The sequence below is a fragment of the Cupressus sempervirens genome, chromosome 6 (genome assembly GCF_028749045.1).
Source record: "Cupressus sempervirens isolate cs-2001-9-10 chromosome 6, ASM2874904v1, whole genome shotgun sequence".
In the NCBI taxonomy this organism is placed as follows: Eukaryota; Viridiplantae; Streptophyta; class Pinopsida; order Cupressales; family Cupressaceae; genus Cupressus; species Cupressus sempervirens.
This window is the reverse complement of record NC_143123.1, coordinates 137,563,824-137,624,771: the sequence shown is the minus strand read 5'-3', so window position 1 is coordinate 137,624,771 and position 60,948 is coordinate 137,563,824. Positions and strand designations below refer to the sequence as shown.

Here is a 60,948-nt window from a genome sequence, read left to right as displayed (position 1 = left end):
TTAGAATTTTACCTTGATTAAAGGATTTACAAATGGCTATTCAACCAACTTTGATTAAAGGATGTTAATTGTATCCCTTTTCCCATCGATACCTTTGCCATTCAATTTTAATTACTAAGAAAATAAAAAGGATAAAGAAAAGTGCTTTAAAAAGTGAAAAAGGAAAAGTTTAAAAGTTTAATATTTGACTTGATGCCTGGGCTTTCTCTCGGTTGTCCAATTTCAAGTTGTACTGCATTGATTCTCCACTGGACCAAGGTCCTTCCATAAACTCTACTGGATAATTGATATTCCATCTGCTCCTGCTTTAGAATTTTCTCTGGTTTCTCTCTAAACTATCATTGTTAACACAATTTCTACTCACATAACTCCTACAATTCCTGCTTCATTTCAATTTATCTTTCTCCGATTATATTAAAAGAGTTTTTCCTTTTAACTTGTGTCGTCTGTATTATACGAGCGGCCAAATCTCGCAAATTTCAACTTGAATAGCTAAAACATCTCAATTGCAGAACATTCTTGCATTTAGACATCCAAATGGCTTCGAGTATTGGTCAGTGGTTACTACAAGAAATGTGTGAGATCCGTGGAACACCTGATTCAATCACTTTCGAGTGCCCCAATAATCGTTTTGCTCTTGCTGGGATTATCTGATAAATATTTTCATGCCTAGAGACAATCAGTCAATCAGTTTAGATTTCCCCTTTGTTATCAATTTCTCAAACACCCACATGTATGTCTAGGCTGTTTCAAATTTCAAGGTGTTCTTGAGTTCTAAGCTCTACATGACAACTTAAATGTTCATATCATTCCTGGGTACATTCATTCAATCCTCCAATGGTATTCGGAAGTAAGCATATGCAAAACCAAATTGCAAGTTTACTTGCATATCCAGTACTCAGGGGATAGGATCATGCTTTCTCCTGCTCCTTCATGGTGCCTGATTTACTGCTTCTCCTCTTTGTTCTCATCCATGCTTCCCTGATTCTATCTCTAATTCTTGTGGGTGTGGTCGTAATTTTGATTGGCGCGCTGATCCTTTCTTTCCTTGTTATACTCTGGCTGCTTCTGTATGATCTCTATAAGCAGCTGTTCCTGGCGATGCAGTCCGTGAAGGGTGCAGTGTCCTGGTTGTTTTGGTTCCTACTGTTTAGTGGGTCCTCCTTGGTGAGTGCCGTGGTGGAATTTGTGGATACTGTCGTAGGCTTTGTTCATTCAGTGATCTCAGAGCACGGAGTATGGACAGACTATAACACTTCCAGCGATTGGTTCGGGGACTAAACCTGATCATGAGTGTCCTACACTCACTGAAATTAAGGTAAGGTGACTTCCGACTTTGAGTGATGGTTCAGTCCATTTTCCATGGAGGAAACTGTTTAGGAAGCTTCTGATATTATGTACATGCACTTTGAGCACGTTTTCTTACTCCAGTTCTTCATTAGAGATATGTGTGCTTTACTATTCTTTATCCTGCTTTCTAGTTTAAATTTCTGGCTGAAATTCACAGTTTCTCTAAACTTCCAATAAAATTTCAGTTTTCGTTTTTACCTTTCTTACTTTTAGAAAACTGAACTGACCTTGCAGCTAAGTTTTCATTTTCGTCTCTTCCATTATGTTTATGTTTTCGTGATTAACTAGACTTGCTTCATAATATGTTTTCTAGAACACATCTCTCTAGCTCTCTATCCTCTATTAAAGTGTTTTGTGTTGGATGCTAGAGGTTCGGTCAGCTGCAACAATGTGAAACCTAACATTTCAGGAATACATTTTGAGAACTATACGAATCTATAAATAAGAACAGAACTTGATCTTGATAAGTAGGAGATAATTGGTAATTGATTTTGATCTTGAACAGAACTTGATCTGTTATCCTCTTATATCATTGGTAATTGCTTATTACTAAACCAATGGCAAAATGCTATGGTTTTTTACATTCATGATCGTCATGTTCATGGTACAAGTAATCTCTCTTAGACATTTCAAATTTACAAGCAAAGTCAAGATTGAGATTATATTCAAATTTGTGTAATTGAAGTTTCAAGCACATTTATATGGTGAAGTGCCATGGTTTTTGTTTTCCAAATTTATCTTTTTTAGGTGAGAGTTCGCGTTTATGTCCTCTATCTATGAAAACCTTTTATGTGACATGCAAAACATCAAGTGTACATCATCTCAACCCAACTGTTTAAAGTTTGGGCTCTTTCAGTTGTAGGTTGCAATGTTATTCCAAGTTAGGCCCTCAGATCGAGGCATAGGCTTTGGTTCTTGAATAACTATGCTCTTATAAACTATAAATATACATTTCCTAGGATCATCTTCCAATCTATCACTAAATGGGCAAGTTTGGGATCCCTTCACCTAAAACCATAGGTGTATCTTAGAATAGTGGTGGCCAGGTGGAGTACAAGAGTCGGAATTTTGGTGAAGGTAGAGGAATATAGGTTTCATCATGATCTTAATATTGGGATATTGTTGTAGAAAGCTAGGAATATAATCTTGCTCTAGTAAAATGATCAACACAATAGAATAATCTTTCATAGAGTGTAAAATGTTAGGCAAGGATGAGGAAGTGACACAGTACGAGTGAAACTCTGATGATCCCTTCAAAGATGGAACACCTGTAAGCTCACTTGACAAGTGTGAACAAGTATCAAACATAAATGCAATAGTTGTCTCAAGGATAAGGACACATGTCCCAATCATATGAAATGAGACAAAAGGAAGAAAAAGCCTAAGGGAAGTTAAGATAGATGTGAATAGGTCAATCCTAGAAAGATGATTACCTAACCAGGCGGATAATGATTTCATTTATACTAGCAATAATTATATCCTGAGTTCCTGACTACTTTTGCTGGCTTTTCCTTTAACAGTTTGTATGTTAGCTTCAAATGGTCTTGTTCTCTTCTTGTTAGTTCTTGCAAATGAAATAAGTAGTCCAACAAAGTGGTGTAGATGAATTTCAATCTTTGAGGGTATGGTGTTTTTTAAACCACTTCTACACCTTTCTTTTGAAGGTCAATTCTGAGGCTTGGGACCTGGCAAGCTCTGAAAGTATGACCAAACTCACTAGCAACTGGGTTCAAATCTCTAGGGCACATTTCACGCTGCTTGCCTTAGATTTCCATGGTCTATCGCATTACAGATTCTAATAGTTGCATTTGACATCCAAACCATCAATATTTCCTTTGATGCTTTCAACCTGGAATTATGAATACACAACATTCAGCATATGATTTTCTAGTGAGCTTGAATCTCTTGATGCAAGGATTGCATCTTGCCAATAATATATACCCTTTGGATATATCTCTGCTATAATTTCTTGAGGTTGACTTAGATTAGCTTGCACAATATCAGATTTTTTAGAGAAAACTTAACGTGAACATACATTTTTCTCCACCTGTGGAAATTTTTTGCACCATGTCTACAGGTTATATGAGTTTTGCATGTAACCTGTAATGTTTGTTGCAGAATTTCCTCATGTTACATGTGCCACTCCAAGCTAGAAGACTTCTTGTTTTTAGTTTTGAGGTGTACTCTCTGTTGATCTGTTATCATGAGCAATGGACATTACATCATGGTGAATTGATAAATTCTTAATTGACAATAGATTCGTCTTGATGAACTCTTGAGAAACAGTTTTTTGATGTGTACTCCAACTGCTCGGCCTTATGTAATGAAAGATGAGAAGATTCAAGAAAATGATCTATTTTTTAATGTCCAACAATAGTAGTTGTGTGATTTTAATTTTTTGTCATCTGTGTCAACTCCCATACTCTGAACTTAGGGCTGGAGACTCTCTTGCATATCCTTTTTTATGGCTCTTTTATCTCTTCGTTGCTTTGAATCCACTCTGGGACAGCTGTTATCATTTTACAAGATGGTAGAATAACATTCTGATATCCACTGTAAGCCTAACTAAATTCTGTAATAACAATTTTGGGATGAAAACTACCCTAAAAATTTTAAACATTAGTTTTTAAAGTTTTAGAGCTAGGGAAAGAATTTGTCTCATGAAAGAGTAAAGACACTGAACTCCATGTGATAACTATCAATAACACAGACAGTTAAAGCTAATAGGTAAGCCAACTCCAAATCTGAAGATAACCAATCTGCTATGTAGCAGTATTCTTTCAAATAAATTGCACAATTCCAATTCACATGAATCATGTATAACTAATCTCCTATTTCAATCATTCTCCTCTGTAATAAAAAAAAGAAAACTTCTCCAAAAATAACTAATTTTTGATTCTTCACGAAACATTCCAAAGGTTCCTCTAAACTATCCATCTACGGTGTTTGCATGGCTTTATTTTTTCTAATTTCACAAATGACCAATAGATGAAACCTTATTTTTAATGCAAATAACTAAACCAGAATAAACTATATTATTATATCAAGCAAATGTGTCCTTACCTTATATTAATACTGGACAAAATTGTAAAAATATAGCTCCTATTAGCAGCTGATTACAAATAGTACATAAATTAGCTCTAGAAGAGCAAAACTCTGATCAAGGATGGTGAAACTACTCATGATTAGCTCACAAAGAACTAACAAAATGGGACAGTACTTACATCAAACGAGTAATATCACAGAGAAATAACCAGCATGGCACTTAGGACCCAGACAAAAAACTGAATATTGCAGTATCTGAGCAAGCCTGTTTTCCTTAGCTTCGTCATTCTTATCAATTGCTTTAGTAACTTCTGAACTTCTTTTTCGACATATTTGGTTCTGAAATCAACACATTTGCTAATCCACCACTTAGGATAGGTGTTAGTGGGGTAAAGTATAGATGCATCGTCCATATTCCCACTGTCCAAGGAACTGGCCACTAGAAGCTGAAGAATCCCAATGTCAGGAATACCATCACCACCAGGATCATGCTTATTAGCAGCCTAAAAATAATCTTTGTCCATTTTACTTGGAATAAAGCTGTTAAGAAATCTTGTATCTTTAGAGCCTATGTCATATGCAGCTCCAACACTTATCGATGATGATAGATCATGGAGTGTGACCTGAAACATTGGGTTAAAAAACTCTTATTCAGCACATGCAAAAAGACTATCAATTATTGTTCCTTAAGTGTGAGTGTCTGGAACAGTGGTTCCCCATCATCAAATTTTGTCACCTATTCATGACATTTGTTAACCTATTGGTATAGTGGAAAAGTGATCCTAAGCTAGCATGTGCATTTAAAATCAACCTGCTCTTTTCACATACATAGCATTGGAAGAGGTGTGGATAGGTTTAAATTCTGTCCTCAAGGGAGAGCCAAACTATTTTGGATCCACAACTTCTCTGTTTATATGTTGCTTGTGTCCGATTGGGAATTGATTATGCAATGAACTAAGTTAAAAGAAGCCAAATTGAACGAGATTGCAAGAATCCAAAAAATATAGAACAAAAGCATAGAATATAGTTACAGATCTGGAAATGAGACACAAAAAAGAACCTAGTGCTGAAATTCAGTGTTGATTACGCTGAAGTAAAATGTTGAGTGCTTCTATGACCTGTCTAGAAGATTATTTTGACAAAAGCCAGCATAAAAAATGGAGCAGGAGGCTACTGCGTTACAGGCCTGAAAATTTAGGAAATAGTGTCTAGATACTGGTGGCCACAGTAGTGTCCAAGGTTTTTTCGTTTGTCAAAATTTGGGAAATGTTTTCTCTATCCGTCTGTAACTTCTGGTCATCGTCAATGTTTAGATCTAAACCTGTAAACAGAAAAGGAGGGGAAAATGTTTTGGTGTATAGGAGCTTGCTTATGTCAAACCCTGTAGTGGGGTTTCCACCTCCACAATGGCAAAGATGAGTGGTAAACCATTGCACGTTCCCTTAGGAATAGAAGAAAATAAATAATGATGATGTTGAAACAACATTGATTACCTTAGATGTGAATCCCTAGCTTGAGTTCCACACCAAGTGTTTGATGAAGTCCTGCAAGTGTTAGTACATAACATGATAACAAATAAGAAACAAAATAACTTAAATTTGCAGATGACAACTTGATTGATAGTACCCTTATACTTCTTAGCTCAATTGCCTTTTGATTGCTTGATCCTTAGAATGTTTGGAGAGAATAGTTCTATTAGACTCCATTGCTAGGCATTTCCAAATCAGAGAGTGATGCAGGAGCATCCAGAGGTATAAGGGCAATCCTGTGTCACCCAAAAAAATGTACTTAGACTTAGTTTCTATTTCACGTGTTTTCATTTCTGGATACCCATTTGGGTCAAATAAAGGTTCCAACTCTCATAGTTCCACTATCAGTGTTCTAGGTTAGAGTATTTGAACACCTTGGGATACATGTAAATGCTAAAAAAATAGGAGTATGTAATTGAGCCATAATTTTGGTAAATTAGAGGGTGTAAATTGGCTAGATGAATGTAATTGTAACTTAGAGCATTCCAGAAAAAGAATCAGGTCAAAAGGCCCCACGGTTTGAAAGTTATCGCAGTTTTTCGATTTTTGGAGACCTCCCAAGAATGCTTCAAAGTCAGGTTAGGGGCATTAAATGACTTCGAACAAGGCCGAAAAATGGGGGACGAGCGAAGCTGGTCCATAGGGCTATAGAGCGCTTCGAGAGCTTTCCAGAAATGTAAACAGTTCGTCAATTGGAGCTACGGTTCAAAAGTTATGCCTCCCAGAAGTTCGGTTACCGTTTCTGGATTCTTCTAATTTTGTGCCGACTTCTAATGCAACTTCTAGAGCCTTCTATTTGGTCGGTGGATGCCAACTAGCACTTTCTAGAATGTATTCCTAATCCTTAACCCTTTGGGGTCTATTTAAGAACATTTCTGGCATTGTAAAAGGCAGTTCGGAGTGGAGTTTGAGAGAAGGTACTGGGAGAAGAATCTCCAGATTTATGCTATTGTAAGCCCATAGGGCATGTTTTGGAGTTTGTTTCTCTGCACTAAGTGTACTAGCATATTTTCACAATTAATAAAATTTTCCCTTTCTTGTTGTGTCCATTCTGTGCTTGGGTTGTGTCCCCATCAAGTGGTATCAGAGCTGGTTTTCATGAGTGTGTAGACAGAGCGCCGACTGTGAGGTAGTTTGCACCAGGACTGTGTGGTTGTGGGTTTGAGTTAAGAAGATGCCTCCACGAAGAGAGCATGGTGGAAGGGCCGGAGCTATTAATCCTGAGGAGGTTAGAGCCCTCCAAAGGCAGCTACAAGCGTTGTAGGAGGAGCTCTGTAGAGGACCAAATGTTACTGCAGGTGACAAAAGTGAGGACGACAATGAAGAAGACGAAATTGGACCAGAAGGGAAAGTTGACGGGGAAGTTCTGAATCAGGCAGAGGAGAGGCTTTTTAAGACCATTACTACGTTTGGGAAAAGACCTACAATTGATGTAGGTGTATTTTCAGAAAATCTGAAATTAGATGAGTTGATTGACTGGATCAATGAACTAGAAGAGTACTTTGAGTATGAGGATATCAGGGATCCAGATCAGGTTAAGTTTGCAAAGGCCAAACTGAAAGGACATGCCAAAATCTGGTGGCAAGAGGTTTAATTGGAAAGAAATAGAAGAGGAAAGCAGAAGATCACAGGGTGGGATCGCATGGTGGACAAACTAAAGAAACAGTTCATTCCTGTTGACTATGAGCTTGATTTGTTTAAGAAGATGCATGGGTTAAAGCAAGCAAGAAAATCAGTCTAGAAATATACAGAGGAGTTTTATCGACTTCTGATTAGAGCGGGGCATGCAAAAGCAAATAAGGAGAAGGTTGCTCGTTATATTAGTGGGTTGCGACCTAACATCCAGGAGGAATTAAGTCTGGTAAGAATGACCAGTGTTGAGGAGGCATACCAATTTGCCCTACGAGTTGAAGAGAAGCTAAATAAAAGGTTTGAAGAGAGACAAAGAGGGCGTGGTCAAGGAGGAAGGGGTAGTGGTAGGTCATCTGGAGGCCGAAATGAAACCCAAAAGAAAAATGAAGATGTGGGTACTAGCAGGAACCAGAGGAAAGAGGGTTTCAATCGCTCCCGTGATCAAGACTTTGGAAATCAGAGAGGAAGAGGTAGAGGACGTGGACAAGGAAGAGGAGGCTTCCGTGGTACCTGTTTCCATTGCAATGAAGAAGGTCATCGTGCCTTTGAATGCCCTTAACGACAAGGAAGGACAGATAGGAGAGCTAAGGGTCAAGCTAGGGTTGCTCATGTGGATGAGGATTCACAATCATCACATTCAGAGGATGCAGAAAGAGGAGAGACTTTAGTAAATGAAAGGGTCCTACTAAGTGGTGAGATTGAACCAAGACAAAGGAGTTTATTCCGTACCAAGTGCAAGTGTGAGGATAAATGTTGTGATGTGATCATTGATGGTGGTAGCACTGATAACTTGGTATTAGAAGAGATGGTCTCTAAGCTGAAGCTCAAGAGGGAGAAACACCCCCAGCCCTATCAGATTGCTTGGGTGAAAGATGATCATAAGGTCCTGGTAAGTGAACAATGTTTAGTGAAGTTCAAAATTGGGAGTTACCATGATGAAGTTCTTTGCGATGTTATTCCAATGGATGTTTGTCATCTATTGTTGGATAGACTGTGGCAGTTTGATAGGCATGAAGTACATGATGGTCATGCAAACACATACTCTCTAACAAAGGATGGAGTTCGCTACAAACTGAAGCCCATGAAAAAGGAAGGTGAAAAGGTATGTAGCAGTGCTAGGATTTGTCTTGTTGATGGAAGGAAGTTTTTAGATGGCATGAAACATCAGCGTATGTGCTATGCTTATATTCTTAGGAAAGATAAAGAAGGTAGTAGTGAAATACCACTTGAAGTTTCGGATTTACTAGGTGAGTTTGGAGATATCATCTCTGATAACTTCCTAGAAGGATTGCCACCAGTAAGGGAAATTAGTCATCAGATAGATTTAATCCCAAAAGCTAGTTTTCTAACAAGGCTGCTCACAGGATGACTCCTACTGAAATTGAGGAGCTAAATAGACAGGTTCAGAAGCTATTGAGGAAGGGCTTGATTCGGGAGAGCCTGAGTCCATGTGCAGTACTGGCACCAGAGAAGGATGGAGAGTGGAGGATGTGTACAGACTCTCGAGCTATAAATAGGATAACCATCAAGTATCGGTTTCCTTTGCCAAGAATGGATGATCTTATGGACTGCTTGAGTGGAGCTCAGTACTTCACAAAGATAGATCTCAAGAGTGGTTATCATCAGATACGGATATGAGAAGGAGATGAGTGGAAAACAGCCTTCAAGACCAAGGAGGGTCTTTATGAGTGGTTAGTCATGCCCTTTGGATTGACGAATGCCCCAAGCACCTTCATGCGGCTTATGAATGAGGTACTTAAGAAGTTCTTGGGAAAATTTGTTATTGTCTATTTGGATGATATTTTAATTTTCAGCAAGACTTTGGAAGAACATTTATTGCATATTCGTAGTGTCCTTGAAAGGATAAGGGAAGAGAAACTGTTAATTAATCTGAAGAAGTGTATCTTTGCAAAAAAGGAGTTAGTCTACTTGGGGTTTGTTATATCACCTGAAGGTCTCAAAATGGATCTAAAGAAGGTAAAAGCCATCTTGGAATGGCCTACTCCAAGGTCTGCTACTGAGGTAAGATCATTTCATGGTCTGGTTAGTTTTTACAGGAAGTTCATTAAGAATTTCAGTGACATATGTGCACCCCTGACTGACATAATAAGAGGGGATAGAAAAGAGTTCAAATGGACTACGGCAGCTGCGAGAAGTTTTGAAATGCTGAAGAAGAAGGTGACAGAACAACCTGTGTTGGCACTTCCAGATTTTAGAAAGGTGTTCCAGGTGGATTGTGATGCTAGTGGCAGCGCTATTGGGGCTGTATTAAGCCAAGAAGGTAAGCCTATTGCATATTTTAGTGAAAAATTGAATGATGCGAAAAAGAAGTATTTTGTTTATGATCAAGAGTTCTATGCAATAGTTCAGGCCTTAAAGAAATGGAGGCATTATTTATTGCCAAACGAATTTGTTTTATATACTGATCACCAGGCATTACAGTACCTAAATAGCCAAGGTAAATTGAATCAGAGGCATATGAAGTGGGTAGAGTTCTTGCAGAGCTATACATTTGTGTTGAAGCATAGAAGTGGAAAATCTAACAGGGTTGCAGATGCACTAAGTAGGAGACAGTTGTTGCTTACAGTAATGCAGATTGAAGTAGTTGGGTTTGATGAACTCAAGAATCTGTGCCATGAGGATCCTGATTTTGCTGAAGCGTGGAAAGCTTGTAAAGAGCCTGTTGCTATAGATAGAACCAAGTGGCTAGACTATTCGATTCAAGATGGTATGTTGTTCAAGGGCAGTCAATTGTGCATTCCATGGAGTTCCATGAGGGAAAATCTGATTAAGGAGAAACACAGTGGAGGGATGGCAGGACATTTTGGTCGAGATAAGACCATTGCCATTCTCAAAGAACATTATTTTTGGCCTCAAATGTCACAGGATGTAAAGAAGTTTGTACAGAATTGCCAGGTTTGTCAAGTGGCCAAGGGATTTAGTCACAATATTGGACTATATCAGCCATTGCCTGTTCCATCAAAGCCATGGGAGGACATAAGTATGGATTTTGTTCTTGGATTGCCGAGGACACAAAGGGGTAATGACTCAGTATTTGTGGTGGTTGATAGGTTCTCCAAAATGGCACATTTCATTACATGCCACAAAACTCATGATGTTGTCCATATTGCAAACTTGTTTTTCAGAGAGGTGGAAAGACTACATGGTCTCCCAAGGAGTATAGTTTCTGACAGAGATACTAAATTTGTGGGGTATTTCTGGAAAACATTGTAGAAGAAGTTGAGAACAGACTTGAAATTCAGTTCCACGCATCACCCGCAGACTGACGACCAAATAGAAGTCTGGGCAATTTGTTGAGATGTTTAGTTGGGGATAAGCCCAAGGGGTGGGATTTGATTCTACCACAAGCAGAGTTTGCTTACAATAACTCTATAAACAGGAGTACTGGTAGATCACCATTCCAAATTGTATATGGAAGTAGCCCAAGGACTGCATCAGAATTGAGGAAGATAGAGCAAGGGGAGAGGACAAGTGCTGAAGCTGAAGAATTTGCTGAACATATCAAGCATCTACATGAGGAGGTCCAGGCACACATTACCAAGATGAACCAACAGTATAAAGCTAGGGCTGATCAAAGGAGAAGACATAAGGAGTTCCAAGTAGGGGATCTAGTCATGGTACACTTAAGAAAAGAAAGATTTCCAGCCGGTACTTACAACAAGCTAAAGATGAAGAAATTTGGCCCCTGCAAAATTTTGAAGAAACATGACTCAGGAAATGCATATGAAGTAGAGTTGCCAGATGGAATTCACATTTCTCTTATTTTCAACATTGCAGACTTAACAAAGTATCATGATGATGGTGCAGATGAGGAGTTGATGTTAGAGCCATGTCCAATTCCTACTTCTAAGAAGGAGGAGATAGAGGAGATTCTGGATAGTTGTGTGGGTAGGAGTACCAGAAATAGGCAGTATGAAGAGTATCTAGTCAAGTGGAAAGGACGGTCGATAGAGGACTCAACTTGGATATCAGCAGCTGAGGTTTCCCATTTGGGATTTCCTCTACCATTCATAAAGTGACAGGGTCACTTTTCAATCTACTCTGGGTGTCTGATGCAGGAGCATCCAGAGGTATAAGGGCAATCCTGTGTCACCCAAAAAAATGTACTTAGACTTAGTTTCTGTTTCATGTGTTTTCATTTCTAGATACCCATTTGGGTCAAATAAAAGTTCCAACTCTCACAGTTCCACTATCAGTGTTCTAGGTTAGAGTATTTGAACACCTTGGGATACGTGTAAATGCCGAAAAAATAGGAGTATGTAATTGAGCCATAATTTTGATAAATTAGAGGGTGTAAATTGGCCAGATGAATGTAATTGTAATTTAGAGCATTCCAGAAAAATAATCAAGTCAAAAGGCCCCATGGTTTGAAAGTTATCACAGTTTTTCGATTTTTGGAGACCTCCTAAGAATGCTTCAAAGTCAGGTTAGGGGCATTAAATGACCTCGAACAGAGCCGAAAAATGGGGGACGAGCGAAGCTGGTTCATAGGGCTATAGAGCGCTTCGAGAGCTTTCCGAAAATGTAAACGGTTCGTCAATCGAAGCTACGGTTCAAAAGTTATGCCTCCCAGAAGTTCGGTTACCGTTTCTGGATTCTTCTAATTTTGTGCCGACTTCTAATGCGACTTCTGGAGCCTTCTATTTGGTCGGTGGATGCCAACTAGCACTTTTTAGAATGTATTCCTAATCCTTAACCCTTCGGGGTCTATTTAAGAACATTTCTGGCATTGTAAAAGGCAGTTCGGAGTGGAGTTTGAGAGAAGGTACTGGGAGAAGAATTTATCTCTAGATTTATGCTATTGTAAGCCCATAGGGCATGTTTTGGAGTTTGTTTCTCTGCACTAAGTGTACTAGCATATTTTCACAGTTAATAAAATTTTCCCTTTCCTGTTTCTGTTGTGTCCATTCTGTGCTTGGGTTGTGTCCCCATCAGAGAGGGAGTCAACTTTATATGTGATGTAAACCTTTTTGCAAACATTATCTAAGAGAGGCCGACAACAAGGTTACAACTGTTAAGGGCCTGAAGCCTGTTGTGAGGTTTTCACACAATCACCCCAAAACTTTGGGGACCCCCTTTTTCGGGCAAGCCTTTGCATTTTTCGCGTAGTATAAATTTTTCTTTCACCTTAGCAAAATTTTGGAGTTGTCTAGAGGTTTTTGAATTGACAACTTTTACACCTTGGACATCTTGATCTCTAGGCGGGGATTTGGTTTGTTTTCATCTAGTCGAAACTTGATTTTCCAAAACATGTGATTTTGTCCTTAGGCCAAATAGGTTTCAACAACAATTTTTTTTATGGGTAAAATAATATCTGGCAGGATAAAATTGCAAATTTTTGGACTTAGATGGATTTTTGAAATTTTGATATAATTGTATAAGAGTGAGCATTTTCAAAATGAATCTTAGATTTGGTCGTTTTGTAAAATCTTGAATTTTTTCAGTGAAAAGAAATTTTGATAGTGAAATTGGATTTAGAGTTTAAATTTCAAGTACCAGGAAAAGGATTTATTTTGTTAAAAATTGAAATTGTATTGCAAAATTGAAATTGGATTAAATTGCAAAATCTCATTAATTTGGTTGAATTTTGCCTAGAGGATTTTAGAAATGTAAAAGAAAAATTGGTAATTTGAAATTGAAAATTGACTTTGGCTTGCTAGATTCGATTTTAATGATATTTTAATTACCAAAATGTTAAATGAAAATTTTGACATCTCCTAGGCTCACCTTGTTTCTATTTTGTAATTCTGGATCAAACTGACAATTAAATGGGCCAATTTTTGCTATAGGGCTTAGTTATTATAATGTTTCATTTAAATCTGGGCCATCTTTGGAGATCTAACTTAAAATTCGTTTCCCTCTAGGCAGGTCGGTCCACTCTGGAGATCAACTGGAGGATATAAGAAGGGGCTTCCCCCCTCTTATTTCCTCATTCATTCTTTCCACCTCTTGCAAGATTGAGCGATTTTCTTCTAAAGAGGCGAATTTCCAGCTAAGGTGATTTTTGGGGTCTGATTTTACATTTCTTGGCAGTGATTTCTTCCTTCAAATTGGGTGATTTCTTCCCTAAGGCGATTTGGAGGAGCAGATCTGATTTTTCCAAGTTGGGTGATTTCTACCCTAGGTCGAATTTGTGAGGGAAAGCCTGATTTTTGCGAGATTGGCAGCAATTTTGAAGTCTGATTTTTCCTCCTGGGCTGCGATTTTCTTCCTCCAGCTATGGTGATTTTATTTGGTGAAGAGGCAAAGTGATTTAAGGTCTGATTTTTTGCATTTGAAGGCGAATTTGGGAAGTCGAAATCCTGATTTAGGGCAGATTTTCACAAGGTTGGTGAATTTTGATTTTCACTAGGGCATCATATTTTGGAGGAGGGACTGAATTTTCTGAGATCAGATCTGAATTTGAAGAGACCCGATTATTGGTAAAGGCATAATTAAGGTAAAATTCTCATTCATTTTTAGATGTGAATATTGGTTTTAAAGGCAAATTTTATTCCTTGTTCTTGCTTGGTTCGTTTCCCTTATCTTCTTCTTGCACTACTCATCCACGACTTCATTTCCATTGATAGGCTAAAGTTGGGAGATTTAAGTGTAGATTTCATGATAGGACACTTGGAGAGGCAGAAATAAGTTAGGCCACCTTAGGATTGAAGTTGGGAGATACAAGTGTAGTCCATCCTAAGGTAACGAAGAGGTAGAAATAAGTGGTAGTCCCACCCCTAGGATTGAAGTTTGGAGATTGATAAGTGTAGAGATAGGATTTGGAGAGGCAGAAATAAACTAGATTCCAGCAATAGAAAGAAGTTTGGAGATTGATAAGTGTAGTTCATATCATTTAGAACGAAGGGGCAGAAATAAGTGTTTAGGATGGTAGATGTTAGTACAAGCAAGAACCCAAAGGGAATGAATACCAAAAAAGAAAAGGAAAACATGATGTCTAAGACCACCTTCTTCTCGAAAGTGAGGCGAGTAAGTGACACCAACAACCGGCACAGTGAACATGGTACAGTTGAAAGGCATGACAGTGGTAATGATGGATTAGGCTTCCAAGTTCTTTCAGGATAATCAGGATGCTTACTTCATTCATCTAAAGCAGAATTGGTTACACGAAGGCAAGAAGGGAGTTGCCAAGTCGTCAAAGCTCACCAAGTCGGATTTCAAATCAGAGTATGGCGACCTTATTGTGCTTCTCAGCCGGATCATGGGCATGGCTCAAGATATGCAATTCAGATTTGGATGTACTATTTTATTGATGAAATTGAAAATGGAAAGAGAAAATTTGATTGGGCTAGAATCATAAGTGAAAATTTAGAGTTGCAACTTAGGACAATGCAAAATCAAAAACAATTCTACATAGGATCCTATCTTTTCTATTTGATTGCGAGACTTTATGAAAATCCTAGACTTAAAGCCTTAGGAATGATTGGCAATGGGTTGGGGCAATGTTTGGTGCATGAGTGCTATCCACAGCTTCATTTGCACAACACCAAAGACTATAAGATGTTTTATGATGCCTTTTCCATGAAGACGATAAGGATATTAGAAGGGACACCTGCTAGGAGGCTCTCATCGGAAGTGGAAGCAAAAGTTAAGAAGTATGGGAGTTGGTCCATCCAATTTTCGCAATTCATGCATATTATAGTAGTAAGAACTACAGTTTGTCCCAAGAGATTTCCAAGGTACCCACCCGACAAGATAGTTTTGATGGAGTTGACTAGGCAACTTGAGCATTATGACAAGATGATGAAACTTAAAGGTGAGACATGGATTACCTTCTCATTTGGAATAGACAACGATACTTGCCCCAATTTTGTTGCATTTGCAGCTGCAGAGGAGTTAGAATGGTATAGAGAAAGACAAGGATTCGATCCTAATGGTCTTATTAAGGCATCACACGAAAACACATTCAAACATATTCCTACTATAGAAGATTTTTGGGCCAATGCATAGGATGACTTTCACTTGAGAAAGCTCTAGCTTTCTCAAGATTGTTAGTGGGCATGATGAGGGCAATCAGATGGAGAGGCCTTGATATTCTCGATCAACTGGAAGATGATGAAAATGTGCTAAGAGAACATTATGATACAGTGGATGTAATGGAGTTGGGTCCAGTGGATTGGGATGATCATCAGGATCCTTAGAGGCAGTTACAAAGACAACTGATCTACACACTGAGTCATGGTATAATGAGAAGTTAAGGCAATTATAAAGTCAGAAGGTACACCTTACTTATGTGAAGATGAAACCGGAGAAAGAAGGTCCAATGGAGTCAATCAGACAGAAAGGTGGGGGCAATAGACATCAACAAAGAGCAATTAAGAGCAAGAAGAGAAATTTGGAGGTTGAGAAAAGTAAAGAACATCAGGAGCCTCCAACAAAGAGACAGAATGCGGCATCGTCAAGGGAGAGCATAATTGAGGCTAGGAGCTAAGGGGTTAATACAAGTGGACAAAGGGTCTTGGTGGAGGTGAGCTCTGATCTAGAATCCAGTGGTTTCAGCGACAGTACCGAATACTCTCCTCTCTTGGAGAACCAACACGAAGATAGTGTGGCAGTCACTAGTGAAGAAAATGATACACCAATTGATATTGAGGAAGTAAGCCAAGCGCCTGAGGCTGTTGTTGATGCTTTGCTAGTCAAACCGAATCTTGATTTGGGGAGATGCACTGCACCACTATGGTGAGGGCAAATGCTTATGCCAAGAGGCGAGGTGGTGATTGTCCGAATAGTTGAAGATATTCAAGGGTTACTGGAAAAGGAAGATAGTGAGAAATAGAAACAAATTGCAAAAATGATGGCAAAGGTAATCAGGAGCGATGATGAGGGTCACCAAAAAGTTCTGATTGCTATACCAAAGGTTAGCAAGGCAGTGGATGAGATTGTAGCCTAGGAGTATGAGATAGTAGAGCACAACTTGGGAAGAATCACGGATGATATGGAATGTGAGGAGATCCAGGAAGGCATGGTTTCAATTAGAGAAAGGTTGAGGAAGGCGAATAAGAGGATTGTAAAGTTGGAGGCTGAAAACAAGTATTGGAGAGATTGCCAGCCTATCCAACAATTGCATTAGGCAGCCCTTCCACAAGACAACGTGAGCAACATAGAAGAGATATTGGCTCAGCTGCATGAAGTCAAAGAGTGGATCAGTGATATAATTCAAGATGGGCAAAATTTCTTGCCTTCCTTTATCTCGACACTCAAGTCGTTGATGGCTATTAGAGACAAATTTAAAACATTTGAAGGGGAGTGGAAGGATTTCCTTCCAGTCAAGGACTTAGCCATTCCCAGGCTATGGGCATTTATTAGGCTACCGGAGAGATATTTGGAGAGAACCAAGTTGCTGGATGGAGGAATGAGTACGGTGGAGTCTTGGTATGTTGCCTTGACCATTAGATTGAGGATACTTGAGGAGATACAAAATGAGATTGCACAACATAGCCCAGGCGTTGACACTTCCATTTCAACCATGTTGGGCAATGTTGGGGTTGCACTTGATTTTTAAGATATCAAAGAGGAGAGCATCAATGAGACAGAGTTTGGATCGAGATTGGATGAGTTGAGGAAGGTTTCCATCAAGAAGAAACATTTGGGCACCCTTGCCTCCCTCAATGCCTTTATCGGATATGCGAAAGAATATGAGAAGGATCATGAGAAAACACTACAAGCAGCGAGCAACATGATGAATTCAATTGAGCTCAAGATGAAGCACATGACTTGCCCTCTCATGAAGGAAGTTAACGACAGGCTAGCCAAGTTCATTGCCTTGGCTAAAATGATGAAAGAAAAGTGTAGAATTATATTAGAGGATCATTTGATGTAAGCCCAAGTGACAAATTCTCCTTCTTCTTAGGTAAGATAGGTGTCTGATTCTGATTGGCTACCATTTTGGTGCCTTCTCATTGGTTGCCACTTTTTCTTTTTTTCATTGGTCCATTGATGAGGTGGTGTCTTCTCATTGGCTGATGGGGTGGCAAGCCTAAGTAGGGTTTCTGAGATTTGATCTGGATCATTGATTTTGCCTCTTAATCTCTACCGTTGGTTGTAATTTTGGCCCCTATATAAGGCCATTTTCTCTCATTTGTAAAGGGTTGAAGAAAATTGTTGCTTAAAATAATACCAAAATTGCTTCTGTATCATTGTTGTGTCTTGCATGGTGATTAAGAACACTTGGTGTTATTGCATGGTTTCTACTTCCAAGGGTTGAAGAAAATTGTTTGTTAAGATAATACCAAAATTGCTTCTCTTATCATTGTTGTGACTTGCGTGGTGATAAAAACACTTGGTGTTATTGCATGGTTTCTACTTCCAATAGTTAGAGTTCAATTCCATTGAAGTTGTTAAAGTAGATTTTATTTCAAGAAAGTTGTTGAGTAAGAGTAAGAATAGATGGATAGTTGTGTGGTGATATTAGTGGATATTTGATAGGGATCCGTAAACTAGGCCACTAGCATCCTAGTGGCTTGTTGGAAGCCTTGCGTGGTAATCTAGTCTTTTTTCCCTTGAATCATTGCATCTATGGAGGTAGAGCCACTGGTAAGTTTTCATCAGATTTGATCCCCGTCCATTTTCTAATCTTTCCATTCATAGGAGTAGAGGTAAAACAACGAGTAGTGTAGTAGTTGGAATTCATTCTTGGAGAAAGTTAGAAAATCAAAGCATTGCTGGTGGACATTCCCTCCATCATCACCATCAACATCATTTGGCGCTAGTATACATTGCAAAGCTAGATTCAAGACCATCACAGCAAAAGTCCAAGTTATCTTCGAATGAATAACGTAAGCCCGCCTACATGATTAACTAGCAAATTACATTAATATAACTGAGTTAGTATCCACAGGTGTAAGGAACCTTGGAGTTTTCCTCATGTTCTTCATGAGTATTTACTTTTCAAGAGAGGGGTTGAGTGTTTGATATTCCATATCAAATATTCACTTGCTATATGTTATGTAGTGGTACAAAATTGACATCAACAAAATCGAAATTCAAGGATCTGAATTTGGAGCCAAATTGAGAAGATATCAACATTGGGTGCCCAATTTAGTTGCACAAAGGGCTAGACACTAGGTGGCACGACCAAGATTGTCAATCTAACCTAGGACAAGCTTGCTTGTACAAGATGAGGCAAACCACCAAAGTGGGTGTTAAACAGAACATGAAATTATTACTGGGAAGATAGCTTACGATGTTACACGTACAAGCTAACCTACATAGAAAGCATGGGAGTAATGACTTCTCTAGAGAAGCCAGTGAAAATTTTTATTGTCGTTGAAACGCATCTGTTTTCATTTCAACCAAAATGTATCAAAATATTTCAACAAAAAAAATGGATCAAAGCTTAGATGATAAATTTGACAACTCTTACCATAATAAATAAATCCAAACACAATATTCAACTAGTCAAAAATACTTTTGTTGAGCATGCCAACTTGGATGGAAGAAAGCAATCTCAAACCAGTACAATAGGGGATAATAATTGAATAAATAGTGCAAGAACTCGACTTGAGCATAGTCCAAAGTTCCAAACACAATTTAGCCTCAGCAAGAAAATAGTTAACACCACCAAGAAGATTGTGATGAATTAACAAAGAATGGAAAAACAACTTTTGGCTTTGAGGAAATCAAACATCCACTGGGTCATTAAGGCCCCATAGAGAATTTACTTTGCAGAACTAGCATTGAAGACAACTAATAAATGTATCTAGTAGTAGCATCCAATGACTTTTACCTACCAATCTACTAAAAACAATTCCATTCATCCTCTTTAGCACATACAATTTATTGATGAGATGATCGCAAGTCAGCATTCACTCCTCCCTTTGAATACTTTCCAATTCTGTTAGCTCTTTTGAATACCAGGATCTAGCAAACTATCCTCCAAACAAGCTAAAGGTGCATCTTTATGCCAAAAACTCCACCAGACAGATTTGAAAGCAAGAACATGGCCATTTTACAAAAAAAAAGGAACCTCGTGACCGGTGGTTAAGTCTATAACAATGACCTAAGCCTTCCAAAATTGAAAATAGGTAAGCCAAAGGATCTCACCTTAAAATCACTAATAGAATGTTCCAAATATGCAACACAAACCATCTAGGTTTTTTTTCATGTTTTATTTATAAGATTATGTTGATTCAATAGTTTCCAAGGGCCATTTCCACCAGATTCCCTAATCAATAATTTCAAAACAAGAGTTACTCACAAAAAAGAGTTTTAAGGCCCATTCTCCCTAGTTCTCTTGGTTTAGTATATAGTTTCCATACAACTGCATGCCGTATTTTATTATATTTTCCATCTAAACGTAATTATTTTAATGACCCTATTCATTTGACTCGTGTGAGGACCAAACTGGTGTAGCGTTAGCCCAGCACAGTCCAAATCAATGAACTTAAACAACTACGGCAAACAGACATGGGGGAAATTTATGTAGCAAAAAATAATGTGAAACACATTCTTAGTAGCATTGAAACCAGAAATAGCTAGATATGACTTATATTTCAGATAGGAAGCTTACATGGGCTTTTGTCTCCTCCTCGCCAAAAACTCCCCCTGTAACTACATTTCCTATTCTACTTAGAATACTCCTTTCCTTAGGAGACACCCCTCCAAACAGAACCCTTAACTCTCTTTCTTTTAATTTTTAATTTTTTATCAATCACGTACAATTGTTCCTCAAAAGATTGGTTATTGAAGATCTTTCTAAACTTTGCAAACACAATTACAGTTGTCTTCTACTTCTAAGGAGTTGGTGGTCAACCTCCTGATTTTCAAATCTGTTTCAATCATTCTCCCCTTCTTTTAAAAATTTGAAGCTCATAGATCAAAGCATACTTACATGAACAAACTTCAACAAATTAAAACACTAGGGATTTTAACAGCCTTACATTTTTTGGTGATGTAGGTTTTCTTTTTATCCCAGGATGCTACTGCAACAAACATCCACAAAAGAGTATGGAATAAATGATAGAGACATCCTCCTGATTTGAAGAACCAAGCCACAGCATTCCATTTCACCAGATTAGATATCTCTGCAAAGAATCATATTTTTCCTTCTTTTTTTCCAACCTCTGACCTTTTTACCAACACCAGTCTCATATCCTATCAAATCTTTGCATGAGCATACAGACTTAGTGAATGAAAAATAGGCAGAAAAAAGAGAAATGGAGGAAACCAAACACTTTCAATAATCAACAAAAGTAAAGACTTAATCATAACCATAAAAAATCAAAAATCAAAAACACTTAGAGAAGTGAAGAAAAATAATGAAGCAGTAAGAAGGAGAACAATAAAGGAGGTTTTTTTTGTCTTCCAAACCAAAACTGCACCCTTTGTTCCTCCTCTCCCTCAGCTTTTTCCTTATAACATATCCTATCTTCATGAAATGCATATCATTTATGCTAATTATATATTTGCATGGATATTATCTTGAATATCCTTTATTTGTGTGATCATCTCTAAAATCATTCATCTGTTTCTGCATCAACACATTCTGAGAATATTTGTGGTTTTGAAGTATATATTTTGAATACCTTGCTTTTTTCAGTTTGATTTTATAAATTGTAGCCTTATTCATTATCCTGGTGGAGGTAGGCTGTAGGTGTCAATTGCCTGTTATTGATTGTGTTTTTTTTTATCGGTAATATTATTTGTATTATATTTATATTAAAGAGAGATTACAATATATCGGTATGGCCATATACCTTACTGCCATAAATCTAGCCATCCCATGGCCATACATTTGACATTACAAAAAGTCAAAGTATTAACAGTCTGCCAAAAGCCTAAACCATAAAAAAGCAGAGACAAATAGGACCAAAGATTCCCGCATGCAAACACTGTTGTCTCCACCATCATCTATTGCTACTCAAACCAGCGAGCTGCTTCCTCATGTGTAAACGTTGGCATTGAGCGATCATCCATCACTGAAATCCCCTGCCTCACCCGACGACGCTTACAACTGCCATCCCCTTGTTCTTCAACCAATGAGGCATCCACCCAGACTCCCTTTGATGTGGAAGCTCTCCCCTCTTGCTGATTCTTCTCCATGAGTTGGTGACGCAATGGTTGCCTTGGAGCGAGCTTGCTCTTTTTCGGTGTAGCCTTCATGAAGCCTCACTTGCTTTCGGTTGACACTCAAATTTGCCCAAGCAGAAAATCCACAATCTTTCTCCAACCCTGCTCTGCCTTTGGGAGATGCACTCCTTGTGGGTTTGCAGAGGACCACACTACCAATGGCTGGACAAATGATTCACCACCACCAACTAGCCTCCAAGGCTCCTCTCCGATCTCTATACCCACATCCAAGACAACATGTTCAATAATAACATCCAGCCCCAAAAACCACTGCATATCCACACAAGCAGCAACTACACGGCAAACCTCCTCCTTTGTTTCCCCCACCAATAGTGCCAACATCGAAAATAGAGATGCCATGTCTAGGTTCGATTGTTGCTTCCAATATGTATCTAGGTACTCCGGCCCAAACATTTGCTAAACTCCCTCCAAGAAATCCGGATCATCAAACACAAATATGTTCTTAAGGCACCGAATAGTGATTTTGCCCTCGTAAGTCAGCGTCTAATTCTTAGAGCCTAAAGCAATATTAGCCTCCATTTCTATTGCCTTTGAAAAATGCTGAGTTTGGCTTGTCTTCTATCTAAATTAATTGTGCTTGGAACTCTTTGGAAACAAGCTAACATTGGAGTAACGAGAAATGATTTCACCCAAGCTGACACGCACGGAGGATTGGGATCTCTACATGTTGTAAAATGATAAATGCCATTAGGGGAAGGAGTCATGATGCTTTCCCTGAAAAAATCGGCCAAGATGTAAATGTTTTAATTTTTGATGTTAGCCAAGGCAAAAAAAAAAATTCTCTCTTTAATCTAATACAAGGTGTCGCAAGCCCTCAAAAATTTCATTCTGAGAACCCATTACTGCATTTGCGCCCATGTTAGCCAACATGTCCGCCACCCTGTTCGCTTCTCAGAATGTACGGAAAACCTTGAAGTCTTCAAATTCCATTAGTAAACCTTTGATTTGCTGAACATATTTATTAAGGTGCCAAGCCTACATCTTCCCTTTCTTAATGCCATTTATGATAATCTCTAAGTCCCCTTCCAAATGGACTCTTCTAATGCCTAGTTTGGTTCCTAAGACAAGAGTCTCTTTAGCTACAAAACATTCAGCCACATTATTTGTGCCATTATGCAGACGTTTTTCCATGAAGGCGAGATTATTGCCCTTGTAGTCTCTTGGTACGCCCCGAGATCCCTGGGTTTCCCCTAGCCGCCTTGTCGAAGTTAATTTTAACCCATCCTTCCTCTGGTGGTGTCCAGCAAACCTTTCCCCTTTTTTGAATAGGATTAACCCTACCAAGCCCATGAATGGGCCGCCTATTATTGCTTGTTATGGATGGTAGAAAGCGGTAATTTTATTTCTATATTTTAGGTCATTTAATAGAAAGGAATTAAAAATTTCCTTAAAATATGGGATGTAATGCTTGCAACTCTTGGGAGTAATGCATGCTGCAGGGTGCATTTCTTTGGGGACAAGATTCTCTATGCATGATATGAAAATAACAATTCCACTTTGAACAAAATGAGATCTCACAAATTCAGAAGCATTTCCCCACCCGCCACCACATAGAATAGAAGTTTCGTAGGCAAATTTTTAAGAAAATTTACCTCCGAATTGATGTACTTCACTCAGGCAATCACTAAGTTTGATGCAATTTTTATCCATGGCTACTCTTAGTGTTCATTAGCTCCTTAGAGCACACACTTTGCATAGTTGCACCTTGTGTGACATTAATACAAGCAACAGGCAAATAAAAACTCAGGAATATATAGTTGTCTGTACAACATAAAAACTGATTTACAATCGGTTTTCTTTCTTTTTAGTCCTGGATTTCTGCATTGCCAATTTCTTAAAAAATAGGAATAGATGGTAGTAAATTGCGCCTAGAAGAAAAGACATTTCTTTTTGTTCTTAGATGTTTTTTATATTCATCTATTTTGCAACAGTTATCAAGTGGGAAGATTTCCATTTCATCATCTTTGTGAGCCAATTAACATGAATCATACTGTTCTCAACTGGATAAAATGGTTCAATTTGATATCCTTTGTTCCAACTAGGTTTTTCCAAGCTGTTCTTGACTTTGACTGATAATTTTTAGTTTTTCTAAAATATGTCTATGTAGAGATAACTCATCATGCTTATTATCTTAGAAGTTGATTGTCATTAAAAAGAATACTGAGTTGCATTTCCCCAAGGATAAAATTATTAATAAGCACTGACCTCTTTTCGACAGTTTGTTAGAAATGCTCTTTGTCACATTTAGGAGTCATGCGTCCTTGCTTCTTTTAAAGTAATTTGTTTGAAAGTGATCCTCTATTTTTCTTTGTCAGTTTAGAGTATGCATCAAACATGAATACATCAATGATAGATTGATTTGATTGGCATTGAACTCTTAATTGATATTATGTTTACCAATGCTCATTGTCACATTGAGAAGCCATGCATAATTGCTCTTTTTAGACGAATGCATTCAAAAGTGATCCTTTATTTTTCTGCCAGTTCAGAATATCCATCAAACATAAATACGTCATAGTAGTCAGGATGCTGCTACATGTTTTTAAGAATTGATTATTGTTCAAACTTATCTTTGTAGGAGGGAGTGATACCTTAGATTGAATTGTTCTCATACTATATGGGTTCACCAAAGCCAATCGGGTAGCAATATTTATTTTTTGTTATTTTGAAGAGCCTTCGTTCAGGGCTTCCTTCTTTTTGCAAGCCAAATTTTCTTCACTTTCAGTTAGAAGAGAATTTTAATTTTTCTTTTCGTGTTTTCAGACTATTTCCGGCATTTCTGTCCATAATTCTTATTATTCGGCTTTTGTTCTCGATGCTTTCATGCATATTACATGGCACAGCCCTGTTTTTTGAAATTTCAGTAAGAAATAAAATAATCAGCTGTTTTTATCTGCATTTTTTTTAACAGATATTCTTCTTGGCAGCCTAAGGTTGTATGTAGCATCCACAATGTGGCTGCATTTTTCTTCATCCAGAATGTTCGGAGGTAGACTATATACACACTATCCAATTTGGTGGATATGGAGTTTTCTGCTGGATTTTCAGAAAAATAGACTAATTCACAAATTCATTCTTTATGCATTTTTGACAAATGCCAAAAATGTTTCTTTATTCTTTACATCATTACCTATGTAAAAACAAGAGCTGCAGGGCAGGGCAGCCAAGTTCCTTCCAAAAATTGGAAGAACTATTTTGGTTTTATAAGATTTTGATTTTGTTTGATTTGCTTTTGGAAAAAGCCAAAAATTGGAAGAATTATTTTGGTTTTATAAGATTTTGATGTTGTTTTCTTTTGGGAAAAAAGGAATGATAACGAATCAATTCTAGTACAAACTTCAAAGAGAAGTTGGATTGAGAAGGTCTATTTTATTTCAACACAAGCCAATCCAAGTCATCCGGATTTGTTGATAAGTTAAAGATCGGTTTGCATGGTGGTTTTAGGGGATATCTTGGCAAAATGTACTAAACTGAATGGAAAGACCTTCTGTTCTTGCAGAAGTCAAGCCAATTCTCTATGTTCAGAAGAGGATTGATAGGACTCACTAGACTCAGGACTGGCAACCACTAATGAAATTTTGAGTGTATGAAAAATATAAATATGAATAAAGGAATTATAAAATTATTCAGAAATTTTAAAACAGTAACAATTATTACTAAAATGAAAGAATACAAATTTAATATATTTGTTATAAAATTATAATCTATATCAACACAACTACCACTTTTTCTTTTAATATGAATTGATTATTACAGATAGTGTACACAAAACAATTTATTATAAGAAACTATTGCCCTGGTTAATGATCTATCTTGATCACCAAGAATCCAAACAAAGTAGAAACAATATCAAAGAAACAAAATTGAAGTGTCAATTGAAAAATAGTTCATATAGAATAAAATAGAACAATTTTCAACGTCCACCAAGGAAAAAATAAAAGATAATATATGATATTTTCTTTAACTAAATATAACTATTGCAGAGCAAAATAAAATAGAATGACTTTGAAAAACATTTAAAAGATGATATAGATGATCTTTCCTTTAGCGATATATCATGCAAAGTTATAAACTGAAAACTGTAAGAGCCTCATGCTTTTCGCTGAACAAGGTGGTTTCTTTGTGTTCCATCATTTTTGAGGATGAAGAGGCAACCTCATAACCCTGGAGTTTGTAATCAGAAGGAAGATTATTGTAATCTTGCACTTGTAATTGATTATGCAGCGTTTCATACCTGTATGTTTGATGTTTGTAAGCACAACTGGTAGCACCATTCCCATTATTATAATTGTAATAGTAATGAGGGCATGCCCACAACTCAGCTTTTTTACCAGTGTTTCAGTCATCTGATCCACACCTAACTTACTGTTACTTTCTGCTGCTCCATGTTTATGTCTACACTATCCACTCCTGCAGGAAATCAAACCAAGCATTAATCTTGCAACACTACAAAGCCAAATAATCTTATATTTCTTGTGCATTGAATTCCACTATCGTTGGGAATTTACTATCAATTGCATTTATTATGTTTGCGTGTGTTAAAAACAAACTCACTGAACAAAAAATTTGTCCTTCATTTTGCATCAACTGAGTGAAGAGCTTTGACGGATCAGAAATGGCCCTTTCACTCATTGAAATGTGCAACGAGGTTAAACCATCATATTTCTAGTAACATTATTCTGGAGAACTGAACAAAATAAGATTTATATTATTAGAAGTGAAGCATGTTTTTACTTCAAATTGCTCAAGTTAATCACACGACCATAATCTGCGACATGAAACTTTATCTGCAAATAGAGTAGAACAAAGCTTGAATTTGGCATGTAGAAAAAGCGAAATTTAGAGGTTAAAAAATCCTAAATTTGGCAAAATGCAGAGTAGAACCAATGTGGCGCTCTGCCAGTGTTCTGATGAAGTCCTCTCATTCCAGTGTCCACAACATGCAGAAGAGTGACTGTTAAGCATCTGGAGCCATTGTATATGCTGGAATAATCCACCCAGATTTCCTTAGGTGATCTGATATTTCATATTCACGGTGTTCACTATCGTCCTTGATGATACAACCGGTATTTGACTTTGCTATTCCATTTATAATTTGACCATGTGAATTTGGAGAGAAACACAAATTAGATCATGAATATAAATTGGAGAAAAACAAAGAATATCACTCTAAAAAGTCTAAAGAGCAAAAATACCAGTCCGTTGTTGATAATGAGTTACTAAAATAGTAATAGTAATTATGGTTCAGGTACATCAAAAACAAGTTAATCGTTAAGTTCTAAAATGGAAGCCTACTCCATATCCATAGCAAGTCCAGTTGAAGGCTTTCTTCTCTCTTCTTTAAATTAATTTTCATCAGAATATCACAATAACAACCAATTATTATTATTTTATTAAAACCCCAACATCTGGATAAAAGAATGTTAATTAAGAATAAATATTTTTCAAATTTACCAAAATTAGGAGACAATCAAATGAACGCTTTTCAAATTTATCATGATTATTCCCTAACATTCAATTGTTGAATATTGAAGGCCAACAGTCATATGAGTGTTTTCCCTCCTTTTATTTGTGTCTCTTCAGCTGATCATTTGTGATCTATAAATGTTGATGGCATGTATTGTAAACTTATTCTATTTTCTCATCAATATAATTCATTTGCTCTCAGTGTGGACGTAGCCTCGACTTGTGGTGAACCACGATAAACATCTATGTTTATGCGTCTTGCTGTTTTGTATTTTTCTTTTGCATTCTTTATTAATTTACAATTGGTATCAGAGCCTACAATCGATTTCGGTGATCAAATTTCGAAGTCATGGAGGAATGAAGAGTGCAGAAATTCTCGGGGAAGAATTTCAGTTTGTGGAAGGTACAGGGGCATGATCTTGCAATAGCAATCGAAGGTAAAGTGAAGAAGCCTACCACCATGACATATGAGACTTGGAATAAAACTGATGAGAAAGCATGGCCGAGATTTTTCTCTCTCTGTCTGAGAATGTGTTGTTCAATGTGAACAATGAAAAGATAACAAAGGAGGTATGGAACAAGCTTCATTGTATGTACCAAACGATATCTACTACAAACAAAATCTTTATCATGAAGAAGCTTTACAAGTTGAAGATGAAGGACGGAACAACAATGTTGAATCACATAAATGAGTAAAATACTCTTTTATGTCAAGCACACTCCATTGGTATGCTTCAAGATGACGAAAATAAGGTGGTCATCTTATTATGTTCCTTACCGAACAACTGGGATGGTGTGGTAACAGTGGTCAATACTTCTGTTACTGGCAAAAACAAGCTGGTCTACGATGAGGTGGCTTCTACATTGCCTAGTGAAGACATGAGGAGAACTAATAAAGAGTCTTCATCCGATGATGCGCTAACGATGGTTAGTACGAAAAATAGAGGAAGAACTCAACATAGAGACAAAAATAAAAACAACCGAAGGTCACAATCAACTAGAAGATCATAGTCCTGGGGTAGACAAGGCGGTTGTTGGTTTTGTGGAAAGGCTAGTCACATTAAAAAGGACTGCAAAAAATATAAAAGAGCTCAAGAAAAGGTTTTGAACAGTGGAGCACACATCATTCATGATCATGGTGATGGTGTTTTGGTTCTTGTGACAAGTGACACAACTTCAAATTCATGGGTAATTGACTCTGGGGCTTCATTTCATGCATCTTCTTGCAACGAAGCCTTCACAAACTACAAAGAAGGTAAATTTGGGAATGTTTATTTGGGTGATAACAAAGCTTGTGAAATTGTAGGAAAGGGTGATATTTTGTTATCGATAGAAGGAGGCACTCAATTATTGCTTCAAGATGTTAGGCATGTTCCCAAATTGAAAAGAAATTTGATTTTCGTCAGTCAGTTATATGCTCAAGGTTTTCTTACACTCCTCATGAACACATGGAGAATTACTAAGGGTTCCATGATTATCGCTAAAGGGGATAAAGTTGGCAACCTATATGTTGTAGAAACTAATGATCAGGTGGGAGCTGCGATGACTGTTGCAAACAACAATGCTGCACTTTGGCATCAAAGATTAGGCCACATGAGCAAAAAGGGGTTAGAGGTTATGCTTAATCAAGACCAACTTCCTGGTCTCCAATTAGTAGATTTAGAATTTTGTGAGCATTGTCTTCATGAGAAACAAAAACGTGTCCGCTTTTTGAAGCATGGTCATGAAAAGAAGACAACACCATTGGAGTTAGTGCACTCATATGTCTTTGGTCCGATAGAGGTAACCTCTCATGGAGGCGCAAATTTCTTTGTTTCCTTTCTTGATGATTGTACTAGAAAGGTTTGGGTCTATATGATATCTATAAAGTTTGAAGTTTATTCAAAATTATTTTTTTTAAAGCTCTTGTTGAAAATTAGAGCGGGCACAAAATCAAATGTTTAAAATTAGATAATAGACGTGAATTATGTTCGTTGGAGTTTGATAAATTTTGTGTAGATCAAGGTATTCGACGAGTGAACTTTGTGCCATTTACCCCTCAAGAAAACGGGGCAGTGGAAAGACTAAATTGAACTATACTTGAGAAAGTTCGATGCATGCAATCTAATGCCAGTTTAGGCAAAGAATTCTGGGCGGAGGCTTGCAATACAACAATGTACTTGATTAATCGAAGTCCTTCATCTCATTTGGACTTTGGAATTCTAGAAGAGGAATGGTTGGGTAGAAGGATTTCCTACTCACATCTTTGAGTGTTTGGGTGTCAAGCATTTGTTCATGTTCCTAAAGAAAAAAGGAGAAAGCTGGATTCTAAATCATAGCAGTGTATCTTCATGGGCTATGGAGAAGATCAGTATGAATTTTGATTATGGGATCCTGTTACAAAGAAGATTGTGTAGAGTAGAGATGTGGTCTTTAATGAGACAAAATTTCCAGCCCTTCAATTGGCATCTCAGGAAGTATCTACATAAGAATTTATTCCTATATCTTTGTTTAATGAGAACAATTCTTCCGTAAAGCCATAGTCTCAGCCTATGGTGTATACTCTCACCTCTGTTTTGGCACCAAATCCTATTGTGTCTTCATCCTCTGTCTCTGATAGCATGGATATTTATCATGCTAATCAACAGTCTGGAGAATTGTTTGAGGGAAGCTCACTGCCACCAAACAATACTCCTTCACACAGGGAACACTTTTATGATGGTTCCAACAACATCATGTTGGATGTAAACCATGGCGTAATAAACCCATTTGGGTCTGAGACACTAGATGGGAATGTTGGCAATAAAAATGCTAGTCATAGCTTTGTTCATACCCAACATCAGGCAAAGACAGAGCATATTGGACTTCACAACAATTAGGCAGAGCATCGATTGCAAGTTCACTGTTATGATACGCAGGGTGTAGGAGATGGTTTTGCAAACTGGTATGATGCACAAGCTACTGCAGACTGCTCTACACAAACCACTCACCGTATCAACAATCCTCTTGCTCACGCTAAACTTCATGAGCTTGAAGGAGGACACAGGATGCAGAACAGTGACAATGGTCCATCTCATTCCTGTAGTGGCATGTTGGATGGTAACCATGAACTGGGGAGTGGTGGGGATCACGCCAAGCAGCATGGCCAACAAAGAATGTGGGCTTCTCCTTCACGAGTTTCAAGTTCTGGTCTTCACCAAACAATGACAGACTAGATTATTAATGATGTCAGACATAACACTAGCGGTTTGAATGATAGCAAGCAGTGTGAACTAGTTAGGAATTCTCATAACATTGACATGTCTGCACCCAATCAAAGACAAACCCGTGGGCTCCAACATGTATCTGGGTGATTCAACCAATACCTCTAGTCATCAAATTCAACAGATGACAGGCACATCTTCACAGGGCAATGATTATGAATTTGTAAGAAGTCATTCTTAGAATGAAGAACACATTCCAGACTTAAGACAATCCACAAGGTAGAGACATATGCTTGCCAAGTATTCAGATTATGAGTTACTTTACTCCGAGGAGGCAGAGCCTGAGATTTTAATCTCTAATCAAGTGGAGCCAGCTAATTTTAGAGATGCTTGCGAAAGTACTGATAAAAATCAGTGGATGATTGCAATGGAAGAAGAGATGAACTCTCTTAAAACCAATAAAACTTGGGATCTAGTTTCGCTTCCACTCAACTATAAAGCTCTAAAAAACCGTTGGGTATATAAGGTGAAAGAGGAAGATGGCAGCAGAAAGAGGTATCGTGCTTGACTAGTTATCAAAGGATATGCTCAGGAAAAGGGGCTAGATTTTGCAAAGATTTTCTCACCAGTTGTATGGATGACTACAATCCGGGCAGTTTTGGGATTGGTAGCCATTTGGGATCTTGAGCTCGAACAGCTTGATGTCAAGACAACTTTTCTACATGACGACATCAATGAGGAATTGTACATGGAACAACCTGAAGGCTTTGTTCAAAATGGGAAAGAACATCTCTATTGCTGACTGAAGCGGAGTTTGTATGGGCTCAAGTAAGCTCCAAGACAGTGGTACATTAAGTTTGATCAGTTCATGGCTGAACACAACTTCACCTGGTGCGAATTAGATCCATGTGTCTACTATAAAAGACTTCCTAGTGGTGAGTTTGTTATTCTTCTACTTTATGTTAATGACATGTTAGTTGCTGGTACTTCTCCTCAAATAGTCAACAAACTAAAGAAAGAGTTAGCTTCTTGGTTTGTTGTGAAAGATTTAGGGGCGGCCAAAAAGGTTCTTGGGATGACTATCACTAGAGATAGAGAGAAAAAGGTGCTTACTTTGTCACAAAAATCATACATTGACAAAGTTGTAGAGCGGTTTGGCATGGCTGAAGCTAAATACGTTCCTATTCCTCTTGCTCCTCACTTTCGCCTAAGTTTTGATTTGTGCCCCCAGAACACAAGAAGAGAAGGATTTTATGCAAGATGTTCCTTGTAAATCAACGGTTGGTAGCATAATGTATGCTATGGTTTCTACTCGTCTCGACATTGCTCATGTGGTGGGAGTAGTTAGTAGATTCATGAGCAATCCCAGGAAGCCTCATTGGGAAGCAATGAAGTGGATATTGCGGTATCTCAAGGGCGATTCTGATTATGCATTGCGTTTTGGTAGAAATCATGCTGAGCTGCAAGGATTCAATGATTCAAATCTTGTTGGAGATCGAGAAAAATGAAGGTCTACTATTGGTTTTGCTTTCATATTTGTCGGGGCTGCCACTAGTTGGGCCTCAAGATTGCAACATTGTGTTACACTTTCTTCTACTGAAGTCGAATACTTGGCTCTTTCTGAAGGAGCTAAAGAGATTATTTGGTTGCAATGCTTGTTTAACGATCTACATTGGCAACAAGATGATTATGTTTTATTTTTAGATAGTCAGAGTGCAATTTTTGTGGCTCACAATCATTCCTCTCAACGACGCTCCAAACATATTGACAAGCATGCTCACTATGTTTGCTATGTGGTAGAAGAAGGGAAACTAAAGGTAGCCAAAATTGATACCAAGATCAATCTGGTAGACATGTTGACAAAGGTTGTTGCCAAGGAGAAGTTCAAATGTGCCAGGACTTCTCTTGGCCTTGTTAAAAAGAAGTAGGTCAGCATGTAGAGCAGGGGAATGGATGATCAACTAGTGTATCTATTGTCTTCTGGTGGGAGATTGTTGAATATTGAAGGCCAGTAGTCACACGAGTGTTTTCCCAACTCCTTTTATTGTGTCTCTTCAACTGATCACTTGTGATCTCTAAATGTTGATGGCATGTATTGTAAACTTATTCTATTTTCTCATCAATATAATTCCTCTGCTCTCAGTGTGGACATAGCCATGATTTGTGGTGAACCACGATAAACATCTGTGTTTATGCGTCTTGTTGTTCTGTATTTTTCTTTTGCATTCTTTATTAATTTACATCAATACCATCTTATTGAAAAACCATTGTACAGTACGAAATCTAACTAGTTCAGGATTATGTGCTAGAACCACATTGGCTTGTCCAAACAATCTATTAAAATCAAGTATGAAAGAAAATATGGCTTGGTCAAAGTACAAAATTGTATACTGTGCGATTTAAAAAAAGAAAATCTGTAGGCTTGGTAAACAATTTGAGAACCAACCATTATTATTTTGCTGCAGACAAACAGATACATCAAGCCATAAGCTCTTGAAATGGACATCAATGTTTCACGCAAAATTTGAAGCCTATGAAACATGAGGAATAGAAGCCTAGGCTGCCAAAACTTAGCGTGAGATCTCGTTACTTAGCTTAGCATAATAGAAGAAAATATTAAGTACTAACAATTAGAAAAGACAGACAGAATTAATTTGATTACAAACTAACAATATCTATATTCAAACACATTGCTAAATAAGTGGCAGCATAATAATCTTCAACGATGGAGAGATAGACACATCAAAAATATTTCCTTGCCACCACATCTATTATGCTATTGTTAAATGTGCAGGCACCAATTTCAAACATATCTAGAAAATAGTAGTTTTTAAAGGGACACACCTTCTCACGTTTAGGGAACCTGCCTTCCATCTTGCAACCCTAAACTCAACCAATAATAGAGTTTCAAAAACTTCTGAATGATAAATCTATTAAACAATATGCATCTTCACTGATCAAACTAGTGAAATGAAAATTTAATCTGTAGAAAAGATGAATTTGATTGGGTGTTGTAAATAAGATTAATCATAAGTTAATGGGAGAGTCTCGGGAACTAAAGATAAGTCTTGATGAAATTCATTTTTTTTTAAGACAATTAAAGCCCTTACCTTTGACTTTCTCTTCTTTGTCAAGGCATTTCAAAACATAATCATATTTTTGGAACAATAGACTCTCTGTTACTACATAAAGTATTTGGAAAATTAGGTTACTGTGTGCTCAAGTTGTCTTTCGATGCTTTGAATTCCATTACTAGAAGTGGCTGGAAGCTTTATTTGGAAGTTTAAGATTCAGCTATAGGCATGAATTTTACGTGGCTAAATAGGTTTTAACTTTCACTGACAAACATTGTGCATATTAGGGAGAGGACCCACTACTTGAACACCCTAACTTCGTGCCTATCAAAACCCTATGTAAAAATTTCAAATCGATCCCAACTTTTTTACAACAACTTACTTGGCAAGTCGCCTACTTATAACTAAGGTTTCAAGTCCATGTAACCATTTATGATGCCACATCAGCATGCTTTTTGCCAAGTTGTCCAAAACAACCCCAAAAAAAAAAGTAAGACCAATGGTTGTGCATAAAGGGTATCCAAAGTTCAACAACTGATGTGGCATCACATCATTGGTTAATTTTTGTAAATAAGGGTACATTTTATTGAATTTTAGGTAGTTAGCATTGTACTAACAACTTTAAAGTCAAAAGTATTGGTACGCTATTGTCAAAAAAACTAGGCATTAAGTCAATAAGTGTAGGTATCAAGTGAACAACTCCTATCACAACTATTGGAATGCGTTCAAGTACTGGGTCCTCTCCCCTATCTGACACTAAATACATTTGGACTGTCCCTAAAAGATCTTAGATACAACTTGAGAGGAAAGATTCGAAAAATAAAATGGTTTATGAATTAAGACTGTAATGTAAATTCATAAACAAATTGAAAAATAACATTGTATTAATGTCTCCCTTAGCACAATGAAACAAAACTTGTTGAAAATTTACTAACCTTATTAACAAGATGACTATAGGTAGTTAGAATGAATGGAAAGATGTGTGAGGACTTATATCTCTAGAATCTAACTATAAAGGGCTCCAGCTCTTTGGTGTCTCCAATATATTAGGTCGTCTCAATATGAGACCTAATATCAAATTAAATTATATCAGCCAATGATTTCATAAGTGTTAGTTAGGACACATATAATACTTTACATTAATAATTATCATGCTATCATCATTTATATAATCACAATAATTCAAACAATGTGCTTCCTGACTAAGTCAACCAGGAAATAAATTTCTCTTTCATTGTCCAATGAGAAAATTGACTTTCGAACTAATAATCCTCAAGCAAATATATTGAAATGTGAGAATGTATCTCCATGAAGTATCATAAATCTCAGATCAAAATCTAGGTGGATGGGGGGAGAGGGGCGGGGAACAAATATTAAAACAATTCACAACTTATCAGATTGAAACCTTTAAAGCAATACAAAACAAATAACACCAAGATTTTTTTCTTGAGGAAAACCCGATTAAGGGGAAAATTTTGATGGGGATCAAACCCACAAGATAATGTACAAATAGATATAAAACCTTATTAGAGGTACAAGGGAATACGCATGCACTCATGCACTTACCTGGAACTCAATTCTTTAATACAATAAGGGCAACAACCATGCTTAGACAAATGTCCAATTACAATGAGGGCAACAACTCAAGAGAGAACAACAATTCATTGTGGAAAACAATCCACTGAAGAAACTGATTGGAAGTATCAACTATGGCAATGTGGTTCCTTTGAAGCACAACATAAGATTCCACCCATACATCTTCTCAAACAACTTTGATCTTTTCTCTGATCCAAACTAGCATCCATGCATGCACACACACATACACACACTCACTCAAATTCACAAATAAATTCACTTACTTATACAAGTATCAAACACATATTAGGTCAGATCAATATAAGACCTAATACCAACATAAATTATATTAACCAATGTGATTCCATAAGTGTCGACTGGAACACATATAAAATATCTTACATTAATAATTAACATGCTATCATTAGTTAGATAATCACAATAATCCAAGCAACACTTTTTCTGACCGAGTCGGCTAGGAAATAATTTCTCTTTTACTATCCAATGAGAATATTGACTTCTAAACCAATAATCCTTAAGAAAATTTGTAGAAACATGAGAATGTATGTCTCATGAAGTATCTTGAATCATAGATCAAAATCTTTCTCTACCAAAACATTTCGATCAAAATACCAAAACATTGTCTGAAATAGTTCAATAGTAAATATTGGCAATAACCAATCTGCATCAAACCATTTGTAACTTCATTGAATCAACTCACTACCATATCTGATGACAAACATAGTGTGTAGACACTCTAAACATCAATCCATAATATCCACAAGAATACGTGAACTAACTTGTATCACCATCAAACCTATCTTCACAATCAACAATAACAAGGACAATGGTGTAATAAACATATTTCTTGACATCACTGACAAAACATTAATGCCAAATATAACCAACAACAATATCATTCTCTAAGCTAACAAATTTGATCATCAATCCAACAATTTCTGTCTCTAACAATCTCCCTATTTGGCATTGATGGCAACATATGATATGAAAAACCTTCAATGCATATAGTAGCATTTATTCTTACACTTGTCAGATAACATTTTTTTCCACATGAATCTCTCCTCCTTTGATATCAATCGGAAAGGGCCAACATACCCTTAACATAGCTCAACAATACTCAATCTCTCAACTGTACAACTACTCCCATTAGGAGCACCTCTTAAAAACATCAAGTTTGGACGTAAGATAAGTCAATTAAGACCATTAGGTTGATGTCATCCTGCATCATTATCCAAATGATGATGCAACCAAAATTCTTCAAATAATTAACATAAACACAAAAAATCTTCTTTATTATTTCTTCCAAATCCTCCTCTTACAATGAGAGAAATTACAATTTTAAATACAAATCCAAAATTACCATTTTTGGCAATTTTTTCATAAAAGTGTTTTTTTGTCATTTTTGGTATTTTTAAAAACAAATCGAAAAAGTTGATTTTTTTCGTGAAGCTTCCTAAAACTATGATAAGGTGAACTGCCAACTAACATTCAAAATTGGAAGTAATATTTCAAGGTTATTAGTAAAAACCAACTTTCTAAAAACTAAGAAAAATATTAAAAGCTTTAAAAAAACTACAACAATCTCCTACCTAGAAAGCCACTACAAGCTCTTGCATCATTCTCCTCTGGTTGAAAGAATGCAACTCTTGCAAGTTGTTCTTTGAATGTGTATAGTTTCTTTTCTAGAACTTTTCCTTCCATTGTATCAAACATTGATTTTATTGACTCAGAGAAATGCTCGTTTATTCCTTCTTCCTAGTCTTCCAATTTTTTGACATTTTATCATTCATATTTGCATCTATCATTGGATCCCTCTTCCTCTTATTTTTCTTAATCCATATTCTACTCAATATCTTCTTAGCCTTTAAAATCCAAAATTCTATTTCTTTTGTATAAACCTTTGTTCCATAATTATTTATGTCTTCAACATATCCACCATTACCACAATTAACATAACACCTTTGGGAACATTCATATACCTCATTAAAAAAATCTGAAACATCTTTATTAGAAATCTCATTATAAACAACCTTTTGTGTTTGCTCATTTTGAACATAAGGCTGAAAATGACAAAAAGACTCTTCCACAACTATGTTTATCTTGGCTTCTTCAATTCTTGATGTTAAAAAAGTCATTGATATACTCACCATTTTATTTTTTATCTCTTCCTTTATTTTTTTTGTCTCTTCTTTCCTTTTCTTCTTTTGAATATTCTTTTGAATAGGCCTTGCGATCTTCTTCTTGACTAGTAGGTACCATTTTTGCATTTTTTAATTCCATTAACTTTCTTAATTGTTGCCAACTTTCTTGTAATTCTCTTAATATTTCTTTAAACTCTAATCGCTTCTTCTCTTCCTCCTTCCTCTTCCTCTCTTTCTCTTTTATTTTATTTTCTTCTCTCCTCTTATGCAAATACTTCATCAATAAATCTAGTTCTTCAAACGAGTCCATTAACCTTGCTTCTGTTGTGCCTTTGCCTCAACCTAGGTATTTTATCTTCTCTACCTAGTCTTCAAGAAACTAGTTCCTCTTTTCAACCTACATAAACATAAACTCAAAACCACAAAACCACAAAACCACAAAAATCGACTTTTCTGAAACCTTTTGTGCTCTGATACCAAATGATGATGCAATCAAAATTCTTCAAATAATTAACATAAACATAATACAAAAAGATGACAAAGTAAATTTGATAATTCCAAATTCTTCTTTATTATTTCTTCCAAATCCTCCTCCTCCTACAATGAGAGAAATTACAATTTTAAATACAAATTCAAAGTTACCATTTTTGGCAGTTTTTTCATAAAAGTGTCTTTTTTGCCATTTTTGGTAATTTTTAAAACAACTTGAAAAAAACTATTTTTTTTAAAGCTTCCTAAAATTGAGATAAGATGACCTACCAACTAACATTCAAAATTAGAAGTAATATTTCAAGGTTATTAATAATAACCAACTTTCTAAAAACTAAGAAAAATATTACAAGCTTTTAAAAAACTACTAAAACCTCCTACTTAGAAAACCACTAAAAGCTCCTACATCACCAAAGCATGCCTGTGACATATTCAAAGGCATCCTTCGATAAGGGCTTTGTAAAGATGTTATCTATTTGCTCTTTAGTAGCACATACTCTGACTTTACTTCTTTCTCATTCACCTTCTCTCTCAAGAAATGACATTTGATTGAAATCTACTGAAGCCTTGAAGTAACACTACTACATTTGGACCCGAATTGTGATGGTAGGATGTCACAATTATGACAGCTAACCATCGCCCAAGTGACAATACCAAGAATTGGCCCCCACCGGACAGGCATCAAACTTTTGGTGTCACACATTGTGACAACAAGCTCATTCGTCTCAATTATGATGCAAAATGCCATCGTAATTTGGCAAAAGGCAAGGCCAGGGGGTCATCGTCACATTGTTGTAATTGTGATAGACCACCATCACAATTATGACATCTTAATATTTCACTATGTCCTCGCAATAGCGAGGCATGTGCTCTATGGCCAATAGTCATCCATCAGAATGCTCATCGCAAGTACGACAGTATGCGATGATAGTGTCGTGGGTGTGATGACTATCTATTAGATCTATCCATTGTAAGTGCAAGGGATTTGCGATGAAAATGTTGTTGATCCAACAACGTTCCATCGGACTAGGTCGTCACAATTGCGATGATTTATTGAAATATTTTTTTAAAATTGTTCTTCTTTGTTAGAAAATATTTTACTATGTTGATCACACTCCTACACTATTTAGCATAGGCCATGCAGTTTCCTCTTTGGCCCCTCTCATGGAGATTGTGTTTGACATTCTTCTAAGTTGTCTGATTGATATTGTTTCTGCTCAAGCGTTTCACAAAGAGTGTTGCATTTCCATTTTTTGTACACTAATGTAGATAAGAAGCCCAACATCGTGATTATTTCTCCATACATGAAGCTGTGGATTCAACATACATTTTGTGTACAACATTAGTTTAATGAGGACTTGACATGAAAATAGGTGGACCATCACCAAATGTTTCCAAGTGGCCTTTTGGTGGTGGTCTGCCTGTTTTCATGTTAAGTCCTCAATAAACTAATGCTGTACACAAAATGCATGTTGAATCAATGACTTCTTGCATGTAGAAATAATTGCGATATTAGGCTTCTTAGGTATAGTAATGTAGAAAGGAAATGGAAATGCAACACTATCTGTGAAACACTTGAGAAGAAGTAGTATCAAACAGACAACTTAGAAGAATGTCAAACACAATCTTCGTGAGAGGGGCCAAAGAGGAAACTGCATGACCTGCGCTAAACAACATACGCATGTGATCAACATAGATAAGATAAGATAAGATAAGATAAATTTATTAATGTCCAAAAAAAGACCACAACATGGGTCTACAGGACTGGAAGCTTACAGCAAGGAAAAAGCAGACAAACAGAGCACCAAACGGTGTCTAAAAAAAAAGAACAAGCACAACAAAAGAAGAAGAAAGTAGGAAAAAACACGAAAAAGATTAGTTATCCGTCTTCATAGGAAAAAAACCAATAGTGACTGATCTGTGCAGCTACCAAAAGCCCTGTGATGAAGCTGAGTGCCATGAGAGGAGTGTCGCTGGCAAAAAGGTCCCCTACAGGTTCTCACTGATCTGGAACAGCCCGTGTTAGGGAAACTGTACGGTTGCTTCACACCCCGAGCTGGAGTTAAGGGCGAGAAGGTCGTAATAAGCTGTGCTTAGGTCTGACTCCTGGGAAATGAAAGCTGTAAAGTATGGTCACGAAGTTGTAAGGACTCGCGAAGATAGAGTGCAATGCAATGTTGATCGATGTACCTGAAAAAATTTGAGAGGGATCTGCAATCTCTAAACAAATAGTAAAATCTCCCTCTAATCTCGTAGTATATGGGGCATCTAAAAAGAAAATGAATCTTAGATTCTGCCTCTACTAAGGTACAAAGTGTACACACCCGATCCTCTCTAGCAATATGGTGATCGACCTGAATCTGAAGTTTGTGTGAGCCCACCCTAAAGGAGCCAAGGGAGATACACAGGGCGTGAATCCAGTATCTATGTAAGTACACAGGGCGTACAATAATCCCATCTCGGATAACTAAGAAGTGCTCAGCATAGAAAGCCATCCTTGGACGTAGTCCCCCTAGAGGATCCACCAGGTCCATGTGATATACTTCCTGTAAATGTCAAGTCTGACATGCCCGTTCAACTCCTGTCGAGAAGGGAGTAGATGAGCAGGGGCATCCAATGAGAACTGGTAGGGAGGAAGATGATCAATGTCGATCCCCACTGAACTCAATAGGATAGTAGCCTGAGCATACCAATCACGGGCTCTAGTGGCAGGATCGACGTCAGCAATAGCAACTAAGGAGCAGTAGGCTAAATAAGGGTATCTGTGTTGGCCTTCCTCTAAGTCAGCAAAGCCACAAAGACAGTGGAGAAACCAAATCAAGTCAAACATGCCTACAAATCTAAATGGGTGAGCACCGAACTTGGCCAAAATAATACTATGGGGGGTAGAACCGTGACATCTAATAATCCGACGAAGGAGCATAATCTGGGTATGCTCGATCATGGCCCAATCTGAGTCTAAAAGAGAAGGACCCCAAACCACCAAACCATAGAGCACTATGGGTCTTACTAAGGAATCCAGGAGGGATAGCTTAGACGATGTATCCTGAAAGTGGTGTCTGAAGCACTGTCTCTCGAGCATGGCAAGGGAACCCAACCCTTTAATGATCCGAGGCTAAATAGTTGATCTCGAGCTGAAACGAGATCCAAAAAACTTAACCGCAAGGTATGTGTAAGATGATGTAATCTCAACTTCCCAACCCTGGAAGTGAAAATGGAGATGTGAAGTCTTCAGACCGTTGAAGACCATAACCCGAGTCTTCTCAAGGTTCAAAACCAGCTATCTCATATCACAAAAAGATGCAAGTCTATCTAAAAGCCTCTGAAGACCCTCAAGAGAGGAAGCAAGAAGAACCACATCATCAACAAAGAGAAGGATGGAGATCAATACCTAGTGTAGATGACAACCATCACCTGGAAGTGAGGAGTCACTAAGAAAAGTCTCGAGTTCATCAATGTATATCCCGAACAAGGTGGACGAGAGAGGGCAGCCCTGCTTCACCCCAATGGTGCTTTGGATAGGATCAGAGAGGCCCTCTATGGTCCTGAGTCTACCAATCACAGTCTCATATAACCTCATAATAGCCGTCAATAAGATCTCAGAAATACCAATATCTCTCAATCTCTGAAAAAGGGCTGCTCTGGGGATGGAATCAAAAGCCTTACGAAAATCCACAAAAAAATAGTAGACTTTCTTCGAGTGATGTTGAGCCTCCTCGATAATAGCTCGTAGTGTAAAGATATGATCTATGGTCTGGTAGTCTGTCCTGAATCCTGCCTAACCCTTAGCCCTACAATTCCTCCTATCAAGCTCACTGGATAAAATAGTATTCAAAGTTGTAGCATAAAGTTTGGCAAATGTATGCCCAATCATGATGGTCCTATAGTTTCTGGGATCAAAGGTCAGCCCAGACTTATGGATTGGGTGAATAATGTGTCTCGACCAAGAGTTTGAAAAACCAAAACAAACCACTCTATTAAAGAGCGTAGAGAGATAAGGGCCCAAGATCGTGGTACCGAGTTTGAAGAGCTCTGCCTGAAAACCCTCCTCATTAGCTGCCCTGCTGCATCTCATAAGTCTGATGGCCTCGTAAATGCTAGAGGTGGAGAATAAGTGACAATGGGAGAGTGGGCTAGGAAAGGGGGCGAGCTGACCCGGGATGTCATACAACATGGAGATATGGGAAGCAAGGAGATGAAGTTCGGGGGTGGACTAGGGTTGGCTACGCCTGGGGAACATGATGCGCCAAAACAACTTGGGATACTGAATAAGCGTGTCTCGGAGGGATCTTCCCTATGAAGCAATAAAATATCGCTTCTTATGGCGAAGAAAGCATTTGTAAGAGAGCCGTAAATTGGTGAAAGCAGGGGAATGAGTATCAAAAGTTAAGTGCAAGGAGCGGTGGAAAGTTTTACAATCATCATCAAACCACTGATTCATGGGACAAGTATTTCATCGAGCCGATTTGTGAGTGGTGGAAATGGAGTAGTGAGGGATAGAGAGGAGAGCCGACTCCCAAATCGCAGTAGCTAGTGAGTGAAACATGGTGGACACCTGACTGTGATGCATGAAGCTCGCTGGGGAGAGGAATCTTCTCAAATGGAAAATGAAGAGGTCTTGATCACTATCCTCAAAACAGAAACAAGTGTGGGGGTGAAATCGGGCAGGGTGAGTAGAGATGGGTGATAAAGGGTGGGAAAAAACACAGACCGAAAGGCTAAGAAGGGCCTGATCAGCTAAGGGAAGATGGGAGATAGTAAAATTTTGGATGGAGGGGAGGAAGGAAGCAACAACGAGGATGTAATCCACCACGCTCGCATCCCCACTATGGGGCCAACACGTAAAAAGCTCAAAACCCGAGAAATAAGAGAGACCATTCAGAATCACCAAGTTGGAGGACTCACAGAGCTGGAGAAGGTGGCGACCATAACAAGTTAGAGGTCCACTGTGATCCTCGGATAAATGCTGAAGCCCCATACTAGTAAGATCCCTCTCAATAGTACAAATCAAATTGGACCCACGGTCATATTGGGGGGTCTAGAGATCTTTAGTCCGTGCATTAAAATCTCCTAAGATGATGATGTCGCCCATAGCCCCAAACTTAGAGATGCTCTCGAATAGGTCTGCAAAAGGGTTCCCATCCTCAACACTATGAATGGCATAAGGTGAGGTAGTCAGTGAGAAGTAACAAACAACAATGAAGATATCTTTCTGACGGTGACTGGTACCTCCAACTCAGATCCACATAAATCTAGCATAAGTGTCAAAAAGAACCAATGTGGTATTACTGAATAGATCGTCTCTAATCAAACAAGAAACTCCACCGGAACCACGCACACCACCCAAAGCTCGGACCTCCTCTCTGCAAACTGAAAGCCATTGATACCTTGTGTAACCTGGAAGGGGCCGAGCAGGACTCTCATGAGTCTCGGTAATAGCTAAAAAATCAGCATCCCCAACTGCATCATGAAGTAAGCCTGGCAAAGACCATAGGGAACCATTTCCATTCCAACAGTTGACAAGCAAAGAGCCAATGGAGGGTTTAGACTTTCCAAACTGTTGGTGCTCAGACTGTCATTTGGCTTGGGTATGTCTCTCATTCCAACCCTTGGGAGGTGAGTCACAAATAACTACCTTTAGATTCCTTATAACTGCCCATTTCCCGTTACTCCTTGCTTCTACCACAAGACTCCTAGAGTGCTTTAGTTCAGCTACTTGTGATTTTGTGAGGTCCTCATCAAGAAATATCTTTGTGGGAAGAAGAAAGAGCTTCTTCTTTGCCCTGAGAGCTTGTAGTCGATCAACCAGTGAGAGAAACCTAAGAAAAAGGGTGCCATCGTGTCCAAACCATGCTCTGTCTAATGTAATATCTAAAATACCCAGTTGCTCATTGAGAAATGAGTAGCCTGTGGGGAGAGGATCAATGGAGGATGAAGGAAGACCTCTAACCCGAAGGTTGAGTTCCCTGAAGTGCCTAACTCAGTCTTCTGCCAACTTCTATTGGACAATTTTTTCAACCACTGGCAGAGGCGTAGTGCTGGATTTTTTGCAAGTAGAGGCCCAAGTTTTAATTTACTGCTTTGTTTCAGTCAAAAGAGATGATTTTTTTTAACAAGCTCGGTCTGCTTATCCTTGAGGTTTCCAATGTCTCTGAAGTCTTCAATAATGGAGTTGATATCTTTTGTAATGCCTACCGTTTGTGTGGTAAAAGTTTCAAAAAAGTCCTGGATGCATGAAGAATTAGCTACAACCTATTGGTTCAAGTCATTTAATGATTGAGATAGGGAGTGAATAGTATCCTAGAGAGTTTGATTCACTAATTCGAACTTCTGGAGCTGCACTAAGAGACCTTGGGAAATTGCTGAGAGAGAAAGAGTTGTGACTTTTAGAGCTGCATTATCCTTCTCTAATAATGCCAAGCGGTCAACTATTTGCTGTAATGTTGCTGGATTGGGTGGGGGGTCCATGATTCAAAATAATACTAAACAATATATGAATAAACAATACTAAGTCGTAATTGAATAAAATAAAGCAGAAACGGTACCGGACATTCTGTCAGACAAATCATGTACGAACTATCTTGTGGGTCATAATCTATCTTGTGGTGTAGGTATGGACTGATTACGACTTCTCCATACTTAACTTGCACGTTCACTGCCATAACCTCCTTACCTGATGTGAAGTTCAGACGCCCAAATACTGATGAAGACTAACTCTCGTGAGCTATGAAGTGACCTACAACTTCTCAAAAGCATAGAAACCCCAACACATTAATGACCACGCTTAGCTCTAGGCTTATGCAATTATTATGATACTAACGCCTAGCCTACTCCAAAATACAGGTCGCAACTGCTAGGAAGAATGTCGCAGCTATGAATTAGACTCATGCCTACGGCATGGATGTTTAAGCAGTCAAACACCTTACAATGGCATGGGAAGAACAGGCCGCTGGCTAGGAGTTAGGTGCACAAGTTACTATGCTAAACATAAACAAGTATGTTGGCCATAATGAAATAAGTAGCAGCGATAATCAACTCCAAACACTGAACCAAATTTCCACCCAGCCTGAAAGATATTGCAAAAATAAATACCACCAATATTCACAGCCCAGACTAGAAGATGAGGTTCCAACTCTAGCCACAGATGAGGGCACAGGTTCAACTCACGACATTGGCATAGGCTCACGAATCTAGCCCAGTCGCAGGCCCATGACTCTTGGCAATCTAGAGAAATTATTTTGGTTTAGTTGTTATAACCATATCTTAGGTTTTAGGAAAATGTATTTCTAACAAAGAAGAACATTTTTTTTAAAAATCATAAAATATTAAATTGAAAAGATGAACTTGGCATTTAGAAATAGTAACTGAAATATAAATGTTACCTGCTTTCTCCATTAAGCATTGCATGTCATATAGAACACATAGTGTGAGTCCATTCTCAAGGGACTAGTGTTTCTCACTATCAAAAAAAAGAAACATAGGTTCAAGTGCACAACATATTGTGGTGACCTTTGCTAATTTGGCCATATTTTGAAGACAAATCTTTGACTAGACTTTAGGATCATCTGAGTCCTCCTTATAATATTAGTCAACATATCACCACACTCAAAAGAAATAATGAGAATAGTTCATGAATCAACGTATACTTTAGAATGATATAATATCATTTGTTTCCACTATTCAAATTCTTCTTCATAGCTCCCAATTTACAACAAAAGTTATCAAATGCAACCAAATATGATTGCAGATAAATAGAAACAATAGAATATCTTAGAAAGGAATAATTTGAGGCAATCCCATAGAAAGCCATTCTTTCGAATACTTCATACACTGCAACTAAATTTTATAAATAAATGAGTTTGACTATGGCGTCCTTTTGCATTTCCTAAAACTAAGAGATTCACATAGTTAGTTGTCATGCAATCATAGGTTAATGTTGAGCTTCACTTGGTTTTGAGAATAGTTTAATATTCTCTACTAATCACAAGCAACCATGTGAAGGTGGAAGCTCATTTGGCCCAAACCCCCTCGAACATCTACATTCCTCATTAACATCTAAAATTCATTCATTCTATTAATAAAATGTAACATTAATAAATTATCACATGATAATGTTCATTAACACATTAGTTTTATTAGAACATCCACATTAACATTGAAACATAAGATTCATTAGAACATTCAGTAGAACATAAATAAAACATCTATACATATACATCAGTCATTATCAAATAAGTTACATAAGTTCACATGAATCATTTCTTTTTTTGTCCTTCCTTATATTGTTGTAGAGGCATATCCATGTCGTCATCAATACTTCTTCTCACCCATAGATGTGCACTCATTGTCCTTTGCAAAGGTCGATCCTCTGCAATAACAAATAAAAGGGTTAAATTTAAAAAAATTGAAACTTTAAATATTTTAAAGAACATTGTAGTGCTCTTTACCTTGTCCAACCACATCATCTCTCTTGTCGGCTTGGACCACAACACGCTCATTAGAAACAACCTTTGCATCCCCTGCAATTGCAATACAAGATATTTTCTTAATCCCAACACATATTATAGTTTTTGATTAGATAAATAGGTTTTATAGGGACCCTAAAACCCAAGAGTTAAAACATAAACAAGGATGAAAATAAGCATTAAAAGCCCAGCCAAAAAAGAACAAGTCTAAAGGCTAATAATAAGCACTAGGCCCAGCCGAACAACAAAGGCCATAGGAAAGGCCACACTAATTTTTGAAAAATGAAACATGCAAAAGCTAGGAAAAAATGCCAGACAAAAAAGGAACAACTAGAAACAAGAGGACAAAAAAGAGCTAATCCTCATTCTTTCTTTCCAGCTCCTGCATGACCTCGGCAGCCTCATAGGCCATCTGGTTCTCCTCAACCTCCTGTTGATGAGTCCTATGTACTTCCTAGTACAGACAAGTGTAAGTGATACTCGTGGTAGTTTCATCATTAGATCTAGCTTTTCCCTTGTCTTTTCCTTCCTCATCCCCCAACATTCCTCTATCTTTAAGAAAACAAATTAAAGACAAGATATTGTCATTTATCGAGTTGATCAAAGAGATCATCTGGCTCGACAAATTGTGGTTGTAATTTTCCAAGTTGAGAATCCTCCTTTCTGCTAGGATAATTCTATCATCCTGGTCTGTCCCTTTCTCAAGACCCGTTAGATTCCTGGCTCCTTCCATTTGACCCACATTCTCCTTAACCTCCTCCAACTCATGAAAAAGCCACTTGATTGACCTAAAATTGTCAATCATGTTGTTGTTGGCATTGTTCAAAGGGTTCATCCCAATTTCCCTAGCATTATTAGAGATTGCCACAATCATAGGGTTAATTAGCTCTTCAAGTCGTGACTCCTCCTGGTTCTCCACCAGAATCTAGGGATTCGTCACTTCTCTGAAAATACCCATTTTTGTTGTCCTCACATTAAAATTCCTCCAGGCTTTCCTCCTGTATTTGGCCAACACTTCCCCCCCTCATCTCCAATACTATCCTTTTTTTGCTCATCTGGATGGGCTTGAGGATGGACAAGGGAGAGAGGCATCGAAGACATATTTGGTTCCCGCTGCGTCCTCTCATCTTCCAATCCCACCCGCTTGCGTTTCTTCCCACCCTAGTCTTCCTTTTTTTCCTCCTGCTTCTCCTTATTCTCATCTTCTGTCTCCATGTCCTCCTCTTCATCAATATAGTCCTTGTCCTCATTCCCAAGAATCTTCTGACCAAGACCCCTAGGGCTTTTTCTATTAGGGGTAATGGGAGAGGGCGACTTCTTATCATGTGGCGTAACTTTTTTACCAGAGAAAGTTAACCCCCCTTCCTTAGAGCTAATGCTTTGAATATCATCTGAGTCAGAGGAGTAGCTTGACCTACCATTTTCCTCTTTTCCAGCTTGTGAGGGGATAATACTTATCATCTGAGCCTTAAAGTGCTCATAGATAAGCAATAACAGCCCCTCATGCAAAGCGGGGTTAACAATGGGCTTCTTTTGAAGCTAGACACCACCTTGCTCATGGAAGTCAACAAATAGAAAGGAAATGAAACTTTACTATCATGCCAAAAATGATTCAAAAGAACGAAATGGTGGGTGTGAACACGATCAAACCTAGGGTCAAGAGTAATGTACTCGATGATAGCGCGCACAACATACCTCCATAGTTTCATTATGGAATTCGGATCATAGAACATATCACTCTTTTTCGGGGCATTCAACTCCTTAGTGTTCTCAATCAAGTCCTTCACTGCATTGGACGAGAACTTTTTGTCCTTAAAGAACTTAAAACCCTCCATCAAAATCTCAGTTACAGTCAAAATCACCTCCTCCATTATAAAAAATGAAATCCCATTCACCTTGACTCTACCTTCCTTCCATGAGCTGACCATGCTATCAGTCACATCTTGATCAAAATCATGCAGCTTCATGATATATCTTGCAATCCCACCTTGTTCCAGCTTCTCCCACACTTTGTCCCTACTTCTCCATTTTTCCATCTTTTCCACTGGTTCTTTTCTACACCTTTCACCCACCATTTCAGCACTTTGCACTCCCACAATTCTCATAAGCACATCACACTATAATATCACCACCTGATGGGGACCTTTGTGTATAAGAAAAAAACCAAAGAAATTAACCTTACAATAGCACAAGTTACATATGCAAAAAATGACCTATAAAGCTTGTCAAATAAACTGTAATAAATTCCACCTCTTGCACTTTCCAATACAACCTTTACAAATTGTACCCTTTCCCCAAAAACCATTCCTAGTCATAATTGCAAATTGATCTCCTCCGTACTCACTTGGATCTTATCCAACTCGATGAGGCTCTTAACATCCACCAAAAAACTCTTTCCCAGTTGCCAGGTCATCTTTTGGTCAGATTCGACACCTTTATTTGCGAACCAATTTGCCACTGGGTTTGCTTCCCAGAAAATGTGAGTGACATGGACTCTATTAAATTTAGCAAGAGTCTCATGTGTCTCTTCAATTAGATTTGCAATCGACCATGAATAATGAGAATTTCCATTAATACATTTAATAATGTTATTCAAATCCCCTTCAAGCTAGAGATTAGTAACTCCAACTTCAAAAGCTAGTTTCACCACATGGCAAGCAGCACTTGCTTCCACAAAGTGATTAGTTTGGAACCCCAGTGGGAGAGAGAAGGCTGCTACTCCCTCACCAAATTCATTCCTTATATGCCTCCACTTCCTAAGGAGCTAGGATTTCCCTTGAGCGCCCCATCAAAGTTGGCTTTATGCCATCCTTCTAGGGGGAGAAGCCACTTGGCTTCTTGTCTTTTTAACATTCTTTCTTTTTTCTTCTCAATTTTTCTACCACTCGCTTCAATATCTCCCCCCTTCCTTACTAGGTATTTTTCCTTTATATTTTTATAAATCTTTTTCCTGAGCACTATGGTCGGCTCCTCTCTGTCTTTGAAGATTCTATTGTTCCTCTCCTTCCACATGCTCCAGCAGTAGTGAGGTAAGATCCAAGTACTTAATTCCTGCAAAATAGATAGATTGAAGAAATTTTTTCATTGGCTAAAAAAATCCAAGAGATTATCTGGCATGCACCACCTAATCCCTAAGTCTTGGGTAAGGAAATCCCAAACCTCCCTTGAGTAGGAACAATGAATGAACAACTGGTTGCCTATTTCCAGCTGGTTCTTACATAAAATACATCTGCTTGGCATAATTTGTCCTCTTTTTATAAGGTTATCCCGAGTGAGTATTTTATTCTGTAGGGCCAGTCAATAAAATATATTAATTTTTGGTATGAGGCCAGGGAGCCAAGCTCTCAACCATGGAGGCTTCTCTTTTAGGCTCCAAAGAGCCATATAACCTAAAGCAATAGAGTAGTTTCCATTGGAATTGTCCCCCTAGATCATTTCATCCCTCTTGTTGTTGAGAGCCATAGAATTTAACATTAACATGATTGGATTTAGATCTTCAAAGATAATAGATAGATCTTTCCAACCTTGGTCATTCCTATAGTTACTAACTTTCAACCCAAAATGTTGAATACAGTGATTCACCCAAACTTCATAGACAAGATTGTTCATAAGGGGACCCTGAATAAGCCAACTATCAGACCAAAACTAGATATCCTCCCCATTCCCTGATTTCCAAGAAACTTTTGCCTTAGCTAGGTCCCTGGCTTTCAAAAAACCATTCCAGATAGCATATCCTCTAGGAATATCCTCACTAAAAAGGGTGAACTAAATTTAAGGCCTCTTAATATACTTGTTAACCAAAATGTCTCTCCATTCCCCAGTGTTGTTGAAGATACGCCATAATTGCTTTGCCAAAAGAGGCTTATTTAGATGAGTAAGCTTCCTTACACCAAGGCCTCCATATTTCTTAGGGAGACAAATGTTTTCCCAAGCAACAAGAGGATATCTTTTTTTCCCTTCTACACCAGTCCATAAGAAATCCCTCTATATTGTCTCCATCTTCTCAGCAAATTTCACTAGAATCACAAAAAGACTCAAAGCATACATAGGCAAGTTCTAAAGGGTGGATTTAACTAGTTGGCATTTTCCAGCTTGGCTAAGAGTAGCACTTTTCCAGCCTACTAACTTTTTGCTAAACCTGTCCATAATATTGTTCCAGAAGGAGTCAAGAGGAATCATTCCCAAAGGAAGCCCAAGGTAAGTAGAGGGAAACTTTCCCACTCCACAACCTAGAATCCTAGAAATTTTTCTTTGTCTATCCTCTGGGGTATTAATAAAGTATAAAGAGCTCTTATCCCAGTTAATAAGCTGACCCAACCCTTTGGAGTAGATATCCAGGACTTCCTTCATAGCTTTTGCCTCCTTAACTGAAGCCTCCCCCCCCCATGATAGTATCATAAAAAAAATGCTGATGCGAGAAAGGATCACTTTTAGAGGCAGGTTTTATCCCTTTAATTCTACCTTCCTTCTTCTTTCTCTCAATAAGCCTTCCTACACATTTAGCCAGGATAATGAAGAGCACAGGACAGACAGGATCCCCTTGACGAAGACCTCTAGAGGGTTTGAAAAAATCCAAAGGAGCTCCATTAACCAACACAACAAGAGAGGAAGTAGAAACAAGTTGAGATATCAACTTACAAACTTTTAAATCAAACCCAAAAACCTTGAGCACCATATCAAGAAAAGACCAATCAACTCGGTCATAGGCTTTAGAGAGGTCTAGTTTAAGCAACATCCCTTCCCATTTTCCATCTTCTATAGAGTGAATCACTTCATGCACCGTCATGATCGAGTCTAAAATCTATCTGCCTGGGACAAAACCCATTTGTTGTTGTGATATGATCAAAGGGAGGAGCTTGAGCAACCTAGAAGTAAGCACCTTCAAAATAATCTTGTAAGAGTTGCATAAACTAATAGGTCTAAACTTGTCTAAAGAGTTAGCTCCAGGCACTTTGGGAATGAGAACCAAGAAAGTGGAATTAATCTCCTTAAGAATTCTTTTGGCTCCAAAGAATTCCTGAATTGCCTTCACCACATATTCCATCACCACCTACCAATACATTTGAAAAAAGAAGGTTGGAAATCCATCTGGGCCTAGAGATTTATCAGTAGGTAAAGAAAAGAGAGCTTCATGAACTTCAAAAGAAGTAGGAATAGCTCAAAGTATTAAACTATGGTGAGGTTGAATGATTTGAGGAATGCAAGCAACCATGTTTTCCTAGTCCACCTTAGATAGCAAAGGGTCCCAAGACAAGAGAGAGGAGAAGAAGGATATTGCTTAAGCTGATATATCATTCTCCTTAGTTAGTAGATCCTACCCTTTCTTGATACCAACAATTTTGTTATTAGCTCTATGCTTGAGAGTGGTTAGATGAAAGAACTTCAAATTATGATCTCCATCTTTAAGCTAGTTAATCCTAGATCTTTGTCTCCAGAACTTCTCCTCTTTGTTGATAATATTACGTAAGTCTGAAAGAATAGCAAACTCAACCTCTCTATTAAGCTCATCATACCCATCCTGCTAAATAGAGGCTTGAATAGAAATAAGTTTATCAGACAAGTCATCTTTCTCAAGAAAGGTATGGCCAAAATCAAATTTGTTCCAAACTTTAACCATCCTCTTAACATTACTCAATTTCTTGGCAACTCTAAACATAGCAGTGCCTTCCACATCTACTCCCCACCAATTTTTAACTTTATCTAAAAGATCAAGATGAGTGGTCCATATTTTTTCAAATCTAAAAGGGGTGTTCCTTCTAGGTCCTATAGGAACAACTGAGAGGGAGATATGAGAATGATCAAAACCCACTCTAGGTAGAAGAGCTAACGTACAAGAGGAAGATTGTAGCCAATCAAGAGAGATTAAAGCTCTGTCCAATCTTACTTGGATACGATCTTGCCCAATACATTTTTTTGACCAAGTAAAGGCACCTCCCATTAGATCCAAATCCAAAAAAGCCAAACCATTGATGAAGCTAGAGAGGTCTTTTTTACTTTCCCAGTCCAGAGTTAGACCACCCATCTTCTCCTCATCCACAAGAGGGGTATTGAAATCTCTCATTATGATACCTTTCTTTAAATTACTACTCTGCACCAGATCTCCTACTTTAGTCCAATAATTATTTCTTTCTCTTTTATTGTTAAGAGCATATAAATTCAGTAAAAACCAATTTTCATTGGATTGAATATGATAAACTTTACAGAAAAGAATATTACCTTCATTAAAAATTGATTCGGCTCTAAAATGCTTTTCATTAAATAGAGTTGGTAGACCAACAGAAGCACCCTTTGAATTCGAAGCCTCCCCACTCATCATGTTACTAAACTTAATTTTCCCTAGAAAATCCTTTTTCATCTTAGTTTCTTGGATCATCATAATATTAGGTCTCTAATCTCTGATCAAATTCCTAATAATTTCTTGTTTGTGGGCTCCATTTAGGCCCCTAATATTCCATGAAATAATCTTCAGTTTCCATTCTTGGAACACTCCTAAAGAGTTCTTTGGTGCCCATTCGTCAAACATCTTTTGGTCTCCTCCTCTCTGGTTTGCTTCTCTATTCTTCTACCTCTTCTAGCCATTGTTCCCACATTCAGTTTACAGCTACTTCTAGTCTGCGCCAGAGAGGTCAAAGAGGGTTCTCTAACATATTTCTTCCTAAGCTTAGGGGAAAGAAAAACTTCTCCTTCCAATTCAATGTCCAATGACCTAGATACAATAAGAGCATTCTTTGGAGTACTTGGAAGATCCTCCCAATCATCAAGAACCTTCTCCAAAACATCATTCTCCACTACTCTTTCATCTCCTACTCTAGAGGAAACAAGATTATCCTCTGGACCTTGATAGATAATTATATCCTTCTTTACTCTATCCTTTTCTTCTTCCTTGGAGGCCAAAACACAACCCCCTTCATACTCTTTAGGGATCCCTTCTGAATCAGCCTCCAGCATAATCTACTATGAAGCATCCTTGCATTCAATAACCATAGGATTAACTTGTTGCAATTTTTCTATCCCTTCCATGACCTAAGATTCCACTTTCTCTTGAATGACATCTTGATTTTCATTTGGGTCATTTGCCTCTGGCAGTTCCATTAGATTGATGAATCCATCAACATTTAAAGAATTCTGGGCTAGCTCCAAAATCTCAGTTTGGGTAACATCCTTCTTATCTTTGGTCTGAGATATTGCAGCAAAAGATGATAGCTTTGGATTTGCGTCCTTCTTAACTTCTACAACCTTCTAACCAGCCATTTTAGAACCATCATTCTAGCCTAAGATGGTAGTCTTCTTCTCCCAAACTTTCTTGTCCGTATTGAGATAAGAAGAAGAAAGAATCTTCTTCTTATCCATCTTTGCATTTGGACATGGAAAAGCCTTATGTCCAGTCTTCAAACAATGAAAGCATCCAAAAGGTACACTCTCATAGTCTAACTACTGAATATGAGTACTGAGTTTAGACTCAAAACACACCACTTCTAGCATATCATCCCCTTCCCTAACTCCTATATGGATCCTTGCATAGGTTAGTCTGCTCTTAGAAGCAGTGATAGAATCAATAGATAAAAGTTCTCCAAAAGAACTGGCCACACCCAAAAAAAATCCTCATTCCAAAATTCTAAGGGAAGCTCAGGGAGTCTAACCCATACTGAAGCTTGCTGAAAAAAGGATTCATTTAAGTCCAATTTTGAAGACCATTTCTGCAACACTAGTGTTTCCCATCCTATGCTCTAGGGCCCTTCACACAAAATGTTAGCCATGTCCTGATTATAGGTGAAGTCAAAAGAGAGAAACCCCTTTGCCATCGCGGTAACATTGACTTGACCTTTTAGATGCCATTTCTTCATGGTGAAGGACCGCACCACATCGATGTTTGGCCTCTGACTGATAAACTTCCCAACTAGCATGGAGGCCATCGAAGCAATACTATGATCAACTAATTCATCTGGAATAGCAATCGTGCATGATCCCTTTTCTAGACTAGAAACAATCTTAACCATAGGGAAAGATGACTTACTAGAGGGTTTGACACCGAAGAGCAAGGCCCATTTCTTTGGAAGATTCCCTAGCCTATCCACCTTGGGTTGCATTTTTGGCTTGCCCTAGACTCCACTAATAGCACATGGGTCCCCATCCCCATTTTTTGCCTCTCCACACTTTGCCTAAAACCTCTCCTTCGTACTTGGTTTCTGATTTCCTCCTCAATGAGGATTCCTGCCTTAGACTAGATTTGAAATTTGAACAGGTGCTTCTCGTCCGCTCCCCTATCCGCTCCCTCTCTCCATTTTTTTTTTTAAATTTTTTTTTTTTTTGGGTATTATTGTTGGTATTGGTTTGCAAACAATGCCAAAGAGGGAGATTGTTAAACACACACACACACACACACATATTATAGTTAACTTTGTATTACTGCAATTTAAAATGTTTACTTGTATTAATAATTCAGAAATAAAAAAATTGAACAAAAAATGTTTACTTGTATATACATTGATATTATTCTTCATCCATCTCATCATTAGGATCATCATCGTCATCGACATTATCACCACCACTATCCTGGTCATTGCATTCATCATCACCATCACCATCACCATCATCATCATCATCCTCCTCCTCCTCCTCATCATTATGGTGATCAATAGAAGCATCATCATTGTGATCAGTAGCAACATCATTTGCTTCAGGAGCATCATCGACTAAATCTTGATCACGATCCATTTCTTCCTCTTCCTTGGTATCTTCTTTTTCCATCACATTATACTTTATCGATCTTCCCCTTGGATAATGTCTTACAAAAAAGACCAATCCAATTTATGTGAAACCTATGAGTAAAATACCTGCTCACAATGGCTTGGATGAACATAGGGCTCATCCCCAATTGGCTCAAACAACCTTTTATTAATCATTGGAAATCCATTCTCATGCTTAATAACAGTTCTATCAAATTAGTTTGATTGAGTCATAGTCTATACCATTTGACAATGAAAATAACTAATTTGAAGGAATTAAAGTCACAATCAAGTATATCAACCAAAATGCCATAGTATTTATTTTTGAGATTGTCGAGGATGTAAGTCATTTCTAGATGAAATATTGGTCACTTGGAAGACTACACTTATCCCAGAATCACAAGTTCTCTTCGTGTCATCTAAATCTTTGATGCAAATTTTATAACAATTACAAAACAAAGTCTCGTGGTGTTTCACCTACAATAATCTCAAACATGTATAAATGATTCCATCACGAGTTCAAAAACATACATTTGAGTAATGAAATTATAAGTACCTAAAGATCTTTTAAACTACATGCTAAATCTATTTCCTTTTGTGTAACATTGGGATCTCCATTAAAATAAGCTTGTTAACCAATGAAGACATAGATTCCCATTTTAATCCATGACCAAAATGTTGACATCGTTCAATCCATACCATCATCCAATCTTTGATTGTTTGCAATAAACAAATATATTGCATCCCTCTTTTTAGTAGCTGTACAAAAGTAAATAGATGACTTAGACCAGATTTATTTTGAAGATTAAGAATTAATTAACTACAAAACATTTCATAATTTATTACCTTTCACTTTCCTAAATCTACCTTTCCCTACCAAGTACTCCACATCAATTCTTTTTATGGAGTCAAGATCCCAAATGCAATCTATATGGGCTTTGTTGCAAGATTAGGAAGATATTGAGTAGCGTACACCATCATCTGGTATGCAATATATCCCTCAATCATAGAACTCTTGGGACATGCTCTTTGTCAAATCAAACCCTTCAAAAATTTCAAGTGTCTCTCAACCATCCACATTGACCTAGGTTGTACAAGTCCACACAATTCAATCTCCTCAACTTGGTGTATGAGGTAGTGTTCTTGTATATTGAATGAAGTTGAAGGTAAACACTTTTGCATTTCACGCATTAGTAGATGAATTCTTTTCTTCTAATATTTTATATCTTCTTTTTGGATTTCTTTAGATGACAACCACCTACAAGGGATTAAAGACAGAAAAACATATAAATATGAGACTTTACAATATATTATTTGTTTGATAAATTGAACAAATATCATTGCTTACCTCATGTATTTTCCAAGATCATATATTACTTGTTTGATATTATTGTTGAAGTTGTTTGGGAGTGATAGGGGTAGCACATACTACAACAATTATCAACTGATAATTTCATTCTTTTCTAACGTTATACAATAAAAATTGAATGCAATTTCACAAATATATTGTAAATACAAAAGACCATGACTTACCTTGATGAAGGTATGCCAATCATGCATTTTCAGCCCTGGGACAAATTTACTTTTCTTCGATATGAGATTTTCTTATATTCATAGCAAATCTTGTAGGAAATCTCATTTTTTGTATGCCTTCTTTATGACATTACTTTGCTTTTCCATTAATAAATAAGGAAGGGCACTTGGATTAATCTGGTCTCCATTGATATTTGATTCAATGATATTTTTCATTTCATGATTGGAATCATGAATGCCACTACAAATTTTGGCAAGTTTCTCTTTGTCACGTCTTCCATCTAATACTTTTCCACAATGTCTCTAGTACACTCTTTCCAATATGCATGGTATCAAATAAATACACAATTTGTAGCTTCTCATAGTAGGGAAACCTACGAATTTCTCCAAGATAACATTTTAGTCCCTTTGGAATGTGGTTAGTACTAATGCCTTGATGAACCCAAATTCAAATATATCCCAACTACCATAGGTGAGGTGTCATTCTTCGTGGCTCTAATGTAATCTCTTCTTTCCCATTGAAAAGATGTTTTTTGACACTTCTATGTTGGTCTTAGAATGGTTTTGACATTTTAGTGTCAACACACTTAACCACTTTCACATAGAAGCCAAACACACTATGTATGTCGAGTCACAATTTGTGCTAAGTCAGAATTCCAATAGGTGCCGAGCGACTTCAGGTGTCAAGCATTATATAGGTGTCGAGTGGTATAACAGTGCTGAGTCACAGTTGATGTTGAGAAAGTCAGAATGCTTCATATGCTGAGTGAGCCAAAACTATACATGTGCAGAGCAAGACAGAATGTAATAGGTGCCAAGCAAACCAGGATAGTATATGTGCCAAGCACCAGTAGTCCAATGTGTGCTGAGTAATACAGAATTAGCACATGAGTTTGTGCCCTCACAAACTCAGATGTAAACCATTTTGGAGCTGACATAGAAGGATTTCGAAGGATAAAAAGGATAAGGACAAATCTTTTGCATTTCCTATGCAATCAGCATGTAGTCAATGAGAAAAATGGAGAAGGCATGCAACCAATGAGAAAAATACAAGGAATGAGCAAGAACTTAAGATTCAATATGGATCATAGATCATACCTAACCCAAAGTCTTTACAATCTTTAAAAGGAGGATGAAAACCCCATTGTGTATGTGGATGAGAATAGTGTATGGGTAAACTATAGCAAAATTCAATGTGAAGTGTGTAAGACTTAGAAGAACAGAGAACCAATTACATATCTAGTTGATTACAACAAAGAAAGGGCTACGAACAAATATTAGATCAAGAAAGGATCATGTTAGAGTGAGAAAATCAAGTGCCTAAAATCAGCAATTGAAGATTGTGAATAATCAAGTCAAAGTTTTCTAATACTCTCTAGCCATTATATTAGATAGTAAAAATCTTATGTTGACAGGTTATCTTAACAACTACTTTGTAGATCCTTTAAAGAGGTGACTAAATCCTTTAATAGGGTGACACTTCATGTAAAGTGTTTATAAATTCTCTAACCATCAGAAGTGGTCACACAATTATTGCTACAGTGATTTTGTGGGTATCATCCCTGCCCCAATTTTACCTTCTTATTCCTAGAGGGTTTCTAGGTTACCAAATTAGGTGTTATGTGTGTTGATGCATGTGTTTATTTTATGTTCTATTAATAGGTTTACATGCATGCAGTTTACTTTTAGTTATATGTTTTAAGGGATTTGAAAAGGATAAAGTGTAGTACTTTTGATTCACCCCCCTCTCAGAAGTACTCTTCCCATTTTGAACATTCCAACAATTGGTATCAAAGCACTAGGTTCTCACAAGGAGAAGCCTAATAGCTTAGAGAAAAGGTCTGAAGATGGAAGTTTTCAAACTTGGGAAGATCATAGACAATCAGGTGATTGATGTGCACCTCGCTCTACACAAACTAGAAGAAGCCATAGAAGAATTGAGAAAGTCCTTAAAAAGAAGGAAGGATATAGCCATAGCTGAGAATGACATACATTACAAGGAGATTGATACCACACAAGTGTTTTCCAATGGAGATTCCAAGGAATTTGATGTAGCAATAGCAGAGCTAATTGAGAAAAATAGAGCACAAGCTGAAGAAATCAGAATACTCAAGCTTGAACAAGAGTCACAAGCCATAATGCTTTGTGAAGTGACAAAAAAAAGAAGAGAGCCATTGAAGACAAGGTCATGATAGAAGATGAAAAGAGAAATCTTACCGATAGACTGGACGAAAAGAGAATTGAGTTTGAAAGAATCTCAAACATGCAGCTTGACACCTTAAGCCAGATGATGAATGCTCATCATGAACTAAACATAAAGGACATTGAGATTTCCACCTTGAGAATGCAAAATGAATTGAGAAGAGAGAAGGAGATAGCAGAAAGCTTCAACAAACCTAATGAGATTATCAAGTACTTTGAGCAACTACTGAACTCACCAAGGGCTAGTAATGATACTTCAAGACTTGGTTACACTAGCACTAAGTAAGGAGAATAATCTTAGACTGTAGAAGAAAGGAGTAACAAAGGTAAGAATACTAAACCTACTTGTCATTTCTATGGTAAAAGGGGACATACTTCTAATATATATAGGAGCAAGAATAGTCATCAACATGATAAGTGTTATTAAAATTTTGCACAACTTTGAAATTTTTGTATGAAGGAAAAATGCATGAGTGTTATTCATTGTGTGCCCAAAGAATATAAATGTCCTTGTATTCTTTATTTTCAAGAGATAAAACTGATATTCACATAGAATGAAGTGAATATAAATGCTGGAAGTGGAAATCTCACACAAGCCATGAGTCTTACTACTGCTTCTATACATACTGAAAATAAGAAAAATATAGCATAAGGAAGTAGAGTCAGAGGTAACTAGTCATTGCCTTTTAACCTTTGACTGGTTATGAGTCTGTTGTTGCCACTCCTGGTCCAGCTCTCAATCTACTAGCTTCGTGATGTTCATCCTCCTACATGGGAAAAAATGGGGTTAGATCTTAAATGATCTAATCAATAACTAGTTATTACCAACTATGTACCCACACATGCTATATATTTCCTATTCTGAATACATATAAAAATAGCAGAATGAATTCTAAAGTGCTTTAATGCAAAAAGTGAAAAGTATAATGTTAAAGGGACATATTAACTCTAGTATGAAACCTTCCATTATAGTCAAGAATATATGTAGATCACAGAAGGTAATTTATGGGAGTCACAAGCCCGTGCTTGAACCTCATAAAGTATTCTTTCAAATATAATAGAATGGGACAAGTCCATCAGAATGTTAGTTACTGCATAAATGATGAAGATTTTACATAACTTGCTGTAGTGCTTTTCATGTCAAAGAAAATTACAGGTCTGAAGTAAAAGGTGCTCAAGATTCATATTCAATAAGAACCAATAATCAAATCTAGTATGAATGACACTTTCAGCATTTAACAGCCCTCATAAAATCACAGTCTGCAATCATTCTAATAGGCTGAACCCAGCATGGAGGAAGTACAGCGGCATTCCAACAAGTAAATGATGTGAAAGAATAGTACTATTGTGGTATCTATTTCATTATGGCAAAAAGATAAGAACATTAAATGGACATGTATTTCATTGCATGAAACCTTTTGTTTCATTTCCATCAGCTACATAATGTTATGAATACAAATCAGCAACATGCTAAAAAACAAAGAGAACTATACATATGTCTTCTACATTATTGAAGTATAACGAAATAGAGCATGGCTATGGGTGTTACAAGACAATATAGATCACAAAAGCACTCCAAGTTATGCATACTACATGATTCAAAATGTATAGTGCCATTGTTCATACAAGTCTAAATTACAAGAAACATTAAATGGAATGAACTTAAAATTTCCAAAAACCTTTTGTTTCAATCAAAGATACAATGTCAAGGAGGGCTATAATTTCCATAGAGGCCATTGAGATATGAATCCACAACAGCATTAAGGAAGACTTTGTTAGAAAAGAAAGTGGAGTTAACAATAGTATATTTTTCTTGGAGTGTCTAAATTCAGAGAGTGAGGTTTTATTAACTCCTTGCGGTCATACGCAATAGACATAGCAGTCCAGAAAATGAGCAACATTTCTTCTCAAGCTCATGACTTACAGATCAAATAAAAGGGAGCAGATCAAGAAGAACTCAAGAAGATTTTATTAATCAGCCATGGCATTTAATCAAAGTGAATCATGCTGACCTAGTAAATGATGGCTCCAAAATATCATACACAGCTACCAAATGAAAGGATGATGCTCATGTAAAATCAATCATGAGAAACTATAGGAAAGATTACAAGAAAAAACTCAAAGCTTCACTCAAATTTGTAGCAGAGAGGAGATGTAATACCCTTTTTTTTTTTTTGTTACTTACGTAATAGCAGTGATGTGTAATTTCAGAAAATGACACAACAAATAAATGGGGTTTGCATTTTACCAATAGCCATACCCATTTCTTCATAGAACTAATAGATGTAAACACAGCTATTGAAGAAATGAATGATGTAGATATAACAAAATACAAGTGATGTTGGAGTATGATGGCTAAGATGAAAAAATATGAATGTACCCAATAGGATGAAGTATACAAGAATCCTT

At 37.4% G+C, this 60,948-nt stretch overlaps 2 long non-coding RNA genes across 4 annotated transcripts; one reads left to right on the top strand and one right to left on the bottom strand.

Annotated features, from left to right (window-relative positions):
- Window positions 1-203: 203 nt before the first annotated feature.
- LOC149551605 (uncharacterized) lies at window positions 204-25,001 on the top strand. Of its 2 annotated transcripts, none has more exons than XR_016352779.1 (3): window positions 204-1,318; window positions 13,442-14,016; window positions 24,593-25,001. It is a non-coding gene; the product is annotated as an uncharacterized LOC149551605 (long non-coding RNA). The 2 variants fall into 2 exon arrangements; XR_016352778.1 differs by having other exon boundaries at window positions 24,577-25,001.
- A 539-nt stretch (window positions 25,002-25,540) lies between these two features.
- On the bottom strand, window positions 25,541-26,822 carry LOC149551604 (uncharacterized). Of its 2 annotated transcripts, XR_016353319.1 has the most exons (4): window positions 26,550-26,822; window positions 26,220-26,352; window positions 25,997-26,075; window positions 25,541-25,899 (listed from the first exon to the last, which is right to left on the bottom strand). It is a non-coding gene; the product is annotated as an uncharacterized LOC149551604 (long non-coding RNA). The 2 variants fall into 2 exon arrangements; XR_016353318.1 differs by having other exon boundaries at window positions 25,541-26,075.
- Window positions 26,823-60,948: the final 34,126 nt, after the last annotated feature.